The sequence below is a fragment of the Vanacampus margaritifer genome, chromosome 12 (genome assembly GCF_051991255.1).
Source record: "Vanacampus margaritifer isolate UIUO_Vmar chromosome 12, RoL_Vmar_1.0, whole genome shotgun sequence".
Classification (NCBI taxonomy): Eukaryota; Metazoa; Chordata; class Actinopteri; order Syngnathiformes; family Syngnathidae; genus Vanacampus; species Vanacampus margaritifer.
Window position 1 is genome coordinate 13832016 of NC_135443.1, and position 72089 is coordinate 13904104.

The 72089-nt window shown below is 38.8% G+C and overlaps 3 protein-coding genes across 5 annotated transcripts in view; 2 read left to right on the forward strand and 1 right to left on the reverse strand.

The window, feature by feature from the left end:
• The first annotated feature begins 1862 nt into the window (after positions 1–1862).
• Positions 1863–33408, forward strand: sptlc3 (serine palmitoyltransferase, long chain base subunit 3). Of its 3 annotated transcripts, none has more exons than XM_077582239.1 (14): positions 1863–2027; positions 7128–7401; positions 10046–10234; positions 10322–10513; positions 11712–11866; positions 13349–13497; positions 17842–17966; positions 19864–19957; positions 23329–23434; positions 24350–24569; positions 29148–29274; positions 32258–32393; positions 32915–33044; positions 33107–33408. In XM_077582239.1, the coding sequence occupies exons 2-14, from the start codon at positions 7291–7293 to the stop codon at positions 33218–33220; spliced, it is 1848 nt and encodes a 615-aa protein (XP_077438365.1). In that variant the 5' UTR covers positions 1863–2027; positions 7128–7290; the 3' UTR covers positions 33221–33408. The 3 variants fall into 3 exon arrangements, with proteins under 3 accessions (XP_077438365.1, XP_077438366.1, XP_077438368.1); XM_077582240.1 differs by lacking the exon at positions 1863–2027 and adding an exon at positions 6127–6714; XM_077582242.1 differs by lacking the exon at positions 1863–2027 and adding an exon at positions 6127–6495.
• Positions 33409–44114: 10706 nt separating this feature from the next.
• On the forward strand, positions 44115–60306 carry ism1 (isthmin 1). The gene is made up of 6 exons (XM_077582961.1): positions 44115–44844; positions 52002–52226; positions 54864–55116; positions 57308–57451; positions 58844–58933; positions 59104–60306. The coding sequence occupies exons 1-6, from the start codon at positions 44719–44721 to the stop codon at positions 59619–59621; spliced, it is 1356 nt and encodes a 451-aa protein (XP_077439087.1). The 5' UTR covers positions 44115–44718; the 3' UTR covers positions 59622–60306.
• Positions 60307–67031: 6725 nt separating this feature from the next.
• Positions 67032–72089, reverse strand: part of tasp1 (taspase, threonine aspartase, 1) — a 20456-nt gene continuing 15398 nt past the window's right edge. The window contains exon 16 of the mRNA XM_077582923.1: positions 67032–68038. Within this exon, the coding sequence (XP_077439049.1) occupies positions 67946–68038 (93 nt within the window). The 3' untranslated portion in view covers positions 67032–67945. The remainder of the gene's footprint in view (positions 68039–72089) is intronic.

A 72089-nucleotide genomic window follows, 5' to 3' on the forward strand; every position in this document is an offset into this window, starting at 1 on the left:
AAAGCTTGAAAACAATGCAATGGTTTTAGTATATTCCTTCTCCCTGTATACACACAAACAGTAAGATATTATCCTGTTAAGATGAGTAAAACATTCCATGGCAAAAAGAAAAATTCTCAGTTAATGCATCAGCGTTTTACAATTTCATCAATTTTCATGGTGGTCTTAACAGACCATGCATTTGGCCAAAATCCTTTTAAAATCTCCCTTCTCGCAGCTCACAACAGAAACAGCGCAGTCATAACACAACAAATTAAATCCCATTGCTGCCACTTTACCATCCAAACACAAGCAACCTTGTCTTATTCCGTGTTTAGGATTATGCGATCAGCATGTCTGCAAAGGGGATTTAATGTAAATGTGAGATGTGCACGGATACAAAATTGAATATTCCTCTTTTTGATGTTTTTTCCACCCCTTAATGCTGTATGATTTGAGTATTAAAATGAGGTCAGCCGGGCCTGACGAAGAAATTACATGATTTAATGGCACCCCAGGGGAAGTTTAAATATAGCTCTGCATTATGACTGGTCTCCAACAGCACAGCTTGGCACCTATAAACATCGAGATCCAGCACAAGTCAGGCTGTGAATACTGTGTGCAAATACAACAAGCTTAGGCCTGGGCACGCAATTTTTTTTTTTTTTACTCAAATGCATGGCAAATTTGCCAAGGAGGAGGTGCTGTTTCAGATAGTGCCACTAGGTGGCCAAATTCCCCACACAGCACACTCACCAATAGAACGTGAGCACTAATAATTACAAAAGCGATCAAGTGTATTATATATTATTTATCTGGAAAATGTATTACTATTAATGGTTACAAGAACATTAAACAAGGATTAACCAACAGCCAATTTTACATGACATTAACATTAAAGTGGTATTTGACTGAGACGCCCCACTGAGCACTGTGTGCATTTACTCTCTAATAGTTTCACCTTTCATTTGTATTCAAGGTGGAGAATCTCTTTCACGGTGACTTTTAATTAATTTCCTCATCTCATCTTAAAAAAAGGGCACGTGCATTTAATAATCTTATGGTAAATACAGCGAAAGGAAACGGGGGCTTTGGAAATGAAACGATCAATCCTGTAAGGAAATTAAAACATCAATCAATAACAACCAGGATAGATTTCGAGCTGGGAAATTACTGGGAAATCCAATCTACTGCACTGAGAAACATCAAGTGAGATTTTTTGTGAATGGTACTTTCCATGCAAGGGGGTGCCCTTCCTTGAAAGCATTTAATTCACAGCAACGGTTGACTATACTTTATGACTTGTATGACTATGATTAGGGTTTGAGTGCAGCACATTAGCGACCTTACTGCAAACATATTCATAAATAAATACATTCAATTTATTTTATTTAACACATGAGGGTCAATTCACACTTTTTCGTTAGAAATATATGAGCTAAGGTAAATACAATTGGGTGCACAGAATGTATCAAGAGAAATAAATCAGATGGGGTAACTGCTCCTCAGCAGTTTTTGTGATTCCGTGTCTTGCTCGAAGACACCTCGGCAATAATTAGGAAAAGAACTGGTAGGTCTGCGAGAAGTCAATATTTTTGGTCCATAGCAAGTGCTGAGCACTGACCGGACAGTATATTAAAATGTTGCCTTTACAAAGATGACATGGTCAGAGATATACTGTATTTATTTATTGATATGTTTTGTATTGTGCTTGTGCTTCACATTGGTGTAAAATTACATAGTAACAGTAATAATGTGGGTGGGAGAAGTAGATTTCATTTGATTCTGATGTAATTTGTTGTGCCTGTGATATTGTATGATCCACTTTGTTCATAAAGAAAATGTGATCTAACTCTAACTCTTTATAGCTATCAAGATCCTTTCTTATAACCATTTCCTAGCTATCTTTTCACTCTGCACGACAAAGTTGGTGCCACTGCCTCACACCGCCTCCATGCCAGTGGCTTACGCAGCAAAATGAAGACTAAATTCCTTGAAATCCTATAGAAGAACAAGCAACGCATCTCTATTCAAGACAGCAAGTTGAGGTAGGAGGATGTGACAAATCCGATACCTTAAATGCAGCGTACTAAGACTGCGGTGGCCTCTCCTCGTTTCACTTACTCTCTCTCGAACAGCTGGATTTCACCCAGCAGGAACATTTCACAGTACTGTATCTTTTTTTCTGTTTTTCTCTTTAATCGAAAATTCCCCTGATCTTCCAGCGGTCCTATACTGTCTTCATTCATGTGTCAGGCTGCGCCCCGCCTCCCACGAGCACCCTCCCCAACAAGGGAGCTACAGCCCTGATCCGTGAATGACAGCAGATTTTGTGCGTCATGCCACAGAGCAGCCCTAACGTTGGCCAGTGCAGCCTCAGAAGCTATTTGAGTGAAATGAAGAGAACATTTCCAAGGAGTCCGAGAATGTGGGAAATGGTAGCGATTTGGGATACGATTTGGGGAAGGATACTCTTGTACCTACAGTATTAACTCTTTGACCGCCAAAAACGTTTAATAACGTTTGGTAAAATCCAAATGAGTGCCGCCAAAAACATTAAAAGACGTTAACTATGTTTTTTTGGGGGGGTGGAGGAAAGCCTTGGCCAGCTGTGCTGAAAGTATTAAGCAGATCGAGTTAGTATAATGACTATTTATGGGCACTAGATGGCAGCGATGACTCTCTTTGGACAAGATCGGCTAGGCGTCAGTAGAAGACGTGAGGCGGAGCTAGATTGTTGAGGGGAGAATGGCTGAGGAAGCGAAAATGGCGACCGGTTGCGAGCAGCTCACGCTTGAGCATTTTTTTCAAAGACGAAAAGCATCGACCAATGCTAAAGAGCACATTGATGATGATGATGGTGACTCCGAGGTTGACGCCGAAGTTGGAAGCGTTGACGCGGCGGCTTCGATCACGTCGTAAAGCCTCACCGGCTAGCGATGCTAACGCCGGAAAACGTTGTGCACAACCGAGCACTTCTGCACAGGCGGACGTTCAATCGGACGATGAAGAGTACCCCGAGTCCAATGCATATTCATCGGAGGAATGGGTACAGTCTGATCACGGAGAAGACACTGGTTATGGACTACGATGCCACCGTGAATGGAGTGGATAAGATGGATCAGAACATGTCTTACCACCCGGTATAGGAACTGAAGGACATGAGGAAGCCAGACGTAACACCACCGTAATGTCACCGTATCATGATCCTGAGAGTAGACTTGATGGCAACATGGCCAACCACACACTGCAGTATATACCTGCTACTCCCCGGAAAAAAAGGCCGGCAAGAAAGTGTAGGGTCCGCACGCGAAGGGGCAATCGCAGTGAAACTAATCTGTGGTGCAAATCCTTGCACGCAGGGGTTTTACACAATATACCACACAAAAAGAAAAACTGTGTAGTTGAAACATCCACACAATTGTAAATAGTACCACAGTTGCACACATTTGTAAATAGTTTGCCAAATTGTTTTGTCAAATTGTTGCACTGTTGAATGTAAATAAACGTATTTTGCTATCAAAAAACACTTTTTCATTGTTGGTGGTAGTGTTTTACAGAAGTAAAGCACTGTTTAGATGTTTGTGGCATCATTCATGGGAAAAAAAGGTGTCAAATTCACTAGAGTGCATGAAATAATATCGCAAAAAGCTTGATTTCTCCGTTTTTTGTTTCAAAACAGAGCATTTCGGTGAAACTAACCTATTTTCTATTGTTGATTACTGAAAAACTGAATAAGGTAGAAACAAACTTTTTTTTTTCCCGATGAGAGTTCAATCTTTCCTTTGCTAGTATCTGTGTTTCCATAGTCCAAACACAACATTTTCTGTGGACCTTGAAAGATCAGTCAAAATGCTTAAATCAGCTGGCACCCACATGTTCTCTTTTCTGAAAATGCTTGGCAGTCAAAGAGTTAAATGATTCCAATTTCAAAGATATTAGTCAGACAGTAAAATGTCCCTCAAGCTGCAAATTACAGCGTGCTATAGTCAAATGTGCGTATCGGTATGAAGGAAAATATAATAGAGGATACTGTAGTTTGTATGTGTGGGAGTAAGGTGTTCAGACAATATGCTTACTTTCTCAACTGAGATGGAACACAGAACTGAGTTAAGACAACTTTTGATTTGACCCGACAATGAAAAGTGTGTATGAGTGACATTTCAATAATTCATTGACTACAAATAGATTACTATTTATGAGCCTGTCAATCCAATGTTACCGAGCTTGAGTAAGTAAGTATTAGTCAATTCAAACAAAATGTTTTGCAATATGTTCTATGTGACCCACATAGTTTAAACACTATAAATTAAGCGGAACAATCCACCTGAGGGCAGACATTTTGCCCTCTACTGCCACCTGCTGGCGAACAAAATTGAATCGGCTAACCTATTTTCTGGGTTTGGTCATGTGACTAGTTGAGAACGTAGGCACTGTGATGTCAATTTCAGTCGACAGCAGGTGGCAGTACAGGGCAAAATCCCAGTCAAGTCATTTAAAATAGTTCTGTCTTCTCCTATGCTTATGAGGAAAGACCTTTTCATCTCGAGACCCACTAAGTGCAAAACTTTTTGTAAAAGTAAAATAGACTGTGCTATTTTTTCTTATTGGACAATTATTTAATTAAAATATTTTTTTAGATCTTTGGACTTTGCTTTATATTGATTATGTTTGATTCCGTGATTTCACAGTCAAAATTACTGAATTTGCTAATTTTCAAATACATTGGCAAAACCAGAAATACATCAGGGTACAGCCGGCGTTCTGTCAAGGTCGTCAAGGCGTACTAAATGAATTAAATGAATGGAAGTCCTAAAATGGATTTCAACTATGTCCTCTAATTGTTAAATATTGGATAAATAATGATAAGCACACTAGGTAAGTCTTTTTTTTTTAAAAAAAGAAAGAAAAGCTTATCAAGAGATGCAGACGGTAATTTAGCATCCGCATGTGCAGTTCCGATTGTAAAAGGAGAGCACAGAGCAACAGCACCATCGACTGGTAAAATTGCATTAACAAAAGAAGTAGGAGTAAATCATTGCTTTGCAATTCATAAGTAAGTCTTAAGTCTTTGCCCTCAAGTCCCGAGTCAAGTCCCAAGTCAAGGCTGACAAGTCTCAAGCAATTCACAAGTCTTACAATTTGAGTTTCAAGCCCTTTCCGGTCATTTTAACATCATAGATGACATTATTTTGGGTGAGCATCAAAGTAGGAGTCAGGGACTCAGGGAGTGAACCAAAAATGGTGCAACAGATTTCTGTGTTTGCAATGTGTTACCAGTGAGTTGAAAATCTCATTAACTACGCAGCTAGCAACAATAGCCGATAAACAACTAACATTAGCTTACTTACCGTTCTTTGTGCAACTTCAGATGTTGAACGAAATTTGAAGTTGTTGCCTCTTCGTCAGTGATCTAATCTTGGACATCCTGCAATTCATTTTTTGTTGACCACCTCGTAGTTTTTGTACCCAAACAACTAGTGGTGCAACTGATCACAAAAGTCACAGATCGGATTGTTTAAAAAATATATTTAAAAAAATCTGATAAATAGAACTGTGTCTTATTTTGAAAAATGCTTTTGCCTATTAAGTTTTTAAAAATATATATATAAACTCAAAATGTCTAATATGGACTTTAGGATTTAGGAACACAACTTTAAGTGCAATATAAGGCAAGATACATAATTATTTTATACATGGCCCATGTATAAAATAACAAGGTGAAGGTATTCTGTCTTATGTTATATTGCACTTGTAATGCACTTGAAGTTGTGTTCCTAAAATCCTGAATGTTTTTTTGTTTTGTTTTGTTTTAAAGCTAGTGCTTTATAAAATAACTATAAATGAAGGCAAAGTTCTATTTAATTAATTTTTTAAATAATGAATAATGAAAAGTGCAATTTAAGGCACATTCCCGTCATTTAAACAGGGAATGTGGATTACAAAGTAGCATAGTTCCACAATAAGAAAAGTAAGCGAGCCAAGCAACAGTTATCAAACTACTGTTGCTAGCCAGGCACTCAATGCTAACGCTAACAGATAGCTACTAGCCACAAACGGCGGAGACTTGTACAGTATCGTGCAATGACGGCGTAATAAACTTACTGTTTCTTTGCATCCTAAATTCGCTATTTAATATACTTTCGGGGTGGCATTATGATAATGGTGGTAGAAAACATGTCATTTCAATAAAAACTTTAATAATGCAAGCCAAAATGTCAAAGGGAAGTAGTCAAGCTAGCGTGCCGTTCACGCCAACATGCAGGCAGACTTCACAAAGTAAAATCCACCAATGCAATAGGCATTGGTGTCAATGTATTATTTGGTCCGCTTTATTTTGAAGTTTGCTTTAGCGTAGGCGGGGTGTGTTTGCGCTTTTGCGGCTTCCCTGACATGTCTGAATGACGGCGCTTAACATACATTTTAATCTTTCTGTTTTGGTGGAAGAAGCAAGTCTTTTCAAGTCAAAGGACTCAAATCCGAGTGAAGTCACAAGTCATTGTTGGTCAAGTCCAGGTCGAGTTGCAAGTCTTTTAACATTTTTTCAAGTTGAGTTTAAAGTTGTCAAATTCATGACTCGAGTCCACACCTCTGATTAATACTACAGAGAAGTTTTTGGAAATGTTTGTTTAGACCATCTATCCATCTCCAATACACTCTAATTTTCCATAGATTGTGTGTTATATTGTTTTGCTGATAGCATATAAAAGATATAAGGCGAGATGAAAGCATAAGGTGAGTCACAAAGGCACTATAGGAAAACAAATGCAATTGTCTGGAAATGTGTTAAAAAATTATCAATAAAGTAACAAAAAGCAAATGAAATCTATCATGCAGCTACAGTCTCCGTGTTCTAAAAATATTGCTCCAAATGAAACCCAAAGATGGAGAATTTTTAAGTTTTAATGTAGATTTTTTTTAAATCTCTAATTTAAAACAACTGAATCTAATTATTAAAAGACCAACGCTAGAGATTGAAAACCTGTTTCAAATATCAGGTAAGAAAATACAAGTTAATCTCTTATCAGTTCCTCATCAGCCACGATGAAACTCACCAAAGGTCAATTGCTGTATCAATGCGTGATTGACAACGTCAGAGTGGAATTTATTTAACACTAACGTGTTGATTTCTTTTTCCCTTTTTCAAGTCCGCATTGAAGTGCGTAGAAAGAGATAAGTTATACTTGTTCGGTCGTGGAAGCCCGACACAGGAACCACAATAATGGGAGTCTGATAGTGACGCGGCGCCAGGAGGAAGTCAAGTCACCTTGTTGATACCTGCACAAAGTTGACAGCCGACACAGTCTCACCATGGTGCAGGGGGGAGTATGGCACGACCGGCCCCTTATGGAAACCTTAACCCACCCGGACCAAAACGGACTAAAATGCAAGGAGATGCACATCTGCCACAACACCACACAGGTATGGACGCAAAAACAGCGTTAAAAATGCGCTAAATAAATGCATGTAAACGTGACAATATATTCAAAATTGGAAGTTTTACTTTTAGTAAAGATGTCTTTTATGCATATCGCCGGACACGCCACGCTTTGTGACGTAGGAAAACTTTGTGCTCACCGACCCACCGATATCTATTTGATCATGTTGGAGCGATATTTTATATTCTTAGTGGGACTTCTGTCACTGTCGCGCATTTCGCCGTGACTTCATGTAACTCCTAAAAACAAACTTATGCGATTGGGTTTGTTATTTGTTCCCTTTTGAAAAAAGACAATGTAAACGATCCATAAATAGTTGGACTGTCCTAAAGTAGGAAAAGACCCCGCCCTTGTTAGTTTACCTCCAAACCAAAGCAGGTTTCCTTTGCCTTCAGGCGGTTGAAATGAGGAAGCAGCTGAGCAACGTTAGGTTGCACTGATTGTGTTCCATTTTCTGGCCTGCTTATGCTAGTTCTTTTCTTTTCTTTCTTTCTTTTGGCCATATGTAGGCGGGTTAGCTACAAAAGCAGTGATAAAAAAATCAATTTTTAGTAGACTTATACATTTTTATTATTATTATTATTATTATTATTATTATTATTAAAGCCATGTGTGATGAGGGTCATTGATGGGTAAAGATTTTATCAGACACAGTACAGTTTATTTGTTATAAAAAAAATACATCAAATATTTATTCTTAAGATGATGGTTGGCTGCACCACATAATATTTTAAACTAAAAACAAAGTTGTGAGACTAAAAATTAGCCATCTAAACAAAACAAGTTAGTCACACAAGTAAAATTATAATGAAATAAATACTTGTTGGGAAAAAAACTGAATATTTTTTTATGTTACCACATGATGTCCAAATATTAACGTTGCATACCATCTGCTAAAAATGGTCCAATTAAAAGTTCTTTTTATACTGTTGTGACTTATGAGGCAGTACAAACTTGATAGCTGCTCCCATGTGTTCTTGACTGTCTTGTGAAGGATACAAACTATTTTCTTTAAATGTATTTCAAAATAAACGTCAAAATTGTTATTTGTTTTTGGTTGCACCACATGATAATTCATAAAATGGCCATCATTGGACAAACTTACCAGTCAATGACCCACATACAGTTAAATGAATGATTCTGAAGTCATAAAACAATCAGCACTTAATGAATGTTGTTTCAACAAATGAATATCCACTTGTCAGATAACAAAAATACAATGTAATGCATAATGTCTTGGCAGCACAATGGTCTAGCTCTAGTAGTTCCAAATCCTAGGGTTGAAGGATCAAATCTTGCTTGTGACCTTTTGACAGTTTGTAGACCAATTTATATGTTTACCCTGTGCTTGTACTTGGACTTCCTAATACATTTTTAAAAACATCCATATTGAGTTGGGTGAAGACTCCAAATTGTCCATACTAGGTATGAATGCAATGTTGTGTTTATTATTTTCACACTCTTAAAAGTGGAAGTCAACCTTAAACAATTCTTGACAATAATATGTTATATGTGACCTCACTAGTCCAAACATGACATTCTGATTAATATTACATTTTTGGAAAATGAGTTATGAGGCAAAATCCAGCTGTTTTTAATCCATCTCAGGGGGCGGCCATTTTGCCACTTGCTGTCCACTGAAGATGACGTCAATGTTGCTCAGAGGTCAAGCAACGACCAATCACAGCTCACCTGGTTTCTGAAGCTGTGCTGTGATTGGTTGTTACCTGCACCTGAGGAACATGGATGTCCAGTCGACAGCAAGTGGCAAAATGGATGGATAAAAACGTCTGGATTTTGCTGCTTCACTCATATTCCACTAACACAATAATAAACATAATAACATATTTACACTGGTGGGGCTGTATAGAGGATATTATTATCACCACACAAAAAAATGGGTTGATTTCCTCTTGAAAATATAAAATACTGTAGTTAAAATGTTAAACTGTATCATACATTTTTTTGTTTAACTGTATCATAAAATTTTGGCTTAAGGGATGGGAACCAAATAAAAAAAATGTCATTCCCAAGACAAAAAATAAAAAATAAAAGACGAGGATTTGAAATGCCAAATTTGTAGTGTTGTAGTCTATAGTAAAATGTTTGCAGAGTCAACATTTTATTTGAAGAAAATGACACTGAGGTCAGTCAAAAGGGCTCTAAATAACTCACTTGACATTACTAGCTAACCAGCTACCTTCTGCAGTGTCGTTCAAGCTTGTCACATTTGAAATAAACTCTTCATATAAATATCCATAAACAATCATTTCCTTGATGAATATTGGGATTTGCGTTTACAAACACAGCAAAGTATAAGTCAGTTCTATACGTTTATGTACATGCTAGTAGTGAACTGTCAACATATCCGGTCACTGACGTAATGATTCTGTCATCAATACTTCTATGCTTATTTTAAAAATGACAAAAAAGGTGATTATCTATTAAAAATTTTGGTATGTGCCAAAAAGAGTGGATAAAATGTAGATGTACAAAATGGATTATGATAATAGTATTGATGTTTTGCTGTCATTGCATTTAGCACTGCCTAGTTTGTGTTTACAATCAAGCCACGCAAATGCTATTGTCTTTTGTTTAAATTATATTGTGGGCTTCTTGTTGTATAGAAGGGGTCGGAGCTGCTTGATTCCTCCAGGCAGCACAGACTGAAGTCCTCTGAATATGTGCCCATGCTGTTGGCTATCCCGTTATTCCTGCGCTCGTGTATTGTCATCCTGTTTGGCTACCTGAAAGACTTCCTCGTTACAGTTGGCTTAGGGAAGCAGACTTGCACCCAGCGAAAAAAAGAACAGAGGGTATAGTAGGGTATATTTACTCAAATGGTGTTGCCCTCTCTTTTCATCACAATGTAAGACGATTCATGTTGGTATCTTGTTGTATAGAAACGTGTCCAGGGTCCAGAGGTCACCTTTGGGCAGCACAAACATGAAGTCTTTGAAAAAGCGCCCATGCACGTGGCTGTCATGACATACGTGGGCTTTGGCATCGTCACCCTCTTTGGGTACTTCAGAGACTTCCTCAGAGCGGTGGGCTTAGAAAAGCGAAATCTCGCACAGGAACGAGAGGAACAGAAGGTACGATGCTGTCATTTCAGTCATCAGCATATCGCCGGCATACATTATGTGAATGCACAGTTGGCTCTATTCGTGCCCTGAGTCTCCAACACATTGTATTTTGCCCTAATTATCTTAAATGTTTGCTGTTTAACTCTTTCTCCTTAATGCATTACCTCTTCGCACGAACGTTGCCAGGGGTGAGACAGCACACCACTGGGAGGATCTGCTGAAGACCTAATTAAATCTCAGCGGAGTCAAGATAGCACTGTTTCTGTGCTTTACATGTTAGAGACATGACATGAAACTCTGCCATACACTGCCACTGTTAGCATTAAACACAACTTGGACTTGGGAAATTATGCAATAAAAAATCTCGAAATAAGGTGGTTTTGCATTGCAGTTTGCGGGTCAAAATTTAGATTTTGTGCCTCACTAAATTTTAACGCGTTGATCACAGATCTTGAAGTTTTAAGCGGAGACTTTCCCCAAAAGCTTCGCTAACTTAAGTCATCAACGCACACTCGCACAGGATGTAGGCGGTCGACTGTCATGGCAAGCTCTGTGATGCTTACGCCACAAACAGCTACAGTAGCTAGCAACAAGATTTGCTTGCTACTAGTGTGGCAAATGCACGTTGCGGACTAGTTCCTCGAGTCAGTAATCAACACCTCCCATGGCGGCGAATAAGCTACACATCTGACAAGTATTGTTTTCACGAAGGGATAACGAGGAAAGATGGAGAAGCAATGCTAATTGCTAAGCTAACCTAAGATTGACACAGCTAGCATGTTGAATACCAAATTTAAGTGCTTGGGGTGATTGAATCCACTTTTCACAGACGTCTGGCTGGAACCGCGTTTAAGCAGAGAGCATTTAACTTTGAACAACAAATTAGCAGGCAAATTAACCGGAAACGGAAATGAATTACATTATGCTACGCTCAGCCAGGAAGAGTGGCATATAAGCTTAAAAAAATATTAATAAGCAGTTTGGAAAATTAATGAGTAATATTCAACTAGTATAAAATACTTATAATATCAGTCAAATTATTTTGGATTTTGACCTTTGAGGTCTGTACAATAAATGTTTTCAAATTACATTACTTTTCTTTTTTTATCAACTTGGCGTCATATTCTTATTGTAAACTCTTGCTTAAGTTCCTTGAATTAATGTGAGAGTTAGCAAAAGCTCAAAGTATGATTGTCTCTACTTCAAGGATTTTGTACCACTTTACCAAGACTTTGAGAACTTCTACACTCGAAACTTGTACATGAGAGTACGAGACAACTGGAACCGGCCGCTGTGCAGCATGCCAGGGCCCGTCTTTGACCTGATGGAGAGAGTTTCTGATGACTACAACTGGACATTTAGGTACTGACAGCTTTGACAAACTATCCCAATCTTTTAGCCTGATTTTCTGTACAAGCTGTCGGACGGTTTTCTCACACACTCCAGCAAGGGCATTAGAGTAATAAAAAGAAGAGAACGTGATTTATCAGCTATAAAGGCACTTTACAGTATGTGCTGTACAAAAGATGCACGTCTTTAGCAAAATATATTTATGATAATGATATGATTCCATCTTTGTAGGAAGAAGACCGCACAGATATTTTTATATGTTAATTTTATTTCCTTATTTAAAACGGATATTATTCGATATAGAGTGAAAAGGAGCAGAAAGGATAATTCAAGTCAATGTTCATATCAGAGGTCGTACTTTTTTTTTTGTGGCAATTTTGTGTGTACAGTATAAATACAGTTGAGTTATAGGTGTAATGGCTAGGGATATATGATATTGCTTTTTTCAGACTTGTACAGTACTCAACTTTTGAGTAGTCACCACTTGTACTTTTGACACATAATTTTTACCTAAAAAATGGCAGATATTTTTTAAGACAGTGCTCTATATCCCAATATAGTATTTCCCTAAAATTACATGAAATTAATAGCAATTTTCTATTCTTCTAATTTTCCATCTGTTGTTCCTTATCGTAAAATGGTCACATCGACCATGGTCACGAGTAGCGATACCTTGAAAAAAGGCCTGCTATTGGCCCTATACCGATACTCATACCTGGTATCGGTACTCGCCCATCTCTACACTCTTAAAACTGCTGGGTCAAAAACTAAGCCAATTTTGGTAAATATTTGCACCGATCCACTTTTTGGGGTCAATTTGACTGCGCTATCTGGGCAATTTTATACGTAAAACAACCAAAATTTTGACCAAAATTGGGTTATTTTTTTACCCAGCAGTTTTACCCAAGGGTGTAGTAATGCCACCTGATACCATCCCACACACTTGAGATGATTCTGCTCATTCTAACAGCTCCAGAAAATCTTAAAATGAGCAAGAACAGAAGTATAGGATATGACAGTCAAAGAATTGGGGTAATTGTGGATTACAGGTTTTAATGATAAAGTTGAGTCTGATTCTGATTCTGAAATTGGGCAGTGACCTTGTAAAAGTTAACTGGAAGATGTATTCTGCTTATAAATAAAATGGAATAGCGGAACTAACCCGAATTAACTTAGTATACATTCACTATTGAATAACTTTGACTTTTATTCACTTTTGTGTTTTGAAGTTAAAAAGTAATCTACAGTTGTACTTCTAAATTGAGTTGTAAAGTGATTTGATTCATGCTCTGGTTTAAGAGATAGTGTTCCTTATCTAATAAACATTTATTATTGCACATCATGAATAAATCACCACACAAGTAATGAGTTCATATTTAAACTTCTTTGTAATTGGGCATTTATTTGATTTTAATACAGTGTAATGGAAGACCTATATGTGCAGGAGAAACAGCTAAAATGCTAATGGATCTCCTCATGTTTAATTGCTTGCAGATTAACTGGCAGGACAATACACAATGTTATCAACATGGGCTCCTACAACTACCTCGGTTTTGCAGAGAACAATGCCGATTACCTTGAAACGGTGGCAGACAAAGCGCGCCAGTATGGAGTCGGCGTTTGTAGCACACGGCAGGAAACGGGTAAGCATGCGGTTAGTTTTGCTCTGGGAAAGAAACAGAAATGAGCGTGAGTGATCCTCTTGTCCTGTTGAGCTACTTTGAGCAAGGCCGAATATTCACCCAGATGGCGGCGTCTCACGCCGTTTCAAAAGTCATCAGCGTGCATCTGCTTTACAACAATGACAGAGCACGAATATGTCATTTCCCTCATCACATATGCCATCATTTATTACCTTTCTGGTGATTTATATCGTCTGCAAGTTTAATTATCTTTCAGTAGTTGCAATGTTGGATGAATTATTCACCCTTTGTTAAATTATGTACCGCTCGGGCACAAGCTGAGATCATTATAAGCTCGTCCAGTGCGATGGGGAAATTACATCTTATAATGTTATGAAACGCCACAGACATGGGGCGGGATGCAAAAAAAAAAAAAAAAAAAACACGTGAGAAGTGTTAGGGAACTTGGATCAAAGGGAAGCTTCAGATGAATTCTGAACAGCATGGGACCTTCTGAAAATCTTGTCTAGTTTCTGATGGCGTGGAGTGGCGAGTGCTGGGATCTCCTGTTGGCGTATTAGGGATGAAAGCTGATTGGCAAATTCAGGCAAAAAATTAAATAACATAATGACTACATGATCAAAATGGGTATCTATCGAGCCTGTACCTCCTGTCATAAAGTGAAGCAACTCGATGTCTAAGCAATTAAAAAAAATAAAAAAAGTCAATGTTTACGTTATCTTCAAAGTATATTCCATTCCAATGTGCAGAATGTAAGAGTTATTTTTATTTATTAATTTATGTTATTTATTTATATCCTTAAAGTTTTAATGTTATGTCCTGAAATTGAGGTTTTGCATTTACATGTGATGGAACTTGAGGTTACTGGTGTTTTTGTTAACTGTTATTTTACATAATTGAAAAAAAATGCAATTTTGAATGAAAATCTGTTTCTCATGTATGCCTTGTTACAATCATGTTACAGTAAGTGTAATGCATGTAGAATTTGAGTTTTAGTTGATCACGAAAAGGAATTTAAAAAAAACTAACATTAATAAACATACAACAACAAAATAAAATAGCTACAAAACAAGCAAAATTCAACAAAGTGCACCTAACAATGATTTTCCATGTTCAAAAGGGAGTGGAAGACATGTTGTGTGTTATTGTGTGTTAACTGTACCAAAATGAGTTTTTATTATTATTACTATTATTCTAAAAATTTTTGGGCATGTCAGTGGTTTGAGGAGGAATTAAACCGACCCCCCGAGAATGACTTTATTATCATTGCACAAAGTACAACAAAATTGAAGTATGCAGTCGTACGCAAGGTGCCTGCAATTAAAAACATATAAAACCAGAAGTGTTGACGTCATCCAAATTATGCGTTTTTGTTGGTTTAGGCACGCAAATATGTCGTGTCCACTGCAATCATCTATGAAGGTGTTAACTTACTGTGACAAATTAATATAAATTGTGAATCATGGTAATACACAAAGGATGAATCAGAAAATTAACTCTTTTTGTTTGTTAAGTCTGTTGTGTGTTTTTCTTGTTTAAAGAAAAATACATATAATCAAATGTTTTTAGGCTATCTATATCAAAGAGGAATTTAAATACATAGCGGTTATTATTTATGCAATATATTTTGCTACCCCTTTTAAAATGCACAAATATATTATCTATAATTCATTTTAATTATTTATTTATGTTGTTATTTCCTTCCCTCAAGACTGAGAGTGAAAAGAATAACAAGTATTTTTCCCCATGAGACCTTAGTAAGCATCCTTTACTAAATATTGTTATGTCTCAGTTGGATGACAGTTTCTTGACATGCAATGTCGTTCAACGGAATGTGATCAACATTCTTGGGGCTCTTGTCATAACTCAATTGGAGACAGTCACAAGGTGTGGCACCGTATGGCCCGTGTCTTATTTTTTGTTTTAAACTGTGACTGACTGTCTCAAAATGCGCAGAAATCAAATAACAGTGTTGTACTGTTCACAAAATTAGGAATCAGAAAGCTCAACGTGTGGTAAGACGTACTTTGATGAGATGGAGTCAAAACAGTGTGTGCTATGCTACTACTGAAAGGAAATCTTTTTGAAATGGGAAGTAAAAATAAAAAAAATCATTTACCGTCTGATATGTGGTTTTCTAGAGATGTTCAGAATTAACCAATCCCATTCAAATTCATGTTAGAACATCCCTGCACACACCTGCTTCTGGTTAACCACAAATAAAGTTTAGCTATTCAAGTATAGACATTTACATTTTTGTGGAGAAGATACCATATGGCACAAAAGTGACAACAACAAGAAGTAGAGGTTGTTCCAAAATTGATGAAAAGATAAGAAAAACTGGTGAGGGAAGGTGTCAAGAAGTTGATCAACCTTGAAGGAAGTGCAGGAATTTCTGGCAACTAGTACATGTGACATGTCTTTTGTCTTCTTTATATGTCTTAGTTAAGCGATCGGATTACAAAAGCCTGATCTTAAAAAAATAAATAAACACACTTGAAATATTGAACACATTAGGCCTACGCTCCAAAGAAAGCAACGCTGAACTTCTTGCCCATAATTGTAAAAGTCATTTTTGTCGTAAATGGGGCTCTGACATTGAACTTCAGAACTGGAACTGTTGTCCCGGAACTTTTTTCTGACCCACCTTGTGTATTTTGCAACTGTTAGCGAGCCTAATGTTTTCAAAAGACAATCATGTCAAACATTTAAGGAGTTGATGAATAATAGACCTACCCCACAATCATTACTTACAATAAGGTCTTGCTACATATGCCTTCAGATGAGTAGCTAACGGGAAATTTTATGACACCATGAGTCAAGGTTGTAGATGATAATCATTAACTCTTCTTTGGGACTTTATTTTTCCTTGTCCGGTTGTAAAAACTTTAAAGCAACTTCATTCACGTGCTTCGAATGAAAGAAGGAAGTAAACAACCATGCACATCTTTTTCTGGCCATGTTTACTACTCTGAATATAACCTATTGTACGGGCATAAAAGTCACTTAATGCTACATACACACATCTAAGGAGATCTCATTCAAGGGATCTGCCCTCTCTAAGATATTACGGCTCTGTTTTGATGGTGAAGAGGATTCTCAAGATTGTGAATTTGATGAAAAATGGTGCACATGACGCTTTCAGCCATGTTGATGAAACTCATAAATCAATGTGACTTTGCACAATGCTGTATAGATTTGAACGTAATGAAAAGCACTGTAAGGACAGAGCTGCTGCCATAATGCTAAACCTAACAGGAAGTCAGTTATTTCGTTTTACTTAGGAATTTGTCACTGTTATATTTGAACATTTATATTTTATCCAATCGTCTTCAAACTTTGCATGTTTCACTTTAACTCATTTACTGCCATTGACGGCTATAGACGTAAAAAATTTATTTGAAATATTTCTATTAGTTTAAATTTTTTTTCCACTTTTGTTAACAAGAGTATGAAAACCTAGATTTTTTTTTATTGTACATCTAGAACAGATATAAAATTTGTGATTAATCATGAGTTAACTAGTGAAGTCATTCACGATTCATTTATCTGTTCTAAATGTACAATATTTTTTTCTAAATTTTCATACTCTTGTTAAGAAAAGTGGGGAAAAATGTTAAAATAATAGAAATAGTTCAAATGAATTTTTGACGTCTATAGCCGTCAATGGCAGTGAATGAGTTAAGATGTTTAAGAACATTTATTGAAAGCTTTTTATTTATTTGCACGCTGTTGCCACGACAATGTGCTGTTTACAAAAAAAAATCATTTTTGAGTGTCTAAATGTGGATGAAAACTTCAGAAATTATTTTAAGAGATTACTTGTGCTATTTAAAAAAAAAAAAAAAAAGGCTCAATGTGCTTCCTACAAATTTTTAACAAAGCATTCCCAGTAATACGTTTCACTTAGATCTCTAAAAATTGGGAGGCATATCATATCCCACATCCCAATACCTACACAAAGCTATTTGGAGCTAGGCTATATGCTAAACCTGCTAACAGGAAGTCGGCCATTTTGACTTTATTTTGGAATTGACAAAATTATTTGGCCATTCTTTAGCAAACTACTGCTACAGAAATTACAGAATTTATTCGATCGTCTTCAAACTTGAGGTATTTCATGTAACACTGCTTGTTTGCAAAGAATAATAATGTTTTTTTTTATGAGGGTGTAAACCTGGGCGTATAATGCCTGTCAAAACGTTTACATTTTAGATGGGTCTTGTACTATGTGTCAGATGTCAAGATGTCCTTTTCACTGCTTGGGCCGAAGAGGATGAGCAAGATGGATTGCGGTATGAATGGTGTCTGGTTCGATTCAACACTGTGATTTCTGTCACTTAGGTACCCTGGACATTCACGTAAAGCTTGAATATCTCGTGGCCCGTTTCCTGGGAGTGGAGTCCTCCATGGTGTTTGGGATGGGCTTTGCCACCAACTCCATGAACATCCCTGCACTTGTTGGCAAGGTATAAACGCCACACAGTAGAAGAAAATCCAATTGTGATATGGAACATTGCAACAAAGGATATATGAATGTAATTAGTCAAGCCTGTGCTGGTCTTTTGCATATGCCCTAAATTAATGAATAACAGTCAACTTAACTCAGCTCTCAACAAATCCCGACTCACCCCATTAATTAAAATAATCATAATTAAACATAACAGTCGCCAGGAGGTTGAGGCTCTGGGCATACATACATCCAGTAGTTGCCTTCAGATACAATGACAAGGAGGGGCACGTTTTTGTTAAGAGCACCTCTCAAGGGTATTATTAGCCGTACACTTGCCTGTCGGCGCACCAGTCAAGCTCACGCAGACAGTCACAGGTTACCAGGGGCAACGCGCAGCACTGATATCTGATTGGAGCGGACAGGAGGAAGGTGACTGTTGAACTGACGAAAGTGCGGCAGCGTTTATGCAGCTCAAGAGGTTGCAGCCCCCACTGTAACCCTGCAGGGGCTAGGAGGGTCAAGCCACGCTGCCAACTCTGACCGATGATGCCATGCCAAGACAGGCCTTGCATTAGAGTGACAGCTGCTGTTGGTCTAGGGAGTGGGCCAGTTGGAACAGATGCCCGAGGGAGGTTGCCACTGAGATGGTGTCAGCACACTCTTGTTAAGAATTCATTTGAACGTACAGTATGATGTCAAATGCTTATGAGTGTTCCAGTGTTATATATGCTAAAATAGTGGAGAAGGCTTTTCAGTGTGTTCAATCAATTAGCACGCCAATATAGGCTACCCATAAAGTATCTTTACTAAATGACAAATGTGCCTTTTTTTTTGAGTATAGTTATTTTCCATTTCATCAACAGGGTGCCAGAAATACACAATGTGATCTAAAAAGGGCAGTGTGTAGGATTTGGTGCCATCTAGTAGTGAACTAATAAAATGCAATAATTTTGAAGCACGCCCACTACGGTACTTCAGAGAGACCAAACATAGCAAGCGTACCACCAATTACTACCAATTATTTGAGCAGTCCAGCGAGCAGGAGCGAGCAAGAGTGGCTAGCAAGAACTAGATGGAGCGGCTAGCAAGAATTAGCTGGAGCGGCTATCAGCAGCAGCTACCGAGAGAAGCAGAGGAAGACAAGTGGCGGGAGCCCACTGATCTGAATATATGACTGGATAGCCGATAGGCCAAGACTTTTGAAGCTGCGAGGTCGCCATTTTGCTTCTCCCAAGAAACGTTTCTCGGCATACAATCCTATACATTTACAATATTGAAATTGTAGAACATTTGACACAGTACTTAGTAGAAACAGCATGATTTATGATGTTTTGAATTTGTTAAACTTCACATTCTGTCCACCAACTTATTTTATTAATATGATTATTATTTTTTTAACTTGTTAAAAAATAGTGACCACTCCCAGGCCTATACTAACTGCCTATGAGCTGTATATGTCTAATCTGTTCGTATACCGTATAGTTTATACAGTAGTCTGCTCGCGAGATGGAAGGAGCAAGATGGCGCCCTGTGACTTCAGCGGCGAGCATGAGCGTGTATGGGCTATGGGCTATCGGCTGTCCAGTCATATATTCGTGATTACTATACCCAAAACATTTTTTAAATAGTACATTAAGTGATAGAACATACTTTTGTTAAAAAAAATTATAAATTACTAGTTCACCCCTGGATGGCGCTAAATAATACACATTGTCCTTTTAAAAACTTAGATAACAACTGAGTACATAAAACAAATCTCATTAAAATATCTCAAACTGTTTTATTTCTAATTTGTTTTTAATCATAAAGAGACTTTGAGGAAACACTCTAGACACTCCTGTGCAGCAATTAGGATTTTTGCAATTTCCTCTTTTTAGTCTGGAGTAATTAAATTCTAAACTTTTCCTTCCAAGGGCTGTTTGATCCTGAGTGATGAGCTCAACCACACTTCTCTCATCTTAGGAGCTCGATTGTCGGGAGCAACCATCAAGGTTTTCAAACACAATGGTGAGTCGCAGCTGGAAATGCCATTTGAGATGACACCTGCATGAATGATTGCCATGAATGCATTTTGATAATACAGTACTGTATTCCATTTTTAAGCGTTGAAAAGATTGTGTAGATGTATATAAAAAACATTCTTTTTATAACCAATAGGGGTAATCGACACCACTTTTTCTCAGACCGATACAAGTACTCAACTCTTGAGTAGTCACTGATACCGATACCATAAAATTCACCCCAAAAACAAATGACAGATCATTTTAAAGAAAGACTTAAAAATCCCAATACAGGTATAGCATTTTTCCTTGCAATTGCATAAAATGAACTTCTAATTCCTGATCGTAAAACAGCCAAAAGAGGGCTTTTGTGAGTACCGATACTTGGTATCGATACTCGCCCATCCCTAATAAATAAGTTTAATTTCGATGATGCTAGGTTTATAAAAGAATGCAATTAATTAGTGCTGTCAACTGTAGGAAACACTTGAAAAAATTGATGTCAAAAAGTGCTTAACCGTGATTGAGAAATGGTGCCAAACCCTGTTTACAGTACTGTATATATCGACCCATCTAGTCTATTCATTAACATCTATTAATTCCAAACTATTAGTGCCGTAAGGAAAACATTACTTTCTCCACAGCACAGGATTTGCCTCAGGAAAGACCTACTTAACATTCTATGTTTGGATCAGCAATTGTCAAGGCTTTAATGAAAAGGGTTCACTTTACAGTCAGTGTTTATCCATCAGCGGAAAAGCTGAATGTGTATTTAAATGAAAATGTCAATCTTGTTTCAATTCAGCCTGCTATTAGGTTGTCAAAGCACGTGTAGTATTTTTCTCTCTCCTTTCAATAAAGGCTATAAAGATGTATTAAACATGAAAGATACATCATTCGCCGTGCTCGGATAAGGAACATCGGCTGCTCTTTCAGTAGACAGGACAAATGAGACAGTCCGCTAGTGCTAAACGCGTACTGACAGGTACAAGCCAAGTCAGTTATAGGTATTTCCAAGCCGCTCTCACGGGGCAGAGAGCCCTGAGGCACCTGAGCAAATGACCTCTCGCTGCCTTTGTACCTCTTGCACTCACTGCCCGTGCACTCTTAATAGAGCAAGGACCATATTTACAAACGGGGCTTAACCAGACCACTGTGCCACACCCCAGATTAATAATTAACATTCTATGCTATTCCTTGGGTTGTAAACACAAGTGCTCCACGGAAAAAGTCGCTGAACTGGTCTGTGTCGTCTAGTCATCACATACGTATACAATAACATGCTGTATGTTTAAGGATCAGCATTTCGGCACACTGAAAATGAGTTAAAGAGATACGATCGCACAATGGATTCGCATGCCTGGAAGAATGCTTGTCCAGTGTGGCAGGTAACTTATCTCAAATCAATAGTAATTTATGGGCAAACAGTCTTCCACGTGATAAGTCTAACTGGTCCCCACTGTGATGGCATTTGGTAAAAATTAATTGCAGTAATCTGCTCTTCCAGGAAGCAAAACTATCTGAAAAGCATCCATTTCCTCGCAAAGTAAGGCTATTATTGGTCTGTGAAGAATCGTTAGGTCTGATGAGGGGCCCTGATTATGTCTTCTAACTACAGTTGTTGAATACTGCCATCTGCTGGTTGGTTGAGTAAGTAACATTAACAACAGGGTCACCAGCATTAAATCAGGTTTGCATCTTGTGATTTATGTGATTATAAATCCACTTAACTATTTCCTTTTGAAAATTTATGAAATGTGTTATTTTAGAAATGTAATGTTCAAGGTAATCATTTTACTTTTGCTTACACTTGCTATTTACTGCCTGTACTCACATTGAAGCCAACAATTATACCCTGACCAAATTTTAGAGTTCAAAGTATTTTTCATAATTTTCTGTTAATGAGAAAAGTTTGTGATGCAGAAAATTAAGTTTTCTTGACATTGTCAGGGATATAGCCTAATAGTGATCCATTTTTTGTACTGCGTAACCTCATCTGGGCTTTCATGGGTGAACTGTAGCCTCTCTCAATTTGGTCAAGAGTCATCCAGAACTGTTTGCCAGCCATTTATGGGGCAAATTTAGACAAACAACAACTGACTGCCATTCACACTAAAGGACAGTTAACGTTTGTATTAACCTAACATGCATGTTTTTGGAATATGAGAGGAAGTCAGAGTACCTAGATTTGAATCTCCGATGTCAGAACTATGAGTCGGCTAAAATTTGGCAAGGAATGATTTTAAAGAACCAGCGTTGCCAAAATTACCTTGAAAAAATACATTTGTTACTTTAGTGATTACTTGTTTTAAAAAAGTATCTTAGTTACTTTACTGATAACTTTACAAGTTACTTTAATAGTTAGCTGATACCGACAACCTTGGTTAACATAAAAAAGACACCCGGTTTTGTCACTTAATTGGAAGAGTGCTTTTAATAGTTTAAGAACAAAGTTTGCTTCTTATTTAAAAATAAAAATAAAAAATAACGACAGCAACCTTTTTTACTTAACATAATTATTAGAATTTTATAAAAAATATATTTTTTTCCGGATTCCACAAATTTGTCACTCCTTTTTATTAAAAAAAAAAAAGTCCTTCTAGACTTAACACTTAACAAAAATACATGTAAAAAATACGTCTTATTTATCACTATAATAATAATATAATAATCATAATATTATTTATTTTTTACTTGACATATGTAACTATTAATGTTGTAATGGCCAAACTCAACATTTTTACTGTACATTATTAATAAACAGCGATTACATTTGGGGACATCCTGCACACAATCTGGTATGATATACATTCATACTACAATCCTTTTTCTTTTAGTGACTATTCATAGCAAATAGGGACTATTTGCAACAAACCTCTCTCTTTCCCTCTTGCTATTTATGAATGAGTCTCAATGCACTGAAAACGAGATATCACTCCTTCAGGCCTGAATGTTAAATTGAATGCGCCCACAATGCATCTCACTATGTTTATTACCAGAGTTTACTTTTCTTAAGTGTCCTATAATATATAGTTATTTGTTTAGTGATGTTAGTGAGTACTATAGTGTTGGGAATCAATATCCATTAGTATTCAATAAATATACCAGCGTGAGAGAGGCACCATTGCTGAGAAGTGTTTGCTGTTTATTTAAGCCTTGTTATTTCTTGCTCATGCTGCAGTAACTGTAATCAGATTACTTTTTTTAAAAAAATAGTAACGCATTACATTAGTCATTTTTAATATATTAAATGTGCTTGTTTTAGAGTAACGCGCTACTTTGCAACACGTTACCGACATCACTGGTCAGAACTGGTTAAGCTCTAGCATCCAGCATACAACTGTTGTAAAATCTGTGTCTGTGTGTTGTATGTGGAAGACATGGCCCATTTAGAGAAGGAGTTAAGAGACTCAATCTGCTCGGGGCAGCCTCGAACCCACAGGCCCTGGAGAAAAATCCTGATTGTGGTGGAAGGCATCTACAGGTCAGTTGTTATTACGCCACACAAACTCACTTATTTAACACTGTACAATTGTCTGTCAGACATTTATCTGGTGTCAGTTGGTATATCTTACTAAGTAAAGGCTTCCAGGTGGTCTTCACAGAGACTTAGTGTTGGTGTGTCAATTTCAGGAGAGAGTTGAAAAGGAACAGTGTGTTTCAGTGACTCCAGCTGCTCATTCGCTCCAAATCAAGGCTAAAGAGCGCCGCAAAGGTTGATTAGGCTAAACTCTGAGTACCTTTGATTCATGGCTTCTTTTTCGTTTTGCAGGAGTTGCTTAGCCACAGTCCATTTACAATATTTACATACACCCATACATCATGTGTTTTTTTGTCATTTATTCAGGAGTTGGTTTACTAATTCACTAATTGTTACTGCATTGGATGTTACTTAACTCATTCACTCCCAGCCATTTTCACAGACGCAATCCCCTTCACTCCCAGCTGTTTTACTGGATTTTGACTAATTTAGCAAGGCCCACAGAATATTGTGTTCTATTGCTATAAAAACATAAAAATTAGAGTTTCTTCTTTCATCAAAAAATAAAAAGTAAATTTCTATCTGTATCCGCTATGCAGCAATTAGCATTATAATATAGCTAAGTTTCATTAATATTCACAAATCTATTTTGAATTGTGAGTAATTGAGGTTTTTTTTCAACATGGCCCTGGTTGCTCTCTTTTGCTCTGCTGCCACCTGCTGGCCGTTTGTGTAATAACTACCATTTCAACCGTTCTTCGCAGTTGAGAGGCTGCATCAAAGCCTTCTGTATGCTCTAGCATAAAAAATGTCTTTGGGACACTTAAGATAGAACATATTTATACGTTTTTGGGAGCAAATGAGTTAACAAACTGTATAAATGTGTGTCCCAACTGTCTTTTTCTTCACTAACCCCAGCATGGAGGGCTCAGTGGTACGACTCCCCGAATTGATCGCTCTGAAGACGAAATATAAGGCATGTCTATACCTGGATGAGGCCCACAGCATCGGCGCAGTGGGGCCGGGAGGGAGGGGCGTGACGGAGCTGTTCGGGGTGAACCCGGCAGACGTGGACGTGATGATGGGCACCTTCACCAAGAGCTTTGGGGCTGGTGGAGGCTATATTGCAGGCAAAAAGGTGAGTGTAGAAACTGATTTAACGTTAACACAGACGAGATATAAACAAACAATCAAAGATAGCTACTTCTTTTCAACACGCTATTCAATAGTTATGTTTATGGCGGTCATTGAAAGAACACGACATTGAATACAAGCAGCTTGAGCGTGTTAACTCTACAAGGGTGGCCGAACATCACGCTACTGTGACTCACTTTTTCTGGGCAAAGAGATTGTTAGCCACATACCATAACAACATGTGTGAGAAGAAGTGCAGCTCTTGTCTTACTAGCGCCACTTGAGGAACAACTTTGTATTACATAACCCCGCTGCCAACTTTCAGAATAAAAAACCTTTTCATGAATGGTATTAATTGGGAGCAGCAGTAAACCATCTGTAAGTTCTTGTGTTTTTGGAAGAAGAGAGTCACGGTTCGAGTTGTGGACAAATATGAATTGGAACTAATGCTTGTCTTGTCTTCTTTCAAGCAAAGAACTGTGACTCAGCTCAGAGGCACTCCATGCACAACTCAAGTATACAGCAGGAAATTACAATACATTTAATCAATTTAGAAAATAAACTATTAATGATAAAACGGCCATACTATTAGAAATCAATACCTGTGACTGTCCCTCTTGGTCATCATGAAGGTGTGGAAAATGGAATGGTGGCTGTGAGTGGACCCATTTGTAGAAAATATCCAAGACCGGGCCATATTTTATTTACACCAGAGACCAAAGTAACAGAAAATCTAATAGCCCAAAATGGGAGCATTGAGAAAGTGATTAAATTAAACACCAGAGGCCCTATTGTGCCAAAGTCTATCTAGCACATGGTGCAATCTATGAGTTTTCTTTCTTTTTGGTATTTTCCTACAAGAGCGTTTATACCAGCAGATGATATAGTCGGCCGTCCAGATGAATTGGGCAAATGCAGATACTGTCGTGCCGCCCTGATTGTGCATCCATGTTTGACTTCCATAAATGATTTCTACACTGATTCAGAGGGGATTGTCCCACACCGTTGTCATATTTATGAATGAAATACGATGACGTTTACCACACACATCTGCGGCGTATCAATCTGTCGGCCTGCACATTGTTCAAATCCACCAAAATCGGGATACGCCAAGTAAGAGTAGTGTTACTTGAAAATAATATTACTCCAAGTAAAAGTAAAAAGTAGTCATAAAAAATCACTCAAGTACAAGTAAAAAGTATTTGCTTAACTGCTTGAACATGAAGTCTGATTTATTAAAAAAACAACAACAATGTCATCAGATAGCAAAAACATAAAATTATGTGTGTGTGTGGGGGGGGGGGGGGGGGTGGTAACTGGTCTCTATAAAGACTTGTTCGAAAGACTCGATTCGTTCGTCAACGTCACATCACTAGTGTCTGCGGAAATGCTCCCACAGTCAGTCAAGCGGAGCGCTAAAGTGAAAATACGGCAAATCTAATTTATGAATGGGGCGGCGGGTAATGACTCTAGTGTAGCCTAATATAGCGAAGTAAGAGTAGCGTTACTTCTTCACACATCTACTCAAGTAAAAGTAAAAAGTATTTGGTAAAACTACTCTTAGAAGTACTTTTTTTTTAAGTTACTCAAGTTAATGTAACAGAGTAAATGTAACTCGTTACTACCCACCTCTGGGTTACACCACCTGTGCTATCATTTAGACCTGCTTTTACCGAGTCTAAAATCAAGTCTACTTTCTGTTATGTAGCAGGTCTGTCTACCAAATTCCCAAACCACTAAACCAAACTAAATTAGACTTTCCCTGCCACTAAAGCTAAGAAGTGCCCGTTTTTAGCCCGAGCTCAGCCTACCGGCGACAAAATTGCTACGTTTGATCAAAATGTGCATATTGATATTAACAATTTGTGTTAAAAGCTGGATTTCTGTTATGCTAATTTAGCTAGGTTCTCTTGACAAGATGTTTACCATAAAGTCCACACATTTTGTCACTACACATTGTTCTCAAAGCTCACATACGTTCAACAAATGTTGCTCAGGCTTTTGTAATTTTGACTTACTCCATTAAGAAGTACACTTCAGTACATAACCGCACGGCTTTTGTGGCACTTGATTAGAACGCTGTAGAGGAAGTAAACATGTTGTTTGAATTAGGTATTGAGAACGGAACCCTTCCTGTCCTTTCCTTATGTTGGCTCAGCCATAATAAGAAGGTACAGCTGGCAGATGGCCAGCCCCTTCTTGTGGCAACCTCGGAACTGTGCTCCAGATTTAACAACGTAGCTTTAACAGGCGTGATCATGTTTGAAGTACCAACCCTGTGCGTGGCTTGACAGCTGGCTGTAGTAAATCCAGGATGAATCGGGTTTGATAGAACTTCTCGATATGTAGGTATTTGTTTGTTGGGGAGTTTCTGGGTTGACGTTGTTTTTGCACTGCTCCTACTTTAGTGGATGCACACTGCAACATTAATAATTGTGTTTGTGTCTGCGGCCGAAGGAGACTCTCTTAAGCTGTCACTCCACACCCCAGACATGAGATGGATGTTCTTTCTCCGTCATGTCGGCCTTATTGGTGATCTTGGTCACACTAAAATCCTGTGGTGAAAATCCCAGTCTTCAAACGAAAACAGATGTAACGTCGTTTTGGGATTTGTATCCTGCGTTTGAGCATTTCCCCTTAAACCCTTCCCCTTCACATGTGCACGAGCAAGCCGCAGCCGCCGCCCAGCGGGGACAGATGGCGAGAATGGAAGCGGTGGCCAGACGGCATCACCAAGCCACGTGTCATCACCCGGCACCCGCTGGCCGCCGCACATTCCACGATAGCTTTTGAGTCTGCTGCAACCTCGGAGCGCTTTCCGCACACGATCAGATGGATTTGCAGCAATCCTGCTTCTGACATCTTCTCACCAGCGGCAGAAGTCATCTCCCGCTGACATGTGAGAATAATGAGCACGGCGGGGCCCATTCTGGCTCGTTTCAGTGTTCTGCTCTGGCTCCCGGAGAGTTGAGAGCGGGAGGTGTTCCAGAGCTCATTGACGTCGGTCATTATGGTGACAAGAGAACCGTCCTGAAGATTGATCTTCAGGTGTGGAGTGAACTTGGGCTTCCTCTAGTGGTTTTTTCTTAGAAGTGCATTTCTTCCATTATCTCAGCCAAATGAATTTAGGGGAAAGTGCATATTTGAAATACAGTGAACCCCGCATTTTCGCGGTTTGGCGTTCAAATTCAACTATTTGCTAAATTTATTTTTTGGAACTTATCCTCTGTTATTCACTGAAAACCCACCAAATTATTGTTTTGTGTTCATATTGTGGTGTTTTAGTGTCAAGAAACAATGTTGAAGTGAAATAAGGAGCATCATTTTGATAAAGATTTACGACCATCTTGGGGCATCTGTAGGCAATTATAAATTTTGGGTTTTGACTTCTTTTAGTGTTTTTTATTTGGTTAGAAGTGAATTTCCTCCATTATGGCAAACAAATGAATTTGGGAGACGGTGTATATTTTAAGTACAGTAAACCCTCATATATTCACATTTCGGTATTCGCTGTAGGAGCCAATTGTGTATTGGTTAATTTGTAGTGTATTCTATATATTGTATATTGTTGCTAGATTCATATATGCATATTACATATTTGATAATTTCGTTTAAAACAATGGTGACTATTATTTCATGCATAGATTAGAATTTATGTTTAAAATTTCAAAGAGACAAATTGATTCGATATTTCTTTATTGAAACAATTTTCTAGATCTAGTCATGTGACTAACGAATGTGCATAGATAAAACTGCAATGAGCTGGACAGATTAAGCCAGCTCATGATAGAAGCAACATCGTTTTTTGACGAGACAGTTTTTATTTGTGTCAAGTCGTGGTCTCACCTTTTCCCTGTTTTGGCATCTTGGTGGCAAGAAACTGTTAAAGTGAGTTGGGGATATTCTGTTAGACAAAATGAATGCTTTGTCACCATTTTGTGGCATCTACTGGCAATTAAACCTTAAAGGGACGTAATAAATGTGCCATTTATTTGTTAAAGGGAGGTAAGGAGCTTCTGTTAGACAAAAGTAGTGCTTTGTCATTATTTTGTGGTACCTTCTGGCAATTAAATCTTATAAAGCAATGTAATAAACATGCAATTTAAAGTAGTGCTTTATCGTCCTTCTCTGGCGCCTATTAAACCTATAAGGGGTGTTATAAATGTGCAAAGTAACTTGTTAAAGTGAGTTGAGGAGCTTCTGTTATACAAAAGTAGTGCTTTGTCATTTTTTGGCACCACCTGCTGCCAATTAAGCCTTATAAGGGGCCATAATAAATGTGCAATTTATTTATTAAAAAGTGAGTTGGAGAGCTTCTGTTTGGACAAAAGTAGTGATTTGTCATCAATATTGTGGCACCTATTGGAAATCAAACCTTTAAGGGACAGTCTAAAAGGTAGCATATTCTAGTGAGTTGAGGAGCTTCTGTTGGACAAAAGTAGTGCTTTGTCATAATCTTGTGGCACCTATAGGCAATTAAGAAACCTCGTTAGCGTCTTTGCATCAGGGTTCAGCCCCTACGGTATACTGTACAGTATTTTTTTTTCTCCCCAGTGATTGACGTTTCAGACTTTCATTGCAGGAGTTGGTCGATTACCTGCGTAGCCGGTCCCACGGTGCCATGTACACCTCAGGCATGTCTCCTCCTATCGCCGAGCAGATTATACGAGCCATGAAGTGCATCACAGGACAAGATGGCAGCACAGTGGGTAAGTACCGTCTCAGTACTCCTATAGCTTTGGATTTGACTCTCTATGTAAATCTTTACACCTGCGCATAATTTTTATGGCAACAAAAGCAATCTGAATCTGGAGGACTGTACCAATGTTAGCATTGGGAGTAAGTCCAGACCCGCAGGGGAAGACAAACAGCTGCTCGGACCGAAAATATGGTAGCAATTACGGGGGTCTGCAGTGGTAGAAAGAAAAGAGGGCGGAGGGCGTGCAGTACCCCAGCACACGTGACCCTCACATAGAGGAAATCATTTTCATGTGTATTTTAAAGAACCGTAGACCCCTGAATAGTTTCTGCTTTAATGGCATCAGACATGAGGGCAGGGAAGTAGTCATTAGTTGCAGTACCACCAAAGAACCAATCCCCCTCCCTAATTTGTTGCCAAGACTAGTAGAAGAACTGGGCTTGCGCAGGTAGAACACAGGCCAATATTAACGGCGAGTGAAAAGGTCACCACAATCCTGCAGGTCATTGACGGCGCACCTTAAGTTCTGCAGCGCTTTCATCAATACGACCGACTCGACTCTGGAATATGCAATCATGTTGGCGTGTCTGGCTCTCGACCAAACACGCAGCCAAAAGAAATAACTTGTCTTCAAGCAAACGCTCGTTCGCAAACAATGACTCCAGTGTTCACCTGATCACTAATAAACAATGTCTTCATTTATCTTTGCGCCTGCGCCAGATTAGTTTCATCGTTTCCCATCTCCCTCCACCGCCCTCCTTTTTTCTCTCGAACGTAGAATTTCACACTTGAAAGCAAACTGGTGGCGAGAGACAAAAAGAACCTCCGCGCAGTCTGACCCACTCCTTAAATATGCTGTCTGGCATCGGGTTTTTGACCTCCGTGACCCCTACTTTTTGCCCCTTCCTTCTCCCTTCCGCAAAAGAGGAACAATGAAACAAAATGTGTCCTGTGCTTGTAGGTTGAAGCCTGCATGTTATGTGTTTTCCCCCATTTAAGATAAGGAGACTTCCAAATGCTTTCTTCCATCCCTTCCAATCGCTCCCAGGTAATCAGAGGTAAACAGAACCATGTTCCAAGACACAGCTGGGCCAGCCACGTAGCAAGCCGGCTTGTTAGGGAACACGGGTGGTGGAAGGGAGGGGGCGGCACGGCACCCCTGGCACATCTGATTTGATGGAGATACCTGAAATACATGTGGCGCTTTGGCATGAAATGCGTGCGTTTGTGCATTTTGTATAAAATGCATCACAATCTGCAAGGACTGAGTCTGGCAACGTGCGCGCGTGCACAGCGTGCCCGTCTGTGGCCAAAGCTGAACCATCTGCTGCTGCAGCTGAGTTGTAATCAACTTCATAAGGGAGGCTGCACGGGCCCAAATGGAGGTGTAGGCCTCACGTAGGAAGATAAGAACTCGCGTTGCAGTAGTTACTGCTGACAGCCGACTGTGTCCCTGCGAGGGGAAAGTAGTAAAGTGTAGACTTTCACCAAGGCTGAATACAATGTTCCTTCACTTTTTGCAGGTGATATGTTCCGTTATCATCTGCTATAGGTGAATTTTTGATCAGAAGTTTTTCTTCTTCTTCTTCTATTTAGAAGAAGTAGACAATGACGTCAAAAAAGATGGCAAAGTAGAAGACGACAACAAAGGAGAGGAAAAAAATAAGAACACAAAGACAATCAAGTAGAAGATGACAATGTGATGCATGATTCTGGTTAAGCTTAGCCATTTTAAACTGAAAAGTAAAACTTTAATGTAGTTATTCTATTGTCCTCATTTACCGCGGGAGGCGTTCACGCTAATTTCTTAACGCAGTCCATAATCAGCAGCTTGTGTGTCGACGTTTTATTATTATTCAATTATTCTATTCTTCTTATGAGTTTCTCAGAACGTATTATTGAACGCACCCTTATCTCATTAGATGTCCTTTCAAAATAAATGTTAATAAAATGAATGCTACATCTATAGGACATTACAGAAATTGTAGTTATTTTCATTAAAAAAAAATAATAATTATGGTAAAATTAAAAAAAAAATTACTGTTAATTTGTGTGTGTGTAAAAAAAATCTTCTTTTTTTAGGGTTTTAAAGTTTTATTCCATTAAATACCAGAAAAATATTTGTGAAATTACGATATATTTGTGAATGTATTTTAACAAGCAATATAAGTAGCTATTTCTAATGGAGTTTTTTTTTCTTTTCTTTTTTTTTTTTTTACAGAAATATTGTGTATTTTTACAGTTACAGTGATTTCATGTTATTTTACATTTGGCATGTGCATTGTGCAGTTTAAAAAGGTACGGTAATATTAAAGCTTTTTCTACATCATGCATGTTCCACCAATGCCCAGATGAGTACGAAGAGCCCTGACTGTTTTACTCTGACTGCATCAATCAGCTTTCATCTTCCCGTTATAGTAGAGCATGCGGACCCTGCACACTTCACAGTTTCTTTGGGGAGGGGAGGGGTGGAGTTTTTGAAGTCAAGTCTTCGTTTGTCAACTGTGGTGCGCGGCGCACGCACACCGTGAACGAGCCTGACACAGATGTTGCAGTTAAGCTTTGGGCCAGAGGTGGCAGTCACAAGTAAAAAAGTGACAAACTGCACAAATATCATTTAAATGATATTTTTAAAATACAGAAAAAAACTGTAAATTAAAAAGTAAAATTCTGTTATATTACAGTTTTTTTTTGTTTGTTTTTTACAGTGCACGATGAGAGAATGGGAACAATGATTTTTGGGATGATGCACTCCCATGTTATGGTCTTGGTTTTTGTAAGGCAAATTTCCCCTAAAAAAAAAAGTAAAGCTGCAATCAATGAAGTTCAAAAGTGAACCGTGAAGTAGTGAGGGAACACTTTAATCCTAAACATGTCCATCAGACTCCATCCTTTTTGTGTACCGTATATTCTAACTCGGGTGAGCTGATTCTTCTTTGGTTCATACGCATACGTTGACACAATTCCATTTTCGCTTCTTGTTTTTGTTGAAGGAATCCGACGCATCCGACAATTGGCTCAGAACACCAGATACTTCCGGGCCAAGGTAAAGAAACTGGGCTTCATCATCTACGGCAACGACTCCTCCCCCGTGGTCCCTATCCTGCTCTACATGCCGGGCAAAGTGGTGTAAGGATGCTGCAGTTGTATACACAAGCCTCTTTCTGTTGTCAGATGAACTGTGCGTGGTCCTATTTTGAAGCATTAAATGCTCAGTAGTGTTTGTTGTCACAAGCAATTTTCAGCCACATCAGCGCGTTTCATGTTGAAGCGATTTGAGCGGCTGCCACGGCCCACATTTAAAAGTTTCCATGAATCACTCGTGTGGACTGTTTGGGTTGACTCGTATCTGTGACTACCGAACAGAAAACATCAGGTAGCTATTATGCAGAGCCCACTCAGGTATAATGTGTGTTCCAGTGCACGTTGACATGCGTGAACATTTCAATCCAGAAGAAGTTGTTTCTGCGTTGTCACGTGACAGAACAGGATAGGATGGGTTTTTATTGAGAAACAAAGACACAAATTTGAATGTAATTAATTAGAAAGGCACTTGATAGCATATCACCAAAGCCCATAGGATTTAGTTTTGAATTTTATTTTATTGTCATATAACCAATTGATGTTTTTATTTCTCTGTCGCTGACCAGAGCTTTTGCTCGAGAAATGCTTAAGAGGAAAATTGCTGTAGTCGTGGTCGGCTTTCCCGCTACGCCGATAGCCGAAGCCCGCGCTCGCTTCTGCATGTCTGCGGCCCACACCAGAGAGATGCTGGACGAGGTACGTCCCCCTCATGTAAACCCGCACACAAACACACCATGAACCCTTTGCTTTGTCCTCAGGTGCTGCACCACATGGACGAGGTGGGAGACGCTCTGGGTCTGAAGTTCTCACGAAGGAAATATTGCTCCAGTTCTGACCTCTGTAATGCGAATGACTTTGAGCCGGACAGCTAACACGACTCTTGACCTCTTCACTTCACTTTGTCAAACCTCACACAACCGAATGTCTACACAGAACCAGAACACACAAGCATAGTCAGGGATGATGGTTTGATTAACAAAAGGTGATCGTGCACAGGGATTCTTCTCGGTTCTACTTGGATTCTTCCCTATGTAATAAATGCAATGTATTTATAAATGGCTATGCATCTGCACAATTTAATGACATGCAGTACAGATTGATGACACTGTCACAGATGTATTTGAATGCTGACTTGACAAATATAGTTCCTCACCCTATAAAGGAAAGAGAAAATACATGTCAGAGTTCTTAGCAGAAAAATTTACAAAATGTTGCTGGTCCCTTATTCGTCAGTTGGTCATTTATCCAAGCCAAGCCAAACTGTAATCATTAGTCCGGCATTTTATTTTAACCATACTTCCATCATCACTTCGTCACTACTATTTTAGGACCAACAGACAAAGGTGTGGGCTTTCCATCAGTCGTCAACAAAACAGTACTCTGACGGACGAAAACCTACTTCCGTTAGTGCTTAGGACATCATTTCTTTTTTTAAGTTTCTCGTCATTCATCAGTAAAACGGGTCAGTGACGGACAGTCCGTCAGTACTGATGGAATGCTCACCTCTGGTTATGAGAAAGATAAATATTGACAGAAGTTACACATGCAGTTGAAATGTGTTGTGTTCTCTCGCGGTTCGGTTTTTACGACTTCTTTCTATTGTTCTATTCATTTTGTCTAAACTCCGTATTTTGTGTGTGTGTGTGGGGGGGGGGGGGGTTCCATCTAAATCAGACTAATCAAAAATATTTAAAAAAAATTTAAGGGGAAATTTGTTTTCAAAAATTTAGAAAATGTACTCCCAAAATCCCGGTTTTGTCATCATGGGTGCATTTGGAAATACACGTTTGGAAACTCAGAATGTTGCTCAAATGTGCTGTTCAGTTATTCAAAGTGCCCCCCAAAAAATGGAGCCAAATATGGCTAAAAGTAAACAGTTGCGTTCAGAAATGTATGCGAGCGGATTGCACGCTGCCTCCGACGTCACACGAGGGCGATGGAACGTCCGCTTAATAACTACGTTAAAGGTTTCTCCTTTAAAAGAAGACGCTACGGTAGTCATGGCAACTAACTTTTGGTTTGGACAACAACCAGGATTAATGGACCTTAGGCTACAAATGCGGAACGGGATTCTGTTAAAGTGGAAGTCAACCTTAAACATTTCTTGACAATATGTTATATGTGACCTCACTAGTCTAACCATGATATTCAGATTAACTCATTCACTGCCATAAATTCATTAAAAAATTTTTTAAAAAGATTAATAAAAATTCGGGGCTTCAGGCGGTTATAGTTTTTTTATAGTAATTAATCGCATAACTTCACTAGTTAACTCACGATTAATCACAAATTTTATATCTTCTAAATGTACAATTTAAAAAAATCTAGGTTCTCATACTCTTGTTAACAAAAGTGGAAAAAAATGTTAAACTAATAGAAATAGTTCAAATGAATTTTTGACTTTTATAGCCGTCAAAGTGAAATGTGAAGTGAAAATGTCTTATTTTATAATATCCATGATATCTCAGATACCTAAAATGCGAGGGGCGCAGACAGCTGTTTAGATTCAAATACAAGTATACGTGTGTTGCGTGAGATGTGAAAAGGGGTCTGGACTTGAGGGGGTGCCACCCACGTTCCACTGCAAGACGGCCAAATAGTGGCAAGCTGCTTTTTTTGAGTCAAAAAAAAAAAAAAAAATTTAAACAAGAAAAGATTTGTAAAGCCTCTCCTGCCACAACTTTTAATACTAGACAATCTCTGTGATAAATATTTCAGCTGTAGTGTAATAGAGGCCTTTAAAAAATATATACTGTATATATGTTGTAGATCATGGTATGGATTATATAATTGTGTATTAAGCCACATTTGCCTAAATATTTGATTTATTTAAGCACAAGATTATCCAGATACCAAAATGATCCTTTAAACGGCACATGCCAAATTAGTTCACATCAATATGACAATTCATTGCATTCCAAAATATATACAAATGTCACAGCGTTCTCATTCATCATAAATGAATGAGCCTCTTGTGTAGCTAATAGATATAATTTAGCAATTACTTCGCTGACGTGTCATTAAATCCTTTTAAACCCTGAGGAGGATGCAGAGTGTCGGGGCTTGTTTTGTGGGAAGAAATCTCCCTATTTTTCACCGCTTCGTTGTTGATGTTTTAAAGACCAGCTTGTTCCCTTTGACGCACACAAACTGCAACAGTTGTGAAGGTAAGCACGCGGGGTATGCGGCACCTGAGCCAACAGAAACCTAAACCGCCAATTAACGCAATGAGCTCCAAATTCTCCTGCAATGGGGTAATCAGTTGATTAACGCAAGAAGGATTATGGATGGATGATAAATCTGTTTTTTTCACAACGTGTCAGATGGGCTCTAGTCGGCACTTGTTTGCCTCTGGGCTATCGCTGTCTGCGGTTTTTTCCCCCTTTTTACTCTTGTGTAAACAATGTTGTGATCACAGTTTTACAAGGAGAAATGAATGATTTGCTCTATGATAAGCGGATCCTTTCCAGCAATGTTCCCAAAACTTTTGCGCCAAGGGACATGTTTTACCATTTTCAAAGTACACATAATTGCTATGCCTGTCATTATATGTCACTGGCATAAAATGAACAAAGACATTTTGGACCATGTAAGCAAAAAAGTAGTCCGATATAAGAAATACAGTTCAGATGAAATGCTTATTTATTAGAGAAAATTCACACAAATGCACATATCAAATGTTGTGCCCCCCCTGATCCGTAACTTTTAACAGATAAATAGAACTACAGTGCATGCATATGCTCCGTAATATGAAATGGCATGACAGTAAAAAAACAAAAACATATGCTTTACCAGATGACGTTTTACAACAGGATGCATATCCATGTGAAAAACATGCAATATGTTTGAAAACAGACATGGGATAAAAAGAAAGCCCGCTTCCCCCAAAGGATCAAACTGTTCTATAGTGGATCACTTTGTTGTGTTAGTGCGTATTCACATCTGGCTCCTATATGGGCCTGAGACAATACAAATTCCCTCCACACTGTGACGTTACACCAATGTACCGTTTCATAAAGATCTACAGGAGATGTAGGGGTGGGGGGGGGGGGGGGGCTCATATTTCCTCATCTCATTTCTTGCTGTTTTAAAATGTGAAGCGCTAAGGCGAATCTGCTGAGACACTTTCACTGCAAAAAAAAAAAAGACTCAAACCGTCATCACACATGTAGGGGTGTTCAAACAATAGTCCCAATTGTGATGATGCAGAAAGACAAACTCTGACATGCACAGACATAGCAGCTGCATTTTTGTACAGAGCACAAGGGGGAAATGCATATTTGTTTAGGACGCCCCACTTAAATCTAACCAGCTTTTCGTCCATATAAAGTCATGAAAGCAACCAAATCACATTGAATTGTGGAAGAGAATAATACTCTTATCTGATGGATGCTTCCATTAAAATAATGCTAGTAGGACCAAATGTACACAATTTTACTGTCTAAACCTATATCATTAGGAGGCACACTGGCATGAACTAATGAGATCCAGTACATCGAAAATTCTGCCTTTGCATATTACATTAAACAATTCTCCATTTTGATTAAGAGTGTCACAGAGGTATTGACATATTGCCCTGCCAGCTCACTCATGACCCTAATGAGCACATCCGAAAAGCTTTGCAAACAGCTTTGATGTTTATTTCATTTTAGGACCAAAAAAAAAAACACTTCTGGCATTGATGAGACTTTAAAAGGGGCCTCTACACAACCGTAATAGAATTGAATTAAGATTATTAACAATACATCATTGAAGTTTAGACTTTCATCTTAAATTTATGATTATTCACAGGAATATGAGATTAACATCATTTCTAGTATACATAAATGTACTTGTTGAGTGTAAGAAGGTTGCATGTTATAAAGCCTCTAAGTCAAAATTGTGCACTAGCTGAAAACTGCTGTGTGTCCTACCAGTGAAAAATCCTAGTAGTTAGTGTTTCTAGTATCACACAGATGTCAACTAGTGGCAGTTTTGCCTTGCTAGTAACTTACACTTGTATACTGCTATGATGTCCTTCTAGCGTACAAAAATATCATACAGTAGTGGAAAAAACTACTAGTAGGACACAGTTGTTCTACTAGTGCAGTGAATTGTCTTACTTTTGAGGACAAAGATCATACAGTACATGGAATTTAAGATGGATATCAAATGACTTTCCTTTTTTTTTTTTTTAATGCTGGTACCAAAACAAAATATGCTCAACAACAACAACAGAAAAATCGCATTTTCGGCATAATGCGGGTACGTCCTTGAGCATGAGCTGATCTGAATACAGATCGAAATGTTTTGATGAGGGTGGATTTTAAAGTTAACTCTTCGACATAAATAATAAGAAGCTAAGAATAGACAAGATTATGATGCTCCTAAAATCGGGAAATGGCATTATGATTAATATTGTGTTTGTGGTATATGAATTAAGCAGCAAAAACGTTTTAAAATCCTCTTTGGGGTCAGCCATTTTGTCACTTGCTGTCGACTGAAAATGACATCAAAGCAAGTGGCAAAATGGCCGCCTCCTGAGATAAATAAAACCGGGTTGATTGTTCTGCTTAATTCATATTCCATAAACACATTATTAAAATGTTATGTTTAGGCTAGTGGTCACGCATACAATATATTATTGCAAAGAAAATTTTAGACTATGATAAAAGTCAAGGCTTCTGAACTGTGTCTTACACTAAGCTAACCCAGCTAGCAAAAGATGTTCAATCAATGATTGATTTAACATTGCTATCTGGGGAAACGTCTACTCGCCAATCATATCGTGTTTAATTTGTTTGCGCAAGCTACTGTTTTAAGGCCAAATGTTTGAAAAACACCTCACGCACCGTATACTCAACATACAACTTCGACTTGTGACCTAAATAATGTGTGCTGACTCCCAAGTTGAGGTAACGTTTGTGCGTGTAGCCAGCCTGGCCTCCAGTTACTAGTGACTGGCCTCAGCTTCAACCCAAGTGGCAAATGGTCTTGAGTGGCATTCAAAACATCTGTGCAGCCAGACGTCTGGTGGCAAGGCCCCAGAGAGCCCCAGAGAGCAGCGCGCACCAGCCCTCGTTTGAACTGCGCATCCAAATAGACTGCACTTATTGGAATGGCATGTAGCTGCTATTCTAAAGGGGGGATCCTCTGCCACGCTTTGATGTCCACCACTGTGTCCAAAGCAGCCAAAGTGTTCCTCTCCGCGCTCTGTTTTCCATTTGGAGGGAGATCTTTCAATTGTGGCAAGTGATTTTTGAAGTCAAGCAGACAAAGGAGAGATTTACATGGTTCAGACAGCTCCGCTGCGTCTGGCCCAAATAAGACGGCAGCACAAGTTCGCTGCGGTGCTGCAGGCTTCGAGGCAAAGTCAAAAGTTTTTTGCTGATGCCAAACCGTCAGCCACCCTTTGGCCTAATTGTTTAACAATACATGTGATTTGCTCATCATTAACTGACAGTTTAGTTTTTACTTTATCATTTATGATTGGTAACATCTCATAGTCGCTATTGGATGAACTCAACCCAAAAATTCTCTCTACAATATGTTCTATGCAGCTCCACTAGTCTAAACATGGTGATGTGATCATTCTTGTGTTTGTGGAATATGAGTAAAGCAGCAAATGATGCAAATCCACCTGTTTTTATCTATCTTGGGGGTGGCCATTTTGTCACTTGCTGTTGACAACCAATCACGGCTCAGCTTGCAAACATCACATGACCAAACCCAGGAAAAACATGAGCCGCGATTGGTTGTTACCTGAGCAACTGTGATGTCATTTTCAGTTGACAGCAAGTGACAAAATGGCTGCCATATATTAAATTACTATATTATCATGGCTGTCCTGTGAAAAACACATATGTTAATTTTTTAAAAAAACATTTTTGGGACATCTGCATTCAGTTTCATCACAAAAAATGTAATAATGTAAAAAAAATTACAAAAATTGACATAAGTGTTTCTCACAGTTTTATCATTTTAATCAGGTGTGTCAAAATGTGTGCGTTAATTTCGAGTTAATTTAAAGTTCCTTTAACGCCACAATTTTTTTTTTAATAATGATAATAATAGCAGTAATAACTTTAATAATAATGCATATGTTTTTGGATACTGGGGTCAAGTTGTATTTAAAAATGTAAAAAATTTGCAGAATTTCAAAAGTTACTTTATGTTAAAGATTAGATGATATGATAATATGAAAAGAAAAATGCACTGAGCTGTCACCAATGTCTTACAAATACAATTTTGTCATCTAATGGCAGAAAAATGACCTCAACACAAATCAATATCACACTCGTTTTTTACAGTACATCTTTTAAATTTTAAGTCAATTTTATGAATGATCCTGAAATTACTGTATCAATGACTAAAAGATGCAGCCATATTTCTATTATATTATTCTAAGAGTATGACAACTCTATATAAATATTTTGTTGTACATTTAGAACAGTAATAAAATTTGTGATTAATCATGAGTTAACTATTGAAGTCATGCGATTAATTACGATTAAAAAATTTAATCGCTTGACACCCCTATTTTTTATGTTTAATATTGTCTTTTTACGCACAATTTAGCTCATGAATCACTTGTGTGGGATCATTTTTAATATACACAAATAATGGAGTTGATGTATTTGATTGCAATATTACCAAAAATATATTAATCAGATTTCAATTACATTTTTTTTATAGGGGTAAGACTTGGAACAAGGAAAAAACACAATTTTTGACCATTTAATTTCCCTGAACAATACATGGATCTCAAGGTATCTATAAAAGTATACAAACTGTGTCCTATTAATCTCTATATCAAATGGAATGATTTCTGGGTCTGTGTTATCATTAACATATTTACTTACTGTGTAAAATATGTAAATATAAGACCAACTTGAAGGCAGCCCACATTTTTTAAAATCTATATCCACATTTACATTCCATATAAGGTATTGAAACATCTCCTGTGCCCACCCTGAATGCAAATGCCCTGACTTCAAAGATGGCTAATTCTATTAGATCTGTCAACCCTCCATGCAAGTGTCACATGTGCCTGAGCAGAGGCACGGTGCAACAATTTGACACAGAGGCCGCCCTTTGAAGAGGACAATAAAAAATAAAAAAAAATGTCTGAAAGGCCAATCACATGACTCACCATTTGTCTTGCTGAAGTGAAGTGTTACGGCGTCCTCGGTGAGACGCAGGCCTGGTGAGCCATGTGCTGCGTGAGCGCTCAGACCTCCTGTGAGGCACCTCCGGGTGTCTTCCTCTGCACAATGACGCGCCTCCACCGACCACCAAGGTCACGCCGGGTTGCTTTGCGGGAGACGTCATTATACAAAGGGAGAAGCATGCAGGGGGATTTTTTTTTTAAAGGAATTAGACAGAGAAATGGCACTTTTTAAGCAAGGAAAAACAAAGTAAAATTTAAGGGGGAATTCAAACCTAACAACTTCAATGCCTATGACTATACGTGTATTATATTATTATGATATAGTTGCAATGCTATCAGTACATATCCATCCATTTTATGTCACATTTGTGACCTCATTGGGGTTGCAAGTGAGCTTGAGTGGGGTAAACACTGGACTGGTAGCCAGCCAAGCATGGGGACATATAGACATGCGCTTCTCAATTATTTATTGCAACGCCAACCCCACCAAACTACCCCACCCCCCAAAATCTCCACCACGTCTATAAATAGTACTATTTGTCTAAAAAATGTTTTTATTTTATATAAGTACGTGTCTGCAGAGGACCTAATACACTTTGCACAATTGCAATTGCACTTCATTCTAGCATGGCAAATATAAATAAATAAATATTGGTTAATAAAAAAATGAATAAAAAATCATTCCTTGGGGTTACATGCGCCCCCCCGTCTGGCATCATACTGCATCCCAGGGGTGCCCGCCCCCGTGTTTGAGAAGGACTGATATAGACAAACAACTATTCACACCTACAGGCACTTTAGTGTCTTCCATGGACCAAACAGCGGGTTTGTGGAATGTGGTAGGAAGCCGCAAGTAAACAGAGAACATGCAAACACATACAGAAGGGTTTGAGCAGGGATTTGAACCCAGAACTTAAGGACTGCGAGAGAGATTTGCTAACCACTCATTCACCATGCTGACTCTACTGCATATTGGTATTGTATAATACAATTACTAATACGGATAATTTATACCACTTTTTTTTTTTTTACAGAAAGATGCCAGTATGAGTACTTAACTCTTGAGTAGTCATCAATACCAATACCAAGTACTGATACCACTAGTACTTTTGACAAATTAAATAAATAGACAAATACATGAACAATTTAATTTCAAAGAAAGACCTATACATCCCAATGTAACATTTTCCCTTAAATTAGCATGAAATGAACGGCAATTTTCTATTCTTCTAATTTCTCTTCTTAGATTGTAAAAGGGCAGACCATTCTGGTATCTGCCGTGAGTACCGATACCTTGAAATGAGGCCTGATACTGATACAAATGCAGTCAAATGCAGTTTGGAATTCGTGAATTTGCCTAGTCGAGAATTTAAAAAACCAAAAAAAACATAGCCTATCCTCTCCATTACTTGCTAAAAAAAATAATAATAATCACCTATTCACAGTTTTACCTATTCACAGACCAAAGAATCAAATAGAATAGAATAAAATGCATTTACCGTCATTTTACAGCAGATGGACAATGAAATTGGGAGCACTGTTCGATTTGGTGCTTAGTAAAAAAATAAAAATAAAAATATCAACAATGAAATAAAACAGCATACAATGTAATTCAGTTGGCAAAATTGGAACAACAAGAACACGAATTCAATAGAATTGTGATAACTATCGAGCAGGTAAAGTGACTTTGCATCTTGGTGCCATGAAACTATTTTAAAGTGAGTTTAGGAGCTTCATGTGCTTCTTTGCTGCCATCTTGTGGCATCTGTAGGTTATTATGATACAGGCGACTGTCAGTTACTTATGGATTTTTGCTATTTGTGCCTTGTCTCGACCCTTATCCCCCACTAATAGCACGATTTGCTTATGTGATTGTAATTTGCAGTGATGCGCAACTGCATTTTATTATTAATAACAATAATGCATCGGATTTATATAGCGCTTTTCTAGGCACTCAAAGACGCTTTACAATGGAACGGATACATTATTCATGCACTCACACATTTACACTGTGGTGGCAGTAAACTACTTAAGTAGCCATAGCTGCCCTGGGGCAGGCTGGCGGAAGCGTGGCTGCCGGTATGCGCCTGGAGGCAATGTGTGTAAAGTGCCCAAAGGACACGACGACACGTGGCTTGGGGAGAGCGGGGATCGAACAGCCGACCTTCTGGTTACTGGACAACCCTCGTTACACCCTGAGCCAAGGCCGCCACAAATTTGTTTTTTATTAATTCATTCATTATTGAGGAATGAGGGCGTACCGATACCAGGTATCAGTGTCGTATGGAGGACTGAAACTGCCAAAAATAAATAAATAATATTCCCAAATTTTAAATCAATATAATAATAAATGCCTTTTTTACGTTACTCTTTCGCCTAGTTGGAACTTTGCAATGGTGTTTTTGTTGCCTAAAAAATTATTTAGGGCATGGCACAAAGTGCACCTGTTGTTTTGCCACTTAAAGCTGCTCTATGTATGATTTTGCCCAAAAATATCTTGGCAATAGAGTTTTTTATGTGAGTGAAATGACTGAACATGTGACATTGAATCCATGCATATTTCATATATTTCTTTTGTTTGATAGAGTTTATCATTATTATCATGGTGTCTTATTTGTATTCATCAGTAGTGTTATTTATTTCATTATTAATAAATTTCATTGTGTATATATCTTGTATTTTTTTTTCTTATTTTTATTTTTTTTACCTTTATGGACCCCAGGAAGATTAGCTTTTGCACATTGCAAGAGCTAATGAGGACCCAATAAACAAACAATAAACAATATTTGACCATTTATGACTCACATTGGGTACTCCTGCAAGTCTCTGGCCAATAGTTTTCAGTCTGGATTTGAGTTTGAATTTCCCACCCTCTGCCTGCGGATGTGACGTCATGCGCGCTGTGGGTCCGTGAAAAGGGAGTGTGCAATTTCATTTTTCAGCCACACGTGGCAGTAGAGATCCAACATAAATGTTCCTGCATTGCGCAGCTTTAAGGCTTAAGTCTTTTAAACAATACCTGCACTTTCAGCGCTCTATATCAAACATTCAAATTATGGCCAACTTTTTTTTTTAATTCATTTTCATGCACGTACAAACACAATGCACACTTGGCTTATTGACATTTGCGGAATTTTAAGGGGAAATGCTATTTTGGGATATATGGGTCTTCTTTTAAAATGATCTGTCATTGTTTTGTTTTTTTGATGAATTTTTTTGTAGGCCTATCAAAAGTACTAGTGGTATCGATACTTTGTATAGGTAACTACTCAAGAGTTGAGTAAGGTCTAAAAAAAAGTTTAAGTCATATTATTTTAAAAGTAATTCAACCATGGATATTGAAATAAAGCAAACAAATGTACTTTTTTTAAACGTCACAGACTATAAATCAAAAGACTAGTAATTAAATGTGCAATAAAAAGTGCACGTTGTCAGGCGGCACATGGCTACCCCGCAATTATGCAGAGAAGCTAAAAGAACACGAAGAGGCACAAGAAGAAGAAAAAGGCTGAAGGGGTTAACAGGGGGAGGGCGCCCACTGTGAGGCGGTGGAGGAGGGTGGGGTGTATGCTATAAAAGTCACTCAAGAGAGCCCGTAAGTCAAACGTGCCATGCTCGTTTGCTTTGCCCCCCCTTCCTCCTGCAGGATACCTTGAGGTGCGAGACCCCCTTCCTACTCGCACCATCGACCTCCTCTTCCGCACCCCGCCACCATTATGGAGGACTTCTTGAAGAGAGCGGAACACGCGAGCGAGGACTCAAAAGGTCGAAGACATCTTTAAGAAACTTGCTTGGTTCCGATCCAAACGGGCTCTCGTTGCGTGGCCAAGCCGTCACATGGCGCACGATGCGGACAAAAGCGGAAACGTTTCTTAAGTGGCCTTTAGGACGAAAAAGTGTGAATTAAGGAGTTGATGCGCTACGAACTGGATCCGAACCAGCAGATCCACACGTGTGTTTCTCTCCAAGTGTAAACAATTAGTTATTTATTCCGTGAGAAGCCCGCCAGATCTGCTTTAGCACCTTCATCCCGAAGTGGACTTTTGGGGGACTGCGTCGATCCGTTTCCCCTCACTTTTTGCATTGCTGATCCCCGAAGTGGCTCCGAAGTGGTGTTGCGGCTCCTCGTCCCCGGCGGATCCGGAGATCGGAGCCTCTGCACCGGGCGGAGGCGGAGCCGCAGCGACCTCGGAGGCTCCCAAGGGCGGCCGCGTCAGGAGGATGGTGCGGCTGGCTGCAGAGCTCCTGCTGCTCCTGGGACTTCTCCTCCTCACCTTGCACATCACCGTGCTCCGGAGCAGCCCGCTGCCGCCGGCCAACGTCAGCCTGAGCCTGGATCAGAGCGAGGTGAGCCCGGCGGGGGTCTTCGCACTCACAGATGGGTCTGATCAAATATGAGAGTCTGTTGACACATGTGCGGAAGCGAGGCTGTCCCCAGGGTGTCCCCCGGGGATGGCAGTCAGTCAAGTCAGTGAGCACGCGGGGTCAGGGGTCAGCCCCTCCAACCGCAAGGCTGACACACCCCCTGTTGTTGTCCTGCAGGGGGGGTTTAAATGCTTGCCACGGGCACTTCTCTGTCATCATGCACACATCACTGTCATTTTGGGTGATGAGATAGACGGGTCAGAGGTCAGGCGGACCCCTAAAATGCACCCCTTTTGTCTTCCAACCTGGTGGGCCAGTGCCTTGCTCAGGGGCACCCCAAAGGTAGTCAGGAGGAACTGTACGCATTAGGACCTTCAACTGCACTGCTTTTTGAACCATTTGCACTACAGCTGTCAAAATTAATTGATTTTGACAGCTAATACATGATCAAATTCATCGACAGCTATTTGCACTTAACTTGATTAACAATGTAAAAAAAATGTCATAAAAAATGTATCGATTGTGCATCAAATACGTTTAACTTTTTATTATTTTTTAACCATTTTTAAGTAGGTCTCCCCCCAAAACTGATAATGCAGATCTTGACAGATAATGGTAATAAAGTATAAAGTGATAAAGGTAATATATATGTTCATTTTTCCGTCGAAAGTCCTCCATTTAATGTTTTGAAAGACTAAGACTATTTACAAGCAAAAGTTGGAGTGTTAAAAGATTGGTGTTAAATGATTCAGAGTTCATTTCAACCCCCAAAGTGTATTTTTAACACTGAATGATTTAAATGGATGCCAGTGTTGAAGCTTTTTTATTTATTTTCATAATTGTATTACATTTTGGGTAGGAATATTATAATATCAGTCAGGGCTTTTAAAATTATATTATTGGTGAAAATATTATATTATTGTTTTTTTTTGGGTAGTACATTTTATTTCATTACATTTTCAGGACATTATTACATGGTGCTACAGTCTTTCATGAAAACAGACTGATTATCTTTAGGGTTTAATCAAAACAAGACATTTGTGAACATCTGCTTTTACTTTGGAAAACAAAGACCAAACCAGTAACTGAATCGGTTTCAAAAGGGTTGGTGAGTACAAAAGTCTTGTGTGATGTTTAGCTGTTTTTTTAATCACTAAACAATACCAAATAAACAGCAATAAAACAGCAATAAAAGAAAAAGGTTGTGTAATTTAGTGACTAATTGACAAAGGGTAACATTTTGTTTGCTCTGTAGTTTAGAACATAACGACACGACCCCACCAAATTTCACAAGGGGAACATTTGTCAACATGTCACCTCTTAAGAGATGCTGTAATAGTTTAACTGCCTATTTTAACAGCAGTACAAAGCACACAGACAGACACCAGTCGAACCCCGAGTCCTGACCCAAAGGTTAGGTCTGGGATCAACAGGCTTTTTAGCCAGTGTTGAGCATCTCCGGCTGCTTGTTGATATATTTTTAGTCTGCATCTGCATCACAACAAATATTTTCTTCACGTCTCAATGATGAATTTATATTTTTTATAACCAATGGAATGGTAACCACACACACACACCATCACCAGCTTAATTAGCACTTATGAATGACAAGAATGTTTCCCGTAACTTAAGGATGGTATTGGAACTTTGCGTTACTGTTAGTACCATCACAGCAAGTCTTATGTTCAGCTGGATGTGAAGACATGCAAAGCGGAGGAAATATGTCAAGAATGTGTGGAATATTTGACACACGGCCAACTGTTTGATTGGGCAGGCAGGGCGAGGACCAGGACGAGTACCCCCTCACCCGCCCCCACCCTGCAAAAAAAGCTTAAAAAATATCGAACACAAACTACTAAAATAATTTTAAAAATGTCTTTAGCTGTTTGTTTACACTGTTCACCCTATTAGTAAAAACAGTATATCTTATGCTGTATCCACTGCATACCCACTGTGCGGATATGCTCCAGTGGTCCGCCACAGAGCAGTGATGTAATCTTTGAGTGAGGCTTGTCACAACCCAGGAGGTGCATTGTCATTCCAAGGTGTCAGATTGAAAATGCTAACCACAGAGGCACCAATGACAGAATGCGGCTCCCTGCACCTGCAGCATTGCAGTGTCAAATGGAGGCAATGTCACACACAAACACAGTGTTGTGCAAAATCATAGGCCACATTGCATTTGTTATTCAAGCAATTATATTTTGCCAATATAGTGGAGAGTGGTTTCTTTATTGGGTTACTACACAGGACTAGTAGAGATAAACTGGGGGGACATGTTCAGAGAAAATAGTCTTTTTCAAGCCGATGCCGATTTTTTGTAAAAAAACAAGCAAAAACAGATTGATTAAAATATATAATGCATAAAATTACATTAAATTACATAAAATGACCTTATCAACAAATTTCTTTACATTTTGAATATTTAGGTACCCGAAGTTATTATGGTGTATATATAGATTTATTTTTAATAAATAAAGAGACCTGCAGCGTCACTTGTGTACAACTGCTTTAAACGGTTACTGTGCATAAAGGTAAAAATAATCTGCAAACATCGTCTGTTTGGCTGATGATTATTGGCTAATGTTTGAAGGGCCATGATTGGTCGCTTTAATTGACCAGCTGATTAATGGGTTGGGCCCTAAAACTTAAACTCTTACAACTGGGGATGTCAGCACAAAATCTTTCGGCTTCTGCTAGAAATCAAAGAAATGGCAGGAAAAGCCTACTAGAACAACTGAACTGTATTTGGTGTTATTCAGAGGCACTTTAAATGGTGGCATTTACAGTATGTGCTGACTAGAATTTGACATGAGTGAATGTTATTGGTTGTTTATGAAGAGCCGCAACCCCAGATATTACAGATTGAACAGGGGTGTGTTTGGCCTTTTTTTTTTTTTTTTGTGATCGACTGAACATCGTATAAATCTTCCAATTAGGGTTGAAGAGTTAAAGCATTTTTTTGCGGTATTGTTTATATATATATACAGTATATATATATCTATATATATATATATATATATATATATATTGAGAGGAGAAGCGGTTAAGAAAATGGATGGCTGTATTTAAATTATGTATTTTATTTTATTTTATTTTATTTTTTACCGCATTTTTGCGGTATTGTTTATAAATATATACAGTATATATATATATATATATATATATATATAAATAATTGTATTTAAATTATTTATATAAATATTTTATTTTATTAATTTATTTATTTATTTCGTTTCCTTTTCTGACACTTTTAACAATTTTCACAATTAAGCAATGTACTGGGTCATTTTGACGCTGAAGTTTTTTTTTCTTTTTTTTCTGAGAAACAAATTATAACAGGAGGGTTAAAGACCGTCTTTCATCATCAATCTGTTGCATCTCAAAACCTCTCCCTGCTGTCTGTGACCAAATCTTGTCAAGTCTTGGTCAAATCTCACGCTCTTGTGAGTCTAAACAAAGAAAGGGTATCATGGCGGCGCCAGAGCGGCACGTCTCCAAGAAGGAACATTTGGCGACATTTTGCATTCATCAAGAATGATGACAATTTGGAGACGATTTGCAAAATATGCTGTGCTGCTTTGAAGTTCATCGATGCGGTGGCACGGCAGCACAGAATTCCGGCAGTGTATCATGATTTACATCTTTATTTGACATATGAAACTTATATTAAAGATTTGAATTATAATTTTATTTTGTATTTCTTTCATGATTTGTAATGTAAACAAAAAATGACTGGTGTGACCAGGCAAGTTGCTTTAGTTTTCCGCCTGCGTGAGTGCAGTGTTGAGAAGCATCTGGCCCAATGTGCAACGGCCTTCATTTCCTGCCAGCCCCCCGGGGGGAACGGACCCCTGAGTTGTTCCCAATTGAAAATGGAGTTATGCCCCTTTAAGCAGCCGTCACAAAGTGAAAAAAGGGGAAGCGGGAAAAGAACAGGAGCGAGAGTAAAGGGGTGTGCGGGGAGGGTGGCTTGTGTGCATGTGTTCATTCACGGCTTTTGAGAGTAGTGGGGGGGGTGACACCCTGGGGGGCCCAGATGAACTGAGGGACCGTGTGTCACTTTTGATCTCCAAATTAAAGCGCACGGCTCATTGAGGAGGATTGCACGGGACTGAAGGCAAGTGGAGCGCAGCCGGACTTTTTTTTAAATATATACACATTTTTTTGGACCACTTTTAATATGCTTCTGACTCTGGACTATATTAAAGACAAATGAGAAAACAGCATGTTGTTTCCCCTCAATTTCCACTGAGGCTCATATGGAAAAGAGAGATGTGCTCACTTTGACACTATCAGGAAGTGATGGAGGTTACACCACTCAGACGTAATTCCTTTCTCATGACTAATTCGCTCTTCTTTTTTTTTTTCAACTACGGGTTTTTGGCTATTCGTTTGCTGAAATACTCGTCTGTAATTTGAGCACATAATGTGGTTGGCCCTTTACACCGCTGATATCGACATATTTGTGCTTGTGAATGAAAGCTACTTAAGTAGTTACAATTTATTAGTTATTCATCTAATAGTGTAATACTTTTCATCCCCATTAATCTAAACATGGTATTCTAATTAATATTGCGTTTGTGGAATATGAGTTGAGGAGCAAAACCTGCACATTTTTAGCCATTTCAGTGGGTGGTCATTTTGCCACTGTCCACTGAAAATGACCTCACAATTAGCTCACCTGTTTTCTGAGTTTGGTCATGTGCAAGCAGAGCTGTGATTGGTTGTAACCTGAACAACTGTGATGCCATCTTCAGTCCACGGCAAGTGACGCAAAATGGCCGACCTCTGAGATAGATAAAAATAGGTGGATTTTGCTGCTTTATTCGTAGTCCACAAGCACAATACTGAAATTAAAAAATGATAATTGAATTAAAACACAATTAAAACAAATTAAAAAAAACTGTTACAAAAAAGTAATATTTTAAGTAAATTCCTAATCCAATAGTATTTTTCAATGTTTTGGGATTTATTATTTATTTATTTATTTTTTTAGATTAAGATATCACCTTCCAAGCATTGCATTTTTTTCCCAAGCAAAATTAACCATACATTGAATGTTTTAGGGTTTGTTTTTAGTGTGTTTTAAAAAATATATTCTTTAGAACTACCCCCTTCATCGTTTTAAAGCGATACTTGACTCATTGAGCCATTTTCAGCAATAAAATGTTAACATTTTGCTCAGAATTAATTTGATAACTTTAATGTATAATCAATACCTTTAAAGCTAATTTTGCCACTTGTGGTCGACTGAAGATGACATCACCTGTGCTGAGGAAATAGGTAACGACCAATCATGGCTCACCTTTTCTGGGTTTGTTCAGCAAACTGAGCCATGATTGGTCGTTACCTATTTCCTCAGCACAGGTGATGCCATCTTCAGTCAACAGCAAGTGGCAAAATGAGTCTTTAAAGGTATTCATTGTTCATGAAAAATAATGAAGTTATCACGTACATTATAGACAAAATATTATCTTCTTACTGTTGAAAATGGCTCACGGAGTCAAGTATCCCTTTTTAGTATTGAAATGTTATACTTATAACACATTTAAAGGCCGGTATCCTATTAAAAAAAATGTTTTTCTTCCTCATAGAAAGTATTGCAGCCATAACATGGCCAAGCAAACTTCTAAAACATAATGTATGTTAATGTTTTTATACAAATATATTACATACAAATACTGTATAGTACATACTATATAGCGCTATATAAATAAAGATTGAAGACTTGACTGTAGACGTTTATGCTTCCACTCCGGTCAAATTGATGCCGACACTGTCAGACTATCTTGATTTTCTACTGTAGATGTGCTAGATATTGGTTTGCCTTCAAGTTTTTACAGCTTGCATCAACAACTGGCAGTCAGTTTACGGTCTGCAAAATAGTTGACGTGAGCCACGCATAAATCAAACGGTATTATGGTCTTAAAGCTAAAAAGTGAAACGACACGACTGTTGCAATGGGAAGTAGGATCATACTTTAAAGTTTGACATGACATCATCTAAAGTGGAGTTGGGATTAGATCATTTGACTGACTGCCACGTGTATAACACAGCATCTGACAACAGAATATTCACTGGATCAGATTACACAGAATAATTAAGGATTTACCCCCCGAAAAACAGTCTTGTTGCGTTTCATGATGCAATTATGTATTATTTTGATGAAATAACAGCAGTTGTATCTGAAGGATAAAGTCTGCTCATGTTAACAGCAACAGCAACAGCAAAGTATAAATCAGAATACATTAGAAAATGTATGGTTCTTTCTGACCTTTTGCAAACATTTATTAACAGTGTACTTAAATAGTCTTAGAATTTGCAAAGGTTTGCAATAGAATTAAAGTCATATGTACATTTATATTCCATTTATCTAAACTGTGCAGCTCCATTCGCAGGAACCTACACTGGCCCAGAGCGAACCTTGGTTGTGGACGAACATAAACACAATATTGTGCTATTTTTTTTACCAATATGAGCTTTTTTAAATATATATATTACCAACCTCCCCACAATATTGTGCTAATTATCCTATCGTGAGGTTCATATTTTGATAAAATCTTATCCTAACGTTTGGATATGGTTACATCCCTTGATTTGACCACCCCGCACCCTCCCCAGACAAATGCTCCTTTGGCTCCCAAAAACCCAAAGTAATGATTTTGCAATGTTTGCTTTGGGTTGACACTGCGATGGAAAACCATCACTTTCACACTAGTTGGTCTTTCAGCCAGCATCAGAGCGTGCTATATGCGTGCACTGCATATTACTATGTTAAAATATCGACATCCTCTGTCGGTTAAAACAGGATAAGCATTCAGTCCAACACACACTGAAAGCAGTTGCTAGACAGATGATTTAGGCCGATTATGTTTTGGCTAAAGCAGACTGCAGTTTCTGGCTCGGCTATTTGGAGCTCACACAGTTGAGAGAGATTTATGGCGGAGGTAATGTCCACATGAATGTCTTGTCAACATGGGAGATCATCCTAATGTTGTTGGATGTGCACACGCCAAGTCGCATACTCTGAGGTTGTTTTTCTCATTCACACCTGACATTTAAAGGATAGTAAAACTGTCTTGTATCAGGGTTTCACAAACCAACGATAACATACGTTCCTTTCCTCCCTTTGGCAGAATATCATCCACGCACAAAGCAGCTCATTGGACCAACGGACTCCCGAAGGCTCCTGGCGGTCTGGTGCAGACCGCCGCTTCACTCATCGGTCCTCCGCCCTGCCGTGGGGGCAAGGCGCTGGCAGTAACGTCCACAAAGATGGCCCCGGAGCTTTCCTCCTGGATCTGCAGAATTTCCCCGACCTCTCCAAAGCTGATATCAATGGGCAGAATCCCAACATACAGGTGATCATGTGTGACTGTGCACCTGCCCTCGCCGCTTTTCATGCTTTCACTAACTCGTAAGACATGGCTACTCAACCAATCAGGACAGGAAGGGCGAACAGGAAGATGGAGAATAGTTTGGTGCACATCACTGACCCTCCCTTTCTTCCTTGCGCTCCTCTGCCTCCCCCTCTATCCCACTTCCTGGGATGTAGTGAAGCTTAGACTTTGAGGTCTCATGTCCATCATAATGACATGTGAAAGGCAGACATTTGCCCGCAATGCTCGGCCTCACGCAGGAATACAGCTGGCGGCTTATGTAAATTTGTGGCGAACCCTCATCCATAAATTCCTCCGGGTGCAGATGGCCGACTAACCAGCGCTATGTTTAAATGATTCTCCGGTTTTAATCTAGCAAGGGGGTCCCTTCATTTCTGCGAGCATCACCGCTAAATCCGAGGACGAACAAAGTGTATTAACATCTCAAGATGTGGGAAGAGAGAGGAGCCACCAATTGAGCAAGGGCGTGAGGCTGTGGGAGAAGAGGGGGAGGAGGCGGGGGTCTTTGATCCTGGGATTCATCTGGCTTTCATGGTCTGGAGGAGGCTGAGGAGCCCTTTGAACTTTGTGTTTAGGTGGAGAGAGCCAGTGAGGTGGGAGGGTGGCTGAGGGGCAGGGGTGCTGGTCCCGGCTCATCTGGGAGGCACATGTGTTTGTACAGAAAGGGGGAGGGAGGGTTGGGGCTCGGGGTGGGGGACGTGGCTATCGGGAGGTGTCACCTCTTTGCACCCAGTTGATCCATTTGGTCGAGGAGAAGAACCATTAATAAGATTGGCCTCAGAGAAATTTTCATTTTCTCCTTGAATGACATGCAACAGTGACTACGTTAATTACGTTACTCGAATATTGGCAATAAATGTGCAAAACCTGAAAATTCTCAAACCCGAATAAGGCCCCTGAGGTACCCCATTTCTAACCCGATTATTTGAGTAAGCCCTGGCTGCAGAGCCCAGTTCAAAGCGTGGCTCAAAGTGGGATGGACCTAAAAGTTTCACTCCTCTCACACTGATTTACAACCTCTAAGTGCCTCCTTCTTCTTCTTCTTCTTCTTCTTTCTTTTTCTTCTTCTTTTTAACTACTGTATTTCCTTGGTGGCTTAAATGATCCGCGGTCTTATTACGCTTATAATTTTAACACTTTATTGAACATAGAAAATTACAAACTGACCAAAACCCAAATACTAACCTCACCCATCTGGGGAGTGTGCCCTCTGTTTGGGGCATTTGGTACTGAACCCATCCCATTCATTTGTATGTACAGGACATCTTTTGAAGATGGCAAATCCAGGTCCAAAAAGTAAAAACCCTGCCACAGTTTGGCTTTAGCCCCTTGTGCGCTAGCACCCTAGCAGGTAAATGAGCACACGGGTAGCTAGCTAGGGAGCTCGCTTGCTAGCACCTGGGGCTAATGTCAAACTGTGGCAGGGTTTTTACTTTCTGGACTTGGATTTGTCACCTCTGCTTTTGAACCCAGTAACCTCGACCATAGATATCGATAAGAACACTACATGGCTCATGCGCCTAAGCCAATGAAAAGTACTGTAAGGTTGTCACAGGGCGGCCATCTTGGGATAGGGCTGCTCAAGTACCCATAACATTACAGTCAATAGAGTACAGTAGATTGCTCAACTTCCCCAAATTGTTATTTTTGTTGTTAGATACAGTATGTGACATGAGATGACACAAACAACTATGCCGTGTTTTTCAGAAAATAAATCTGAGATTTTAAAATGTAGCCTGAATCATAGCCACATTAAGAAGGTTTGTAATAAACCAATCCGTTTATAAATCCTTCAACAATTCACTGAGTTAGGAGTATTTCCATCCATCCATTTTCTTAACCTTTTATTCCTCACAAGGGTCGTGGGGGGCGCTTGAGCCTATTCCAGCTGGCTTCGGGCAGTAGGCGGGGTACACCCTGAACTGGTTGCCAGCCAATCCAGGAGTTACGAGTATTTAAGTGGGTAAATTATCCACCCTATCACCGTCTACAGCACGGACACCAGAGCAGTCCCCTGTCTTAAGATGGCAGACCACGCTGCCGACTCCGCCTTGAGCCATCTAGTGTTCTTACAGATATAATCTTGGTCTTTTTAGTACAGGAACTACATGTTAAACGACTGACTGACTTGAATACATTGATTTCTCTGCAGCGTTTTCATGTTATTTTCTGTCTCTACGGAGAAAATGCCACCGTGTGTTTATATACACACACATATATATATATATATATATATGCGCATGTGTATATAAGTTTGGAGCGAGAAGGAAATCGACTACTTCATTAGTGTGGTGAGCGACATGAATATAATGTCTTTTATTGACCGTAGAAAGTTAAAAGCGGAAGTGATGTCTATTTGTGTAATATCCGTACGTCGGGTTATCCCGAATGTTTCAGAAACCGGAATTTTGACCTTCACCCGAGTATTGACTTGGCTTGTTGCTGACATCAGGGAATGTCAGCAACAAGCCCTAATGTTCATCCTCCATCTAATGGATCTTCTGTTCTTGAATCAGCGTCTTTTCGACCCCCAGGCCAAATTCTTCTAAAAGAATAGTCAGCATGACTCTGAAACTGCCTTTCTTCTTTTTATGGAAGGTGACAATTGAGGTTGTGGATGGATTGGAGGCACACGAACCAGAAGAAGGCCACCGCAAGGTGAGCAAACCGAACTGGGCTTCTCCTAACTGGAGAAACTGGTGGCCTCGCACTTCCTCCAGCACTCATCAAGGGCAGGAGCACGATCGCTCCTTCGGAAGCGACGGTGAGGACAGCAACTTCTTGAGGCCGCCGGCGGACTGGGACCGGAGAGGAGGCGCAGGAGACAGAGGCAAACCCCAAATGGAATATGGTGAGAAGCGCAGCAGCAGCAAAGAATATTTACAGTAGAATTCATGGTCGAGCATGTCCACATTTGGCCACGGTTTGATGTAAGATGTATAATTTACAGATTTGCTGATTCAGGCTGTCACCATCACAAGTGCTGCTATCCCCAGACAGGCTTTTGGCAGCGCTTGCTTGAAACCTTTTAACACTCTTTTATGAGAAGGATTCCTCTATGGTGTCGAGCTCGCTAGGTGACACGATTTAAATGCTTCTTAACATCAAAGTTGAGCAGCAGGAACGAGGCCAAAAGCACTGCTGGGCCGCCTCGCCACTCTCAAAACACTCTCCAAGAGTAACCCCGCACTTAAATCAGCTGTGGAAGAATTTACACTCACTGTCATACAGTATGGTGCAGTCCGAGTCCTAGCATGCCCAAACCAATGCGGTGGAACAGGAATGCGGCCGCTGTGGAAAATGTCACTTTATCCGCTCACACTTTGACTTAAGCGGTTAGGCGTGCGACTTTATAGTGATTTCCTGTCAAACCCAAGTCCATGTCCAATGTTTTTAGCTTATCACCGTGGTCAGCTCTTGTTTATCTTTTACGTCGTGTGACACTAACAGGCAGGGAACTGTCCAATCTTCAGATCTCAGAGATTTAAAATCGGGAATCAGAATTGTGAAGTCAGTTCTGGGAATGGTGGATAACATTTTTTTATTTTTAGTAGTCACCGATACCGATACCATGTGTTCGATACCACCAGTATTTTTGATACATAAAATTTCTCAAAATAAACAATGACAGATAATTTTAAAGAACAACATATAATATATCTCAATAGAGTATTTTACTTAAAATTGCATGACATTCATAGCAATTGTATATTCTTCTAATTTCTATTGTCTAGTTCCTGATCTTAAATTGGCCACATGAGAACGAACTGACACCTCTCAAGCAACAAGTAAATTTAGGAGTTATTACATCAGGATACAAATGCGGACGGTCATATGTCTCACTTGCCCTTTGGTTATAATTAGGGGTGTCAAAATTAGTGTGTTAATTTTGAGCAGCAGATACGTCCATGTCAAAATTTAGCAGTAATACATTTGCATATATTTCTGGTTGACTGCGGTTAAGTTGTAGTTTACCATTTTAAAAATGTACAGATTAGATAGCTCTTAATATGAAAAGAAAAATTGCACTGAGCTGTCACCAATGTCTTAAAAATACAATTACGCCATCTAGTGGCAAAAAAATGACCTCAACACAAATCAATATCACACTAATTTTTTTACAGTACATCTTTTTAATTTTAACTTAATTTTATGAATTATTATGAAGTTACTGTATCAGTGACTAAAAGATGCAGCCATATTTCTATTAGTTTAACATTTTTCAACTTTTACGTTAATAAGAGAATGAAAACTTTATATAAATATTGTACATGTACAACAGATATAAAGTTTTTGCGATTAAAACATTTAATCGCCTGACACCCCTAGTTTAGTTATAATATTTTATTGTGGAAAAGAAGGAGCTTTAGATGTCTATCTGTTCATGATAAGCGACAGATGGCAAGGAGCGGGAGGGGGGGGGGGGTTGTATATAAGAGGGTTTGGACCTTGTCCAGAAATACTTCCATCCCAACATATTAATTCTCCTCATTGATGGAGTGCTGCTTTCCAGACGAGCATGTCAGCGAAATCTGTGTTTGCATATGCGGCGGTGCAGATGGGCTCCGGCAGTCGAAGAGCCGACTGTAACTGTTTCCATGTATGCCCATTACCGCCATGTGCTCGACGATAATTGGACTTAAAGAGGATTTCTTGCCAATTCACTTCCCATTTTCAACGGGATGAATCACGAATAGAACAACTAAATGGTGTCCAGGGTGCGCCTCCACTTGGAAGCGCTGCGCTAAATGTCTTAAATCATTGGTGGAATTTGCTAAATCCATGCTTGTTTCTCCACTCACTGACTGAACACACACACACTGATCATTGCCTTGGCATTATTTGTTTAACAATCATCCATTAGTTGATCCAATCCATACGTACACAGAAAAGCTCATCTGGGAAATACTTTACGGGGGGAACCGAGAATGTTAAGCCCACCGCACTTCCCCTCTCATGTGGTCCCCTACTTATTATTAGCGGGGAAAGCTAATAGAGTAAAAGTTCAGCACAGCGTTGTAATCATTTTCTCTCCAATTCAGACTACATGGATGGAGAGGGCGACTGGAGTAACTGGTCAGTGTGCAGCGTCACCTGTGGGAATGGCAACCAGAAGAGAACCAGGTCTTGTGGTTACGCCTGCACTGCCACTGAGTCCAGAACCTGTGATATGCCAAATTGTCCAGGTAAATATTTGATGTTGGCATCATAATTAAAAATAAAGCCTTTACAACATTTTGATAGACACTCAACTGAGGTTATCATTTAACACTATATTAGTGTGGTTGTAGTTTGGAGTGGGGAATAATAACACTGCAACTTAAGAATTGATTTTCATAGTTTGGTTCCCGCTTTTAGCAACGTGAGAGAACATAATACTATTTACACCTCACAGTTTGGGGTACTAAAGTTCTATAACCCTGCAAACTACAAGCACAATAATAACTCAAACTAGAATGTACTTAGTGGAGTGTAGACATCCTTATTATTCCTCAGTCCAGTCCCAACAGCCAACAAAAATTAATAACTAGTCAAATCACAACTAATCCCTCAAAACCGAGTACTGTACATTTGAGAACAAATTTTAAATAATTATTTTTGATTTAGCTCTCGTATTGGCTGTCTACATTGTACTTCAACTTATTAAGCTTAGAGTAGATAATTAGGTAGTATATTATATATATTAATGAATTGATGGAGTTTAACTTAAAATAATGTATAAAGCCCATTATGAAATCTTACCAATTAACATGCAAATCAAAAAAAAAGTGAGTACTAATTAAGAGGAACAGATATTTTTCCAAACCTAAATAAAGAACAAAACAAAAAGAACGATGCATTTCAACTCAAGGTGTCAGTTTGTGGAACAATCTGGATTATAAAACAAAATCATTCAATTTTTTTTAAATTGTTTATAAAAGCACAATTTCTGGAAAAATATAATTAACACAAGGCCATTTAATTAAATTATTTTGTTTAATTGTTACTCAGAAAGCATCTTGACTGTTTGCTGTCATTTATTTTGTGTTGACCTTTTTATTTTTTTCTGTATGTTGTTGATTAGGGACGGATATTGAAAGTTTTAATTCTTTCTGTCCCCTTTTATTTCCCTTTCTTTAAAGAATGAAATTCATTTTTTGAATGGAATTGAATGTGGACATAGGTAGATGTGCCCGTGAATTTTGGTGGCGATTGATTGTGGGGGTTTTTACGTTAAGCCATGTTAAGCTTTTCAACGTGAAGCGTTTTTATCCACCTCAGAGGGCGGCCATTTTGTCACTTGCTGTTAACTGAAAATGACATCACAGTTGTCATGGCCCTCATGTAATGACCAATCACAGCTCAGCTTTAGAAGACAGGTGATCCATGATTGGTTGTTACCTGAGCCCTGTGACGTCATTTTCAGGTGACGGCAAGTGGCAAAATGGCCGCCATGAGAAATGGGTGGATTTTGCTTTTTTATTCATCTTCTATAAACACAATATTGATCAGAATACTGCATAGAAGATATTGTTTTTTAAAAATGGGGTTGACTTGAGGTCAAGAAGATACTGTAATCTGTTCCACACTTCACTTAGGTATTGAAGATGCTTTCAAGACCGCTGCGACTGAAGTGAGCCTGCTTGCCGGAACAGATGATTTCAATGCCACTGAGCTCTTTGGTGTTGGTATGTTTCTCTCTACACACCATCCCTCACTGAAATGTTCCCACTCTGTCAAAAGCACTTCATCAATCTACTGTTGCGGTCTGGCACTGTAACATTATCTCTCTTTATTGTTTTTATCATCCAATTCCGGAAAAGGATTTACCATTTTAAAGTGTCTCCATGTCTTGTAGACACCGACAGCTGTGAGCGATGGATGAACTGCAAGAGCGACTTCCTGAAGAAATACATGACTAAGGTGGCCAACGACCTTCCCAGCTGCCCTTGCTCGTACCCGACCGAGGTGGCGTACAGCACCGCCAACGTGCACGACGCTCCTTCACGCAGAAATTTCCGTTGGAAAGATGCCAGCGGGCCAAAAGAGAAACTGGATATCTATAAACCCACGGCCCGCTACTGCATTCGCTCCATGCTGACACTGGAGTCCACCACACTGGCCGCACAGCACTGTTGCTACGACGACAGCATGAAGCTCATCACGCGAGGCAAAGGCGCTGGGACACCCAATCTTATCAGTACCGAGTTCTCGGCTGACCTGCACTACAAAGTGGACATCTTGCCCTGGATCATATGCAAGGGAGACTGGAGTCGCTATAACCAGGCCAGGCCACCAAACAATGGACAAAAGTGTCACCACAACCCTCAGGAAGAGGATTACTACAAGCAGTTTGAAGAAGCAAGGGAATTCTAGCCTTGAAGATCGACAGAACTTCAAAATTGGATTGTTTTCACACGTTGAGGCTCAGAGGAATAAGACTAACTAGTCCCCTGACATAAGAAAACCTGAAAGGCATTTTGTTGTCTATCAAATGGAATTCTTTCAGTGTCGATTCCATTCTGCAATAAAGGGAGTTTCTATTCTTAAAGGGAAAAATAATACTAGCTTAGATATAAAAAAACAAAAAAAACAGTTTGAAGGTTTGTCTCTTAAGATTGTGTATGTGTGGTAAATATATGTGATTGTAGAAAAAGGGAATCCTTCAGGATGCAGTAAAAGACTTATTTTGTCACTGGCAATATCCAGGTTCTCATCTCACGTAAGCTTGTGAATATGGTTATTAAGCATGCACATTGCATCTATAATTTGTGACTGTGCCCTCTGCCTCTCCGAGGAAGACCTCCATTGTAAAAAGTATGCATTGTCTCTGTAAAGTATTTATTTTAGAAGTCTATTTCTGAATTGGTCATCTATGACTAGTCACCAGTTCACAAATGGTCAAATGCTAATTTGAGACTCCTCTCGCGCTAATCTTGCCATCAAGGTTGTCTTGAATTATGAAATAAACAATAATAGGGAGTTGAGGATGTGTGTGAATGCAATATTATGATAAAATAATTTCCAGATTATAAATCTATAAATAAAAGTATAAAATGTTGATGCCTGTGTGTTTCCTCTTTAGTCACTGGCTTTGCAGCAACTGGTCTTACCCTACTCATACCCTTTGAACTTTTTCATTTCGCCACCATATGAAACAGATGAACAGACAACTGCACACGTCAATGGTTTGTATTGAGATTTTATATGATGGACCAACACAAAGTAGCACATAATTGTGTGGTGGTGAAAGCTTGGTACATTTCTCAAATTTCTTGGTAGTGAAAATAGTACTTGTATTTTTCTGTCAAAGTTTACTCTTGATCTCATCTGGTCTCTGACTTAACTTGCTCGGACTTATGTGACTCAGACTTGACTCGGACCATGGTGACTCAGACTTGACTTGGACTCTGACCTTTGCGACTCATACTTGACTTGGACTCGCACCTTTGTATACGACTTGACTTGGACTCTGGCCTTTGTGACTCAGACTTGACTTGGAACTTTATGACACTGACTTGAATTGGACTCGCACCTTTGATTCCGACTTGACTTGGACTCTGGCCTTTGTGATTCAGACCTTTGTGACTCAGACTTGACTTGGAACTTTGTGACACAAACTTGAATTGGACTAGGACTTATATGATTCGGATTTGACTTGGACTCGGACCTTTGTGACACGACTTGACTTGGAACTTTATGAATCTGACTTGACTTAGACCTTGATGACTCAGACCTGACTTGGACCTTGGTGACTCAGACTTGACTTGGATTCGGACCTTGGTGACTCAGACTTGACTTGGATTCGGACCTTGGTGACTCAGACTTGACTTGGACTCGGACCTTGGTGACTCAGACTTGACTTGGACTTGATAACGGTGGACTTGACTACAGCCCTATTTCTGAAAGCAATTAATTAGACTTGATTGTATTTAGGGGTATCAGAGTACAGGGGGCTGAATACAAATACACGCACCACAGATTTATATTTGCTTAACATTTTGAAAACCATATATTTTTTTTTCCCCACTTCACAATTATGGGCTACTCTTTATTGGTTTATCACGTAAAATCTAGAAAAATAAAATAAAAATACACAATTTTGAGATTGTAAAATCACAAAATTAAAGTTTGAGGGTTATAAATATGGTTTCAAAGCACCGATAATGAGAAACTGGTTGAACAGACATACCGATTTCTTTCTGCCCCCAGAAATTAACACAAGCTTTCATTTTGCAGCAAACAGGCTGTATCATCTCAGCTTTGCCAATAGGATCAAACCGTTGCAAAGGACTTTCATCTGTTTGATCCACTGCAACACATTGGTCCCTCCTTTTGATGGGATTCCTTTCAAGGCTCGACTACTGAAAGAGCCTCTTGAATTATATTTGTCTTTGGAGTATCGTCACATTCCAGTATAATTTTTGCAGCACGCACACACACACACTGTGCAGCCTGTCTATCGAAGGGACCTCTGACCAGCTGCAGCCATTGTCACACAGAGGAAGCCATTCATGGCGCGCTCATTCCTCTAGTTAACTGTACGCCACAGCTGGCCAAGTGCACAGCTCGTGTTTACAATGCAGCAAGCTCCTTCCGCACTACCGTGTTCGCTTACTTTCCCAACTCCTCCAAAACTCCTCAATATGCACCACTTGACCACAAATATTTATCAGCAATGCATCTTCTCCAACTATAATGAAGCTGTAATTCTCTAAAGCTTCAAACTTCTTTATCATCAGATCCAAAGCCTGTCAAGTATTCTTTTAATGTGTGCTGTCCTCCTCGGTTACAGCATTGTTTGAAGCTAAGATTACAGTACACAGCCTGGATCGTTATCTATAGCAGGCCATCTGCTGCACAAGCCATTAAGAGCTTACGTGTTTGTCTTTATTTAGAAATATACGGACTGGCCACAATATTAGGTACAACTGCACAATCCAAGTCACAAGGGATTTAATGATTAAAATAATGCTTTTTGATTTCCATTGTGAGAGTGTCAATTAAGCTACATTTCTTAAATTTTATTAAGCTGTGGACAGTGCCGATTTCTGAGGGGCGGCACGAAACGAGGAGAAAAAAGTTCATACAATTTTTCAATACGAGCAGCGGCTGAAATAAACTGCATGTGAGGGGATTTATTATATTTTGAGGTGGATCTTCTTTTTCTCTCTCACAAAATTGATAAAGTAAAACTTGACAGATAATGTTATCTATATGTTAATTTTCAGTCCAAAATTCTACTTTTTGTGTTTTGAGAATCTAAAACTCTATTCACAGCAAAAATTGGAGTGTTAAAATGTTGGTGTTAAATGTTTTAGAGTTGATTTCAATCCCTAAAGTGTATTATTAACACTATTTGATTTAAATGGTGGTCAGTGTTGGAGTTATTTGACTGAGTTGATTTATTTAGTGTTAAACCAACTATGAAGAGAGTTAATCCATTTAAGCTCCGCCCACTTGATTAGAACTGCTCTGATGCATGTGTAATAAGGTATTACATTATTAGAATTTTTTTTAAATTACAATATCAGTTTGGATTTAGTAATTACATTATAGGTTAAATTATTACATTATTGGGTTTTAATACAATTTTGATCATGTTAAGGACACTTTTTATTACATTTTCAGGCGTTATTATATTTCAGAAAATTATTACATTATAGGGCACTACACAGCCCGATAATGATACCTGGTATCGGTACTCACCACCCCTAATTGTTTTCATTGGCCAACTTCTTCGGGCCGCAGGTGGACACCACTCAAGTCAAAGAATGGCTATTACTCCGACATATCTAGAAAAACATGCCAATTTACGGTTCATACATACCAGCAGCCTATTTTAAAAACTACAGAAAAAAACTTGCTGGTCTGGGTTGTGGGGCGTCACTGGAGGCTCACTTTTGTGATACTATTTTAAGGATACTTCTTTCGTACATTTCAAAGGATGCAAAGCACCATGTTAGTGGTATATTGTTAAGGATCCGAAAGGGCTTGTTAAGAAATATCAAGATATGGTTGTTGGTATTTTACCATCTATTTCTGTTGAGAACCAATAGATGTTGAACATTCAGTTTTTTAAATTATTTTTTTTAAGTTAACTTAAACATTTCTATAGCTCATATCTCCATTAAAAACTAGTGTTTAATGTCCATGTGCTCTTTAGGGGTCTGTTTGAGTTCAACGTTGGGGTTCTTTAAAAGTAGGGGATGACTCAGAAGGCAACTCATTACGGAGTTGTGTAATTTTTATCCTCTCACACTCCCTTCCCTTTCCTGCGTTGTGGAAGCATTTGGGCCACAATACCATATGGTTTGAACTCCACCATAAATGAAAAGGTCTGTCTTCTAATCTGGAATATCTGATCAGGAACTTCCTCCACCCATTCTGACTGGGAAGCACAACAGGGGCGGGGCCAATTGCTAGGATGGAAGGTGAGAACAGCTGAATAAACAGGTCAGGCTGTGGAAGACTGAAAGAGTACAGTGACATGATCTGGCTCTTTCTTGATTGGCTGTGTTGGCCCGTTTTCATGAATACATTTTTCACTCAACAAATGTTTTGGCCGGACTGTGAGCGTGCATCCACACTGCTAAAACTTTCCAGAATTTGTATCTTATTTTAGGTCATTATATAATACTCCCAAAAATCTAAAGGTTTAGTTATTATTATTATTAAAAGTTATTCATTTCATATAGAATATATACAAGGATATTTAATACAATAATAGAGAATTTGTAATTTACAAATAACACAGATTTGGCTTTTCCAACTTAAGTGCTCGTCAATCATGACTCCAACAAAGATTGTTGAAAAGACTTGAGAATTGTTCCCCCCCCCCACCCCCTATAGAAATACCAATGTTAAACATTGACTTTGAGCAGTTTTTATTTTTCGATTTAAATATATAATATTTGATTTAGGCACATTGAGGGAAAATGTGTTCACTATAAACCATTTTGAAATATTATCTAGGTCAAAATTTGCTTCAGCCATAAGTAGGCCGACCTGGAAATCCACATGGAAAATAATAGATTAGTATCATCTGAAAAGTTTTTTGGAAACAAGAAGACCATCCTAATGACCATCCATTTATTTACACCAACTGTTGCTTAGGCTGTCACGAATATAATTCGTTAACCATGTATGTGTAGTAATTAACACTGTCAAATGGTCTTTCACTTGTCCACTGCTTTTCCACCTATTAAGGCACTCAAACCTCCAGGTTGGGAGACGACCACTCTACCACTGAGCCATGCCACTCCATAAAAAGGCTTTAGATAAAAAAATAAAATAACTCCTAAAGCAAATTGAAGATATTGCTAAAGATGACTGTCTTACAGATAGTTAAAACCCAAAATTCAATGTCTCAAAAAATTTGAATATTACATAATATCAATAAAAAAAGACATTTAAGTAGAAATGTCAGGCTTCTGAAAACCATCTTCATTTCTATATACTCAACATTTGATTGGGCTTCCTCAGCCTGTGGCACTGCTCAGGTAATATCCCATAGATATTCTTTGGGGTTGAGGTCAGGGGAGTTTGCTGCCCAATCAAGTACAGTAACACCGTGGTTATCAAACCAGCTATTGGTTCCTCTGGCAGTCTGATCAAGGTTCCAAATACTGATGAAAAATGAAATCAAGATTTCCATAGTGTGTTTGCAATGGGAAGCATACAGTTCTCTAAAATTTCCTGGAAAATGGTTTTGTTGATTTAAAAGTTTGTGTAAATTAGCCGATTAGCGAATGGCTTGCTTAAAAGAGTAATAGAAAAAGTAAAAAAAGCTGAGTCGCATACAGATCTTTTTCAAGACAACAATGTCAGACAGTGGCTTTCCTTCCTCGCGTAGTAGATCCCTTTGCAGCGGTAACAACTTGACACTCGTTCTGGTAAAACCTGCCTCCCTCCCGAGGGTCAATTCTGACTAAAAGAGACATCGCCAGCCTGCACACAGTGAATGTTGACCCGGTGAGTGGATGTTAAACAGTGACAGCGACGAGGCGGTTGGCATCGCTGAGGTGGGAGATTTCGGGCAGGGGTGAAGCTGCATGAGCACGGAAGGCAAACGGCAGTGATTCATTGTGACAGTGGCGTTTGGCATGTGAGGACAGCAGCTCGGCTCGCCGCCTTTGATCTTTATTTGCTCCACCGTCTGTTTTGCATTTTCGAGCCTTGCTGAGCACCAGGCATTGGATACACCTTGAACGGCTCAGGACTTTGTCCACTTTTTAAAGATCCAGGATCCCTTTTCAAAGCAAAAGGTGGATTCAGGGCAGGGAAGGTTCATGCTTGAAGGGCAAGGTTTCCAAGATGAATTTGCTTGAGGGTCTCCCGGCAACGCAGATTAGCTCTGATGAAAAGTGGCCGCTCTGTAATAGCCCGTAATCAAGCTAATGGTGACTGGTGTGAGTGTGGGTGAGGGGCTAAGTAACAACTGCCTCTTTTTAGATGGACTTGCAGGATCAAACCAGGGTCAGAAGGCTGGGGAGGAAACACAAACACATTTCTGACACTTCTCCCAACCTGTCAGCTACATTTTGCATGTCAGTGATCTCACAGGAGTGCAATTTCTTACACTTTCAAACCAAACTAGTGGATGAAGCCAATAAGTTATCATGGTTCTAAGTATAGTTGCATGCAGCAACAGTGGATTTGTTTTAATCTGCCGCCAAAATCTCATTCAATTGATTTCTGAACATTACTGATTAACATTCTATTCAAATTATGGATGTTCCAATGCAGATACCAGAAATGGTACGTCTCAACAGCATGGGTGGTTTTGAAAATTGACCAATACTACGCACTTATATCACAACATCAATAAGACAAAAAAAAAAAAAGAGTGTGAATGAATGATAGATTCAAATGCTTAAAAGCTGAAAATTGTAGCTCTTCTACATAATTGCGCCATGACATTCAGCATACTGGCAACCGTCGGTCGAGTTCTCTTTTCCAACCCAGCATGCAATTTATTCCCAGACTATACATTTTTGACAGGAAAAAAACACTGTCTCATAGGGTAAAAAAAAATCTACTCCTCAAATAGCTGCGTGTGGCACACTCCAACTCCAAGAAACCGTCTCAAGTCCTGAAGTTTCTCAAAATAGACAGTAACATGGTAACACAAAAGTTAATTTACTTCTGAAGCACTGTAGAAAGCTGCACATATTTTAGGATTTTCTGTATTTCATACAAGTTTTACACTGCATTTTTATGTGACAAGCGCCATATAGTCTTGAGACTTGAACATTTATCAATAGAGAAAAGAATCTGTTAATAAGAATCCTGTTAGCGAGAGCCACTACATCGTGATAACTTACATTGATGTTTCTGCATTTGGCAATTTATTATTATATTATATTATTAGTATGGGATTTTTTTTTTTAATGGGCTTTAGGTGAACTGATGAATACACACACGCTCGCACGCACGCACATACACATACTCACCCACATACAAAAAAAAGTATATATATATATATGTGTGTATATATATATATATATATGTGTGTATATATATATATATATATATATATATATATATATATATATGTGTATATATGTGTATATATATATATTTAAAAAAAAAAAATTTAAATTTTTTTTTGTTTATTTTATTTTATTTTTTAAAAAGGAGAGCAATGATGATGTCAAATCGAATGAACAATACTGAGCTCTCCTTAAAAAATATATATAAATAAAAAAAAATAATAATAATAATTAAAAAAAAGAAGAATCCTAACAGAAGTATGGATTGATACTTTTTCAAGTAAAACTCAGCACCATTTAAATGTGTGTTTAATGCATACATTGGATTACAGATTCCCGTTCGTTCAGAACAACAAAATACATGTCTCTTTTAAGGTACATTATTTGTAGTTTGCTAACAGTCGTTCTTGGTATAGATCTAACTGCTACCTGAGTGCTACAGTGTCAGCATAGCTCTGGAAGTGCATACATGCAGTTTTGCCCTCTTGGTGATGCACATGCAGTGCCATGTATTTACTTTTGCATGGAGTATGCTAAGGTTATAAAGTGTCTTATTAACCAAGAACAGAGGTTGCAAATCCACGTCCAGAAAGTAAAAATAAACTGGCACAGTTTGGCTTTAGCCATTGATTCTAGCTAGCTAGCTCCCTATCAGGTAAACCAGCATCATGGGAGCTAGCTAGCTAGCTAGCACCAGGGGCTAAAGCCAAACTATGGCAGGATTTGCCACCAAGAAGCATGATATATATATTTTATTGTACATCATGGGTTAATGATGTGTGTGAGACTACATAGATGTGAATATGTTTATCAGTAATTATTACATCACTATTTTACTGTCAGTTTAGATAGTATACCATTCATTACGTAGCAGGAATTCACTAATGTGCATAATTCCATTTAATGTGCTTGAAAACATTATTATTTTTTTTTACACCTATATTGGAATTTGAATTGAAATCCCTTAAAAATAGTTCCATTAGTGAAGCAATATAAAGTAAAATCCACCCTGTTTACCTCAAAATTGTAGTTTATCTACAAAAAGGAAGAAATCGATGTGGCACATCAAGGCAACAGTGCATCAAGTATAATCCAAGTGCATATGGAAGTTCTGCAAGTGCACAAACTACACAGGAAACATCACCCATCATAACGAATTGTGAGTATAGTATTGCTTGAGAAGCCAACAAGAAAGGAGAATGGGACTCAATCCACCGTGCTCATCAAGCGACAAACACCTCCTTCGATGGCCACCGACTGACCAGGAACTGTCCCAGGTGGTAATCTGGATATGTGTGTCTGGAAGAAGCAATGAAGAAAACAACGTGAGCTATAAATGCATCTACACTACTTGGTATAAAATTGACATACATTGATTCATAATTTAACACCAGAGATGGGAAAAGTACTGACATTCTCTACTTGAGTAAAAGTACCATTACTTGTGTAAAATACAACTTTGGTAAAAGTAAAAGTACTCACTCAAATGATTACTCAAGTGAAAATTGAAAAAAAAAAAAAAAAAAAAAGTGTACAGGCTCTGAAATGTACTTGACGAGTAGAAGTAAAGTATTTTTACCGGATGTTTCCTTCTACATCAATTTGAAAGATATTAGCTGATGGAGCAAAAACGGGGATACATTGGCCAGTTGACTCTCTGACTAGCCCTGGGTCGAGTCGACAGTGTTGAGTATCACTCTCTCATGTTGCTGGTCCCCTCCTTGCGGACATGATTGAACGTTAGTGTTGACTGGCAGTCTGCAGCGTTCATCTTATCCAGTTCAAATGATCCTCTGTACTGGCGGCGCGCATTGCCCTCTATTTACGTGTTGTTCTAAACGATCCAATTGCACGTCATGTGCTCATGTGTCGTAGAGCCAATCAGAACCTGGCTTCATATGATTGGTGGAGCCAGGAGACATTGATGGCTGCTTTTTCTTCCAGGTCAAGTATTTTAATGGTTTCATGCATTTAAAAACAAAAGTAACAACCTTGTTTTGAAAATGTATAGAGTAAAAAGTACGGATACTCATGTTAATATGTAATGGATATAGGTAAAAGGTAGTCTAAAAAAATACATTCTCAGGAAAGTACAACGTATTGAAAAAAACTACTCAAGTACAGTAACAAAGTAATTTTACTTGGTTACTTCCTATCTCTGTATATAGGGTTAGCAACATGAAAAATCAACTTTTTCTTCACCAAAAAAGATCACCAAAGTGATGTTTTCCTCCATTTGCCCATCTATGATAAATTCTAGGTCATTCTGCTCTCCAAGCACCAGCCCCTCCCAACCTGAGGAAACGAGCAGCTGCTCACTTTATGACGTCATTAGGTGCGGACCGCCTCTGCGGACTTAACACATCAGTAAACATTCTGTCCAAATGAATTCAAAACAATCAATTATCCTTCACATTTGCAATGCCAAAGTGCAATGCCAAATGGCTGTCTTAAAATCCCACAAAAGGATCTGGCTGACACTTATGCTGCTGAACCTAACTGAACGAATGGTGTAGCTCACCCTGTAAGCAGCAGGTCCCCGGTTCGCGACCCGCTTAGGTTTTTTTCCCCCTTCTTCTTCTCTCCTCCTCCACAATTTCTTGCAGCAAGGAGCCGTTTTGTTTCAAATGTTTATTGAAGAATTGATGGCTTCATTGGCTTGCGTGGCCATCCAGAGGAGTGTTCAAACGCAGAGGTCCAGCAACAGGATGCAGCTGGCTTGCCGGGGCTGCGGCAACCGCACGGAGAGAGGCGGGATTTTATTGAACCGGGCGTTTTACTTCCGAATTAGAAAAATAACCAGAAAAACACCTAATATTTCATAAAAAAATGATATCACTATGGTGTCAAAGGTAAGATTGAATCATTATATGCTTATAGTTAAAATACTGTGATCTAATCCTTTCAACACTAAACGAAGATGCTCCTAACATTAGACGTTCCTGTGATGAACACAGAAGTGAAGCCAAGTCAAAACATTTCTATAAAATCCACAATAATAATGTCATATGCGGTAACACTAGTCAAACACGGCATTCTGATTAGTATTGCGTTTTATTTTTTTATTTGACTTCCCCTTTCAAAGTTAAAAAATATTTTTTCCACTAATATTTATATACTGTATATGCAATGGTGTAGCACTACAAAGTGATGCCACTAATCTCAGAGGGTAACAACGGTGAAGCTTGATTAGAAAAAAATTCAGATTTTTTTGTCATCAAGCTCAGCAGGTAAAAATGTGACAAAAGTGAGTGAGTCAGATCCAAGTACTAAGTGGTGTAAAAAATAAATAAATAAATAAATAAATAAAATAGTCGTACTCGTAGCATCAACTGGGTAACAGCTGGCCCAATGTAAACTGTCAAAATCACAACTTTACATCAGCAAATGATCTGACAAGCTAAAGTGTCAAAGCTGCAGAATTAATTACTTGCAGGTCAGTTTGTTGATCAAATGTGACCACTGTGAACGTTTTAGGCAGCGGAGCATCAAACTCACAGAACGCAGAGTGTTTGATCTCTTGCGGTCTCCAGACAGCTGCCGCACATCGGTCCAGACTCAAATCAACTTTGGTTTGATAAACACAGTGCGACGTTGGCCGATGTTTTTGATCTGGAACACTAGGTTATATTTCATCTCCATTTGTCTGTTTTGACTATTGAATAACACTTGGATGCAAGGTTTATTTGCGGGGGGTAGTGGGTCATCCTAAATAAATAAAATATCAGAAATAACCGAAATAACCGAAAGAGGAACAACAGGCCACTGAATTGGCCTGACATCACATCTCCAGTTGCAGGCTCATCCATCTCTATAACATTCTTTAAGAGAAGTCCTACGACTATGGCCTCTGGCACCCCGGGGGCAACTGTCATACACTGGAACATCACCCAGACGAGGCTACGCACACACATGGCAACACTCTCGGGGGTTATTATGCCTCCAATACAACCTTCTGTCTTCATCTCATTCCCTTCATCTTTTGTGGATGGGTTTTGAGAACAGCCATTTTAAATCTGCTTCAAGTGAAGGTTCAAAGCCGAGTCATAATCAACTTAAGGTGCTTTCATGTCAGAAGAGCCTTTGAAGTCCTAACAATTCGGACTAAATTGAATAGAAATCTAGACGTATACTATTTACAACGATTTACAGTATAGGGGCTATGCATGATAAACATTAACAACACACCAGCATGCAACCCGTCAATCAGCTTTTTAGACCTTCTCTTTTCTGGCAACCTGACACAATGACCATAATGAAGGGGCAGGCAACAAAAAAAAAGAGCAAGTAAGTAAGCTCACCACAATGCTGACAGCATGTTGCTCATTCCAAAACTCTTCTTATGCGGTTGAGGGAGGATGGATGCTTATTTATAGTCAGTAAATAACCAAAGTGTAGCCCATTTAATGCGATGGATGCACGTGTCCATTATAACTTCAATCACAATCTATTTGGCAATATTGTGTTGGACAGATTGTACTATTATCTAGTGCTGTCACTATCGGATATTTTTAGAATCGAATAATCTATCGATTATTCAGGTTCATTTTAATTTTCCATTAAAGAGTATTATAAAAGCATTTTTCCCCCTGATTACGGTTTATTAACCAGTGATTGGTGGTAATTTTGTACTTCGTATAGCAGATGTTTGCAAATGTCTTATTTTGAATAAACACAACAGATAATCAGTCTTCTGTCATAAAGGAATATAGAAATCAGTGAACAATTACTGTTAAAATAGTTGTCGATTAAATTGATAATCTATTACTTGTCGATTAATTTTGACCGCTCTACTATTATCCAATATCAACAGGCCAACATGTCAATATGTTGCATCATGGACTATTAATAGAATGCATGTTTATTCCATGATAGTGACCTTTGGTGGGATGGAATAATTGTCCCATTACATGATAGCAATGCAAAATAAACAGAAAACGAGGAGCTGCAAATCAACAGCGTGCCTGCTGTCAAGTTTGTCACCCAGTGAAGCGACCACATGACAAGACAAAAGCCGGGTCAAAACATCACATGAAAGACATAGTTGATGTGAATTTGTGAGCGACAAACAACTTCACGAATGCCTCTAGAGGCAAGACAAGCCACATGCTAACTCCAGTGAATACGCCAAAAAACACTTTTAGCACGCTGACTATGTCACTGTTTTGTTGTGGCTTTCACATTCTTTGAATCATGTGCTATTTATTACCAAGACTAAATGGATAACAAAAACAAAATGTACAAGAAAGAGAGACACTTGTCATGTCAAAAACTAGACAATATCAAAGGGACTTTGCATCGCATGCTATCCTATTATCTCTGGCCTTAGTTTGCGCAGCAAAAGCTTTAT

Excerpts from the sequence above, each read along its gene's own strand:
- sptlc3 (XM_077582239.1), top strand. The coding sequence starts at position 7,291 with ATGGTGCAGGGGGGAGTATGGCACGACCGGCCCCTTATGGAAACCTTA. Across the intron at positions 11,867-13,348 it reads GACTACAACTGGACATTTAG|ATTAACTGGCAGGACAATAC; the intron begins GTACTGACAGCT and ends AATTGCTTGCAG. Across the intron at positions 17,967-19,863 it reads TCCCTGCACTTGTTGGCAAG|GGCTGTTTGATCCTGAGTGA; the intron begins GTATAAACGCCA and ends TTTCCTTCCAAG.
- ism1 (XM_077582961.1), top strand. The coding sequence starts at position 44,719 with ATGGTGCGGCTGGCTGCAGAGCTCCTGCTGCTCCTGGGACTTCTCCTC. Across the intron at positions 52,227-54,863 it reads GGCAGAATCCCAACATACAG|GTGACAATTGAGGTTGTGGA; the intron begins GTGATCATGTGT and ends TTTTTATGGAAG. Across the intron at positions 58,934-59,103 it reads CACTGAGCTCTTTGGTGTTG|ACACCGACAGCTGTGAGCGA; the intron begins GTATGTTTCTCT and ends CATGTCTTGTAG.